At 36.2% G+C, this 63,663-nt stretch overlaps 1 protein-coding gene across 1 annotated transcript; it reads right to left on the bottom strand.

The window, feature by feature from the left end:
- Window positions 1–14,851: 14,851 nt before the first annotated feature.
- On the bottom strand, window positions 14,852–45,155 carry LOC129244231 (matrix metalloproteinase-2-like). The gene is made up of 6 exons (XM_054881845.1): window positions 45,053–45,155; window positions 40,809–40,986; window positions 34,524–34,666; window positions 16,749–17,308; window positions 16,523–16,664; window positions 14,852–16,460 (listed from the first exon to the last, which is right to left on the bottom strand). Exons 1-6 carry the CDS (start codon window positions 45,153–45,155, stop codon window positions 15,901–15,903), a joined length of 1,686 nt encoding a protein of 561 aa, XP_054737820.1. The 3' UTR covers window positions 14,852–15,900.
- Window positions 45,156–63,663: the final 18,508 nt, after the last annotated feature.

Raw genomic sequence — 63,663 nt, 5'->3', positions numbered from 1 at the left:
GTTACAAAACCATCGTTCAAGTCGGCCTCCATTTGTGGGGAAAACGTTAAAATACACACCACAAATGGGGGAGGAGCTTGGCCAAACACTCGGCAAATGTTGTAAGCGCCAATTAGATATTATGGCTATGTTCAGAAACGCATTATAATACGCAGTACTTGCAGCTCTGGCAGAACTGTCAATGTGACAATTCATGCAACTGATAGATTTGTTGAAAAATTGCAAATAGATTTGTTGCATTTATGAACGCGCTGTGCAGTAAAATGGAATTGTTACTAAGTTTGATCATGGACGATATATGTGAGGAAAAAACTGATAGTCTTTAATTAAATTTAAGAAAAAAACAAAACCGTGTAAAGCTTAAAAGAAGGACATATCTTGTCAAAAGTTTAATATCTTTTTTTTATTCGCTTATATGTGATGAGTAAATTAGAAAATTTTCGCTGGGCGATGTTTCTATCTATTTTTAAATCTTTATTAACTTTTTTTACTTCATCTACGACCTTAGCCCAGAGCACGCTCTTTTTCCTCCTTCCCGACGTGAACTCGTTCTCCATGCTCAGTCGGACTCTGAGCAGTAATTTTATCTCCGATGTACTAAAGTAATCACTAAAACCAAGAAAAGTATAATAAAATAAAGTTTAAATATCGTATTTTTCATCAATTTTTGTATTAAAAGCTAAAATAAATAATTAAATACCCACTTTTCATCAGACATTGTACTAGCGTATTTATTGGCAGTGTGAAAATTTTTGCTGCAAATAATGCACGACTTTTGATACAAAAATGACGTTTAAGAACGCGTTGCATTTGCAGTACTGCCATATTTGCATTTTTGAACGCACTGCTCACTCTGAAATGGTATGTTGCGCATTATAATGCATTGTTGAACATACCCTATATATTCATTTCTATTCCATATGTCCATATAAAGTACGTTCGCATATGCAGTAATTACCAATAAATCCACAAAATTAATCTACCCGTTCACATATGGCAGATTACCTGCAAAATTGACAATCAGCTGTCAATATTGTTTTGAAAAGTTTTTCTTCATAGAAATTGTTTTGGTGGAATATTTGGGATTTTTAGTTTGTTTAATTATTATTATCATTATTAAGCAAATACAAGGAGAAGGATTAGCTAAATTAATTGCGCAATTTTTCTCCTAGTAATAGAAAGTTGAAGGAAATCCTTAAACGAAGTCTACTTAGAATGCAAAAAATTGTGGCAGCAATAAATAAATAATAAAAATAATAATATCTAAAAAAAAGTTTAATTAGAATTATGCCTACAAACCTTGTTGTTGTTGTTGTAGCAGCATAATCATTCCCCATACATATATGGGGAATGCTGCTGAACTGACAGTCCTTGGCCGGATATACATCCGGGTCGTTCCGGTAACGTAGAACCGACTGTCGTGGGAACGATGCCTACAAACCTCTTCATTGCCCGCATCCATTTTATTTAGTTTTTACTTTGACGTTTCTCCTTACATTCGTTAAAATAATTATCGATAACAAAGGATTGTATTTAAATAAGTTTGGTTATAATCTAGGATTATTTTATAATCTCAGATTTCGGGAGAGAAATTTTGTGTGGGTAATCTCACTTTTTCATTACGGATTGGGAGTTGCAATACGTTCACATATACCTAAGCAGATGAGCTACTTTTTCGTGCTGAACTCCCACTCCGTAATTAAAAAGCGAGATTTAACCATACTTTTTGACATACAACCCTGGGTTTTCTGTGTAATAGATCATTAATTTTACGAGTGTAAAAAAAAACGTTAAAATAAAAACTAAATAAAATGGATGCCGGCAAAGAAACAGGTTTTTAGACATAATTCTAATCAAATGTTTGTTAAATACTAATAATTATGCATTCATATTACAGCAAAAAAACGTGTGTCCATAAACGCTTTGTCCTTATATTACTTACTAGCAAACCCGGCCCCCTTCGCTGGGCACACTAAAATAGAATAGATATGGTTTAGAACAGAAAATACATATATGGTTTTCATATTATTTATTTCTTTATGCTTTATTCAAGCGCTTTGGCATAAACAATATTTTTTGTTTTTCTATTTGTTTTTGAGTAAATATAAAATATAAATTGAAAATCAGGAAAAAAGAAGATTGTTTTTAAATTTCAAATCAACGCATATGAATAAACAATCGTCTTTTTTCCTGATCATCCATGAATTTTTCGTTTCAATTTATATGTTTTATTAAGCATTGGAGCTTTTTTAACCATTATCCATTTATATTTTTCAAAAAAAAAAAACGAAAAAAAATTTTTTTCCCACGAACACATAATTTCATTCGGATTTCACATTAAATTCTCAAATTTCGTAAGAAATTATTCACTGTTCCAAAATCCACTCCAAAAAAATTCACAAACAATTTTTACATGTTGCACTTACGTTTTTTCCTTATGACATCCAAATCAGAAAGAAATATTGACACACTGTAACTCACACTGTCAATTTGACAGTTCAGTTCCGCCCCAAGCGTTAAAAAAGTAAGCGACATTATGGCTGGTTCAAAAGAACGCTGTACCCGTTGCCAGTGCTCCGAATTACAACCAAACTTTACGAAACCCATTTTCAATACTTACTTAACAATGTGCGTAAGTTTGGTTTAATTCGGTGCAAAGACACGCCGGGTCCACATTTTGGCATATATTTCGAGACCCTAGTCATCAATAGGTATGAAAATTACCCCGTATTAAAGCACTTATCAACAGCTTTCATTTGATATCCATATTGTACATACACAACTAAAGGTTACCCGGGTCCACGTTTTGACCTATATCTCGAGACCCCAGTCACGGAGCGGCATGAAAAATACTCTGTACTAAAGCATTCACCAACAGCTTCAATTTGATATCCATATTGTACAAACACATTCTAGGGTCCACGTTTTGGTCTCTATCTCGAGACCCTAGTCACGGAGCGGCATGAAAAATACTCTGGACTAAAGCATTCACCAACAGCTTCCATTTGATACCCATATTGTACATACACATCCGAAGGTTACCCGGGTCCACGTTTTGACCTATATCTCGAGCCCTATTTCCAAAATAAAATATAATCCATGTTACTCGTGGATGATGTAGCTGTCGAATGGTGAAAGAATTTTTAAAATCGGTCTAGTAGTTTTTGAGCCTATTCATTACAAACAAACAAAGTTTTCCTCTTTATAATATTAGTATAGATTATAAAATGTAATATCAAATTTCGAACGCGTATAATTGCCATAATTTTTTGTAACCTCAGTAAATGTCGTTTACGGATTTCGTCCAACTGTTTAGGTATTATTAGCAGCCAATTTATTTTTTAAATTTAATTTAATTTATTTATTTATTTATACAAATAGTACATAGTAAGACTAAGGTCTTTTAATAGTACTTCAACAATATTATATACAACTGGAATATTTTTAACATAAAAGTTTCTTAATCACCAGTTCAGTAACAAATCAATCCAATATAAATATATTATTTAACTTAACTATAATAGTAAGAAGATAAGGCTTTGGTAGTAGGAAAAGAAAAGAAGGATTTAGAAAAGAAAAAAACAAAAGTAGTAATTAGAGAATGTATAGAGAAATTTAAGGCCCTAATTTAATGCAATCAAACACTTTTAAAGTATTTATAGACTTGTGCCCTGAAGTTACCATAAATCTGTTAAGTCCAGCCTTCACAGTGTCGGGTAATGAGTTCCACACTTTAGTAGCGTTAATGAAAAATAATCTATGTAGATGATGCTAGGTAATTATATGTTGGAACTATGAATTTGTTGTGTCTGCGAGATCTTACTGGTATCAACTTCTTTGTGAGATAGGGAGGTGCCTTGAATAATGTAAGTTTGCGTATAAATATGCAATTTCTACCAGACAAATAACTGTTAAGGCAACAGCCCAGTAACCTTGGTCGCCAGGCAGAGATATGGTCATATCTACCAATCCCATATACATACCGCGTGGCGTTATTAAATGCCACATTAAGTTTATGGCAAGATGTGGAGTCAAGTTTGCTGTATACCACCTCAGAGTAGGTAATGAGAGGCATAATTAGCTAGAGACCTAATTTGTGCCTCGTTTTCTCTGGCGTGAATGTTGCAGCATACCCAATGTAGCATAAATATTCCCCACAACTCTATTATATGGTCAGCACAGGCAAGTTTTGTATTAAAAATAAACCCCAAATTTTTTACCTTATCCATAAAGGTAAGGGATCACAATTTAGGGATATTGTCAACATGCACCACGCTATTACATATAGGTAAGACATACCTATGACTTTGACGCGTTTAAACATAAAGAGTTTTTATTAGCCCATGCAGAAAGAGCAGACAAATCACTGTTTATTTTGAAACATAAATCTTCAACGAGACCAGTACGACTGGACAAGTACAATTGTAATATATATCATCAGCATACGCATGGACATTCACATACTGACAAACGGTAAAAACATCATTGACAAAAAGACTAAATAGAAGTGGACCAAGGATAGACCCTTGCGGAACACCAGTGTGTACATATCTAGGCTGAGATGTTAATTTTCTAGTCTTAACCTTCTGCGTTCTGCCTTCAAGGTAGCTGGCCATGAGCTTCACCGCACTGTCTTTGAAGCCAAAATAGTGTTTAAGCTTCAAGCATAACAATTTGTGATCCACTGTGTCAAATGTTTTAGAAAAATCAAGTAAACAAAGTAGAGACAAGTCACCATTGTCAAAACTAATTCTAATATCGTCTTGTATTTAAACCATTGCTGTCGAGCAACTGTGACTTTGTTTGAAGCCAGATTGTGGTGGAGAAAGTAGACGATTGTCCTGTACAAATGATGAAATTTGCTTGGCCATCAAGTTTTCGCAAACTTTGGAGAATGGGGGCAGTATACTGATAGGTCTATAGTCACCAGCATAAATACAATAGCAAATGTCTTTTTTGCGACTGGGAAAACTATAGCCTTTTTCCATACTGCTGGGAAACATGAGCTAGTCAAGCAATGGTTTAATATATGGGTAAGGGGTCCTATTATATATTGGATGACTATATGGACGAATTTTAGCGAGATGCCATCATCACCTGCAGCATTAGACTTTATTTTGGATAGGGCTTTCAGGACATCTACCTCACACCGTCATAAATAGGAGTACAGTTTATTTTTTTACCCACACTAATAAAGTAGTCATTAAGTTTATCAAGACCAATCTTACATTCGGGACTTTCCTTGCCATGAATTTTAAATTTTTTTAGGTTGCGCCACAGTTCTCTTGTTGGAAGTGACGGATAAAGTTTTGAGTAACTGTACCAACGTTTTGCTTGTCGTATTATAACAGTGGTTTCATTTCGGATTTCCTTGTACCGTCGCCAAGAAGTATCCGTCAAGTTTTTTCTCCACTTAGCATAATACTTATTGCGCTTTCTAATGGCAGCTCGAACTTTCGAGTTGTACCAAGGACATGAACAATTTAAAACATTGACAGAACGAAGCGGAACATGCATGTTAAATAACGAGGATAAGGAAGTAAAGTTTATTATCAACAGTACTAAAAAACCAACATTTATTCCAATTTATAGAACCCATGTCTGAATACAGAGAATTAACATTCAACGATTTAAAATCACGATACTAGTAGGTGTCACCTAAATTTGGACGATTCATCATAACATCTAAAGTACAAAATATTAAGTCATGGGCAGAGATAAAATCAGCTTGGTCGAATTTAAGAATATGTGACAAGTCACATGTTATAAAATAATCAAGAGTTATTTGCATATCTCGTTGGTGTAATTCCGTTAACAATACAAAGTCCTGCTGTTGCCAACTGATCAATAGTTTAATACTACTAGGCCAATTGCGCAATTAAATTAGCTATTCCTTTTCTTTGTCCTTTCATATCGTTAATAATTATTAAACAAACCAAAAAAACCGGAATATGTATTCCACCAAAATAATTTCTATGAAGAAAAACCTTTCACAAAAGTATTGACAGCTGATTGTCAGTTTTGACGGTAATCTGTCATATGTGAACGGGTAGATTAATTTTGTGGATTTATTAATTAATGTATTAATTAATGCATGTGTGAACGTTCTTTAAAAATCACGAAAAAGTAGATTATATATATGTGAACGAATACTCGTATATTTCCAAGTCCTTTGTTCAAAACCAAACTCTCCGCTAATTAACGCACGGGCACCACGTTTACACTACGAACGAAATATACTTATTATTCGACCAAATTTGTATCGCCTTCAAAGTAGGCCATTTCTGAAATAATAGACTTATGCCAACGAATATCACCAACATATTTTTCAAAGGAATTCCCCAGAATCGAGTTCAGTTCTGGCGTGAATTTATATTGTCTAAAAACAGGTGCCTCGAAGTGGGTTTCGAAACAAAGAAAAAAAATGGCTGCTATCAATATTTGGCGAATGCTGCGGTTGAGTATTGGACAAATCGTCTCGAACATTCGTACGATTTCGTGATGGTGCATTTACATGAACGCTTTTGACAGAACGTACATTATAATGCGCAATTGTTGGACAAAAAACCTTCATGAACTTACACGGAGACTAATCAGTTTCTTTTGCAGGCGAGGCGTACAATTTGTCTTGAGACTTGAGACAGGTAGCCCAATTTCGTTCTGACTCAACATATCCAGAATAAGTGCAGACCTTCACACATGTTTCTATACTTACCTAAGCACTTCACCTTACATTCATTTATTGTTTGTCCGATCCCGTCCATAACAGCACATTTTCTAGGCTTGCTGTTAGATGAGCTCGGTCGCATACAAAAAAAAAAAAAAATAATAATAATTGGCAAGTACACTTTTGTTAGGTGTTTGACCGAGCTCCTCCTCCTATTTGTGGCATCCGCTTTGATATTGTTCCACAAATGGAGGAGCCTACAGTTTTAAGTCGACTGCGACTTCTTGTGGACTGGGAACAGAGCTTAATTCAATTCATATCACATCGTGGGGTAAACTATACAAATTTTGAAGTAATCTATTGGGATAAAGATATGTATGCATCTAAAAAATCTATAATCTACGAAACTAAAGGGTTTTCCAATAAGAGGTGTTATTTTGATGTTGAAAGAAAAATGCTATTTTTTAATATAAATGATCCGATGTTTATTTCATTATAAAGAGGAAGGTATGCCGTTAATAGTGGAAAATAACATCAGGCAAATGACCACCACGACCACGCTTACAGGACAATACGAATAGCAAAGTGGCTGTCCTATGTCCTCGATAGCCTCACGAATTCCATCTTTGAGGTCTTGAATCGACCCTGGTCTGTTGGCGTAGACCTTCTCTTTCACGTGGCCCTAAAGAAAAAAGTCACAAAAGTGTTAAATCACAAGATGTCGGTGGCCAATTGTGGTCACCTCTTCGAGAGATAACACGGACCGGAAACTTCTCCCTCAAAAGATCAATGGTTTCGTTGCTTTTGTGGCACGTAGCGCCATCTTGTTGAAAATAAGCGTTGTCCAGATCAATACCATCTAATTCCGGCCATAAAAAATCGTTACTCATCTCTCGATAGCGATAGATAACATCTGTTATTGGAAAACCCTTTACATACATACTTTGCCGTACATCCATAAAGGGTGGTTAAGTTTCAAGGGCCGGTATTGTTTTTGAATAAAATAGAAGTTTTTAAGGAAATTATTGTCATTTCTCTTTATTATGATAATATTGGTATGGATCAATTACGTGTGAAACAAAATATCGGCCAAATGGCCGCCGCGGCCTCGGCGGCATACCTCCATCCGATGGTCCAAATTTTCTATAACGCTGAGGCTAATTGAGGTTCTATGCTGTTAATGTGCCAAATTATCTCATCCTTTAGCCCTTGAATTGCTGCTGGCTTATCGACGTACACCTTTTATTTCAAATAACCCCAAAGAAAGAAGTCCAACGGTGTCAAATCACATGATCTTGGCGGCCAATTGACATCGCCGCGACGTGAGATTATTCGGCCATCAAATTTTTCGTGCAAAAGAGCCATTGTTTCGTTAGCTGTGTGACAAGTGGCACCGTCCTGTTGAAACCACATATCGTCCACATCCATATCTTCCAATTCGGGCCATAAAAAGTTCGTTATCATCTCACAATAGCGAGCACTATTCACAGTAACTGCCTGACCAGCCTCATTTTGGAAAAAATGATGCCGCCGGCCCATAAACCGCACCAAACAGTCACTCTTTGTGGGTGCATTGGTTTTTCGGCAATTACTCTTGGATTATCATTCGTCCAAATGCGGCAATTCTGCTTATTGACGAATCCACTGAGGTGAAAATATGCCTCATCACTGAAGATGATTTTCTTCGAAAATTAGTCATTCATGTTGCCATTTCCTGCCACCATTCTGACGCGTTGCTCGATTGTGTATCTTTCCATGGTTCAAATTGAGTTAGTCTGAAATTGAAAAATGTCAAATGAAGTGCAGAACAAAATTTGACGTTTAGGTGTGGTTCACATACAACATCGAACCTTGAAATTTAACCACCCTTTATAAGCACATCTGCTCAGACAACTGCAAATTATTTAGCGAACGGTGCAAAGTGTTGGTAGGAAGAGAGAGAATAGCTGATTACCATCTGCACATCTACTCAGACAGCTACGGTGAGAGGTGAATGACATCTGACTCTCACAGGTATAAGCAAACCACCCAACAACATGCCGAATGATTCTCCGGGTATATGCGGAGAATCGAAGGAAAAGAGCGGTACGATCAATCCTTTTCAATTGCTCGAGAATCGCTCGCTCACCTGTGAGAAAACAAATTCTCACTCCTGAGCAAGAGCGCGCTGAAAAGCACCAATGCGAGCATAAAACTCCAGACATGGAAAAAATCGACACGCAATAGCAAAAGGAAGAGGAAAGGGAGCAAGCGACAAAGCGAGAATCAGACGGGGAGCCGTTACGTGTGATGGGAGAAAAATTAAAAGAGCTTATTAGTATGATGGAAGTGTAGAGGCGTATCAACATTCCAATGAAAGACTTGGTGAGTGCAAGCAAAGGATTAGACATGCACAGCATATCCAAGCCACCCACCGTGCGCGCCAATCAAAGCACACAAACCGACATAATGGAGAACGATCGCAAAAAGCAAGCAAAGTGAGCCCGCACGGCTGCCAATAGCGGGCGGGATGCACCCAATTCGCCGCAGCAAAGTGCATCCGCTTAGAATCGCCGAGAGGACCAATAGAGGCCAGGCCCAAAGAGCAACAACACTACTCCAACCAACCAAAAGAGGTGGTTGCTGTAAAGAAACAAAGCATGGCAGCAGTAGACATGAATGCGTCCCTAGGCGTGGAGGGCACCCAATCACGTGCAGGCTGGTCAACAGTGGTCAAACGTAAGACCAAAACTACGTAAAAAATATCAAGGAAACCTGACGCATTGGTCCTGAAGAAAGTCGGTGAACTTTCGTACGCGGAAATGCAAAAAAAAATTAAATCGCAACCTGAGCTCAAGGAATTGAGCTATATAAAGGGCGACTTTTTCAGAGCTATAGGAAAATTTTTCAAGAAAACACACGTAAAATTCAGAAAAATGCATGAAATTTTTATTTAAATCGATAGTACAGTCCATATGCGTCCATTGCGCTTCAAATGGCCCATCCGCTTAGTCCAATTTTGGCATACTCTTTCCAATGTTTCGGGCGGTATTTCACCTTTAAATGCTTTAATGTTGTCTTCCAATGCGTTAATTGAAGCAGGTATGTCTGAATAAAATAAATAAATAATTGGCGCGTACACTTCTGTTAGGTGTTTGGCCGAGCTTCTCCTCCTATTTGTGGTGTGCGTCTTGATGTTGTTCCACAAATGGAGGGACCTACAGTTTCAAGCCGACTCCGAACGGCAGATATTTTTATGAGGAGCTTTTTCATGGCAGAAATACACTCGGAGGTTTGCCATTACCTGACGAGGGGCGACCGTTATTAGAAAAATGTTTTTATTAATTTTGCTTTCACCGAGATTCACGCACCAACACATTCGGCTACGGCGGCCGTCTGAATAGACATTAGTTTTAACATAGCCCCACAAAAAATAATCTAAAGGCGTTATGATGATGAAATTGATGAAGTGACGTCCAGGGAAAAAGTGTTAGAGGCGATAAAAAATAGCGTCCCTGACGGAAAAGTTGCGATATCGGTCATTCGAGCAATGTACACAGCATACGGTGGCGCGCAGACATGCACCATCACCCTGCCATCGGCGTCCGCACAAAAACTGTTAAGCCTATCGAAAATAACAGGTGGCGCTAAAGTAATCCTCCTATCAGAAAATGCTATAAATTTTGCGATTGGCCCCTAATGTCAGTTCTGTTTTGACATTTGTGTAGTAAACACATGCGAAATACACGTTAATAAACAATGTTACGCTACACTGCTCCAGAACGCGGAATATTGCTGACTATTTATGTGACCAATAATCGGTCGGTGACTTAGGTACAACGTGAATTTCGTCGCAGATTTCCTCGCCGTCCAACGCCTACTGGTGAAACACTGCAACGTTTAGCCGCTTGCCTCGAAGAGACTGGCACAACACGAGATGCTGCCAGGCGTGGCAGACCCCGGAGTAGCCGTTCTGCAGAGAATATTGCTGCTGTAGCCGAGGATGTCATGGAAGCGCCGTCGACATCGACCAAACGACGTGCCACGCAAATGGGAATCAGTCGACGGTCTTTACAGCGAATTTTGGTACAAGGTTTGAAGATGTTTCCGTACAAAATCCAGACGGTGCATCAGCTGTTAGCTGCTGACCGCCAATCGCGTCTAACATACGCTCAAGCCATCCTTAATCACCACCAAGAGGAAGATGATTTTTCATCAAAAATAATCATGAGTGATGAGGCCCTTTTCCATCTTAGTGGGTACGTAAATAAGTAAAATTTACGCTTCTGGGGCACTGAAAATCCGCGTGTAACCCACGAAGAGCCATTACACCCGCTCAAAGTCACTGTATGGTGTGGTGTTTTCGCTGGAGGAGTCATCGGACCTTTTTTCTTCGAAGACGTCGTGGGCCAAACGGTTACTGTGAATGGTGTGCGCTACAGAGCAATGATCAACGAGTTCTTTTTGCCGCAATTTGATGAATTGGGATTGGAAAATATGTGGTTCCAACAGGACGGTGCAACGGCACACACTGCACGTGCCACAACCGATTTGCTGAAGGATGCACTTCCCGGGCGCCTAAACTCCTGTTTTGGCGATTTGCACTGGCCAGCAAGATCGCCTGATTTTACCTCTCCAGACTTCTTTCTGTGGGGCTTTTTGAAGTCGCGGGTTTATGTCAACAAGCCTCAGACTCTTGCAGAGACTCTTAAAGGCAATATCCGTCAAGAATGTGAGGACCCATCGCCGGAAGTTTTGGCCAAAGTGATGGAAAATACCATAAAAAGGGCTCAAATGGCAAACCAACTGTGGCGGCGGCCATTTACATGACATCATATTCTCGACTTGATGTAAAAAAAATTAAAAGACCAAATAAAAATAATCCGCAAGAATAAGAATAAGTTTTTCATTTTTTTTTTTTAATTACAGCCAAAAAACATCGCAAGGTTAATTTTGCGCCACCTTGTACATATTGGCTGGGTTTATTGCCGTATCAGAGAAAAGGCCTTGTTAAAGGTGCTACAAATGCCACGATTTTGGCCATCTGACAAGGAACTGCAAGAGCGAAGATGACCGCACTACTCAGTGCTTCAGATGTGGAGGGCAAGACCATAAGGCTAAAAGCTGCGTAAATACGCCGAGGTGCGCGCTATGCCTACAACACGGCGGAAGTGAAACTAACTATGTGTCGGAAGGCGAACATGCCCTGCATTCCAGAGAGCAGCCCAACAGAAGAAAGCATGAAGGTCTTGCAACTTAACCTCAACCACTGCGAAGCAGCGTAAAGCCTGCTTACCCAGACGGTATATGAGTTGGCCATCGATGTTGCTATACTTGGCGAGCAGTATAAAAACAGGCATGAGGCGTCATGGGCCAGCAACGCAAATGGCAAGTGTGCCATATGGAGCTGCGGGAGTAACCCAACCCACCTGCGGAAACCAGTTACAACAACTGGCTAACATACGCATATACAGCTGCTATATACCACCCTGTACAGATTTGTGTACCTTTGCCAGCATCATGGATGAACTGGTTAATGACGCTAAGCAAAGAAGCGCGGCACTCATAGTGAAGCGCGGCACTCATAGTCCAGTAAAAAGAAGATTTAAGTAAGTAATTTTAGGAGTATGCGAGTTTATGGTTTTATTATGTAAAATCCATCACTGTGAACTTTAGTTTGAGTTTTCGGGGTCTTGGGCTGTGTCCCGCGGCCCCCATCTTAGAAATAAGGGTGCATTTGTTTTTTGCGTTTATCTCGTGAATTCTGAGAGTTACGAAAATTTTGTAAGATACTTATTTTGTAGATAATAATATTATGTACAAAAACTCAAAACTTTTTATTGTAAAATTAATAATAAAAAAGTTATAAACAAAATTACGCGAAAAATTAAGGGATGAATTGTTTTAAACCGTAATAACTTTTTTTTTATTGATTTTATGGAAAATATACATCAAAGTTTTTTTATAGAGCATTCTTTTGTGAACATTTGAGCCCTGCAATCTAACGCATGCTGCCGTTACAAGTCTTATTACGGTCCCATCATTTCATTGAGTGAGTAAAATGTTAAATATACAATTATTCTTTTTTCAATTACTTTATTTGCGAATCATGAATTTCATTTAAATTATGTTACACATACGATTTAAAAAGTAAACTATATGTATTCATGTAAAACTAAATTTTTGTGAACTTAGTTTAATTTACTCGTCGTAAAAAAAAGAAGTGTACAAAAATTTGCTGGCGTAGACTTAACTAGGGTAATATCACATTTTTCATGTTTGTTTAAGAAAATCAGTTAAAAAAATGTGTACAACACCTACATACATATGCATGCATGTGTGCATGTATGTAAGTACATACGAGTAGTATGCATCTATGTGTATCCATAGGTAAAAGGCAGTTTTGGTGATTTTGATTATAGTCAAAATGTAAATACAGTTCCTTACTTTTGAAAAATAATTCCATTGCGAGAAAGACGATGCCGTCACAATTTTTAACGCTTAGTTTGATTTGCTCAGTACCAAACCAAACATATTTCGAACTAATGTACATGTGCATGTTTATTTACAATAAATATTTACGAGTATATTTGTATATTGCATTACATTTCCATTTATAGGTATGTTTTTTTTTAGAATATTAAAAAAACGTTAGGTGTGTTCGAGCGCTGCAATAATTGCGGCAATTCTACAGGATTGATACTCTTTTCCTGGTGCTCAGCTGATGATCTGCTGAAATAAATAATGCAGTAATTTATTTACACAGAGCTGGTTATTTGAAAGAATTCTAAAAGAAATAAGGAAATTTTCATATTTTAGCATTTTCATTTACTGCACGAGTGGCGTAATCGAAAAACCAAAAGCGGCATTTATATGGGCGTTTTAAATTAAGACAAATATACCTTGAGGTAAATGCATAATTTTACTTAGCCAAAAAAAGGCTAAGAAGGCATAATTCCTTTTTTTCAGAATACTTGTTTGGCATAATTAGTTTTTTAATTTTTTTTCGCACATTTCGTAGTTAAATTTGTGACATTTTAAACAATACGGCGAAATTAAATTCAGCAAGTTAACTTCTAGATGAATACATCGCTTGATATTAGCGTAGCTTTTCAAGAAAAAAGTGATAGATATTTCTTAATGTAAATTACGCCTACCACTCAAAATACATAAAAAAATGGATGCACCGATCTATCATTAAAACTGCTTTAGAACTCGTAAGTGGAACTAAAATGCAGGCAAATTTTGATGCTGCATCAAAACAATTTAACTCTATTTTGTTGAACAATAAAGGACATGTTTGAAAAGCATTACAAATTACTTTCGGGAATCCAATGAAAAAACACACGACACCGACAAAATTGTTTCCGAGTTTTCTTTACTGAAGTACTGAAGATGAATGCACCCAACACATCTGTGGATACCAAACGCAGATTTTCTATGTATACATTTTTTTTTTCAATATTTTATTTATAGCTACTAATTAACATGATATGAATTTATATACATTAATTACTTTATATATTTGTACATACGTACATACGTATATGAATTTTGTTAGAAGTGTCATGTAATTTTATAGGGTGGGCCATGTAAAATTTGCTTTTTGAATCGGCTATAAAAAAAAAACTAATCAATATTTTTTCAAACTTTTTTTTTATTTTGAAGATTGAACATTGTCATTTATGAATGAAAAAAAAATATCGTTCAAATGACTGCCACGACTGGCTTTACAGTAGGTCATTCGATCAACCCAATTTTTAAGCACATTTTCGATTGTTTGGGCTCCAATTTCATGAATGGCAACTTCGTGTTTTAAAGCATCAATCGTCTCTGGATGGTTCGCATAGCATTTGTCCTTAACGGCTCCCCACAAAAAATAGTCCAACGGGCGTAAATCACAGCTCCGAGGCGGCCAATTGATATCGGAATTCGTTCAAAAACGGTAGCCAAAAGTTCGAGTGTAACTTTGGCAGTGTGACAAGTTGCACCGTCCTGTTGAAACCAAATGTCGTCCATGTCATCCTCTTCAATTTTTGGAAACAACCCGTTGAGCATGTCACAGTAACGCTCGCCATTTACTGTAACCGCGGCTCCTCGCTCATTTTCGAAAAAATGGCCCATGATGCCGCCAGACCGAAATCCGCACCAAACAGTGACTCGTTGTGGATGCATTGGCTTCTCTACAGTAACGTGTGGATTTTCTGATCACCAAATCCGACAATTTTGCTTATTGACGTAGCCACCGATGTGAAAATCAGAAAAGAAGAAGAAGGCTCACCACTTTGGAAATAGGTTTTCAATATTTCCCAATTTTGTTCAAGCGTATAGCGCCCCATTTCGTAAATGTCAAACCTTTAAGTAAATTATGAACACATTTGACATGTCATTCGTGTTACCATTCTCAAAAAAATAGGTGGTTCAAAAAGCAAACGCTATATGGTCCACCCTGTATTTCATTAAAAAAGGAAAACTATGTTTTTCTAATTGTATGAAAATTTTAGAAAAGCTTTTAATAGCGCTTTAATTTTAATTTTTAGTGCAAATTTTGCCTTGGCATTCGCATCAGTTATTAAATATGTTAGCATTTCCATCATTATTTCTAAGTTTTTCAAATATCACGTTCTGAGTATCAGCAGCGGAGTGTGCACTTGTATCAAACAAGTAAGAAGGCTGCGATATTGCGGTAATTTTTGCATGGCTCGGACACACCCAAGATGTGCTTCGTCATTTATTCCTTCGCTTCTTATTTTGCCGTTATCTAATTTCGATTTAGCTAAAAATACTTGTTTTCAATAAGTGTATGTATGTATATCATCATAAAATATTTATATAAAAAAGCTACTAAACACAAACGTGGTTTTATACCGCCAAAATTAGGTATATATATATAAGTATGTATGCAACTAAGCTAACATGACGACTTATTTGCTTATTTAAAATAATGTTTGATTTATTATCTTCGAAGTAGTTTCTTTTCTCAAATTGCAATGGTGAATTCATTCTTATACGTGCTATTTATATATATAAAATGTATGCGTGTATGTAAATAATTTTAAAAACAGAATAACGAAAAATCTTTCCGTCAAATGACAAAGCTTTCGGATGCAATTTAAATGGGCTAAATGACTAATTATATGTTTTTGTATGAATGCTTTTCTTTGTTAATGAAGCCTAGTTAGTTTAGACCGCGTGTATTTGTAATACATTGGGCAATGTGTGAACGCATGTTGATTCTAAATTCTAACAACTTATTAAAGTAGACCTGGATACCACCAACACACTGTCAGCAATAGCGTAACCCAGAGGAGGGCCCCCCGCTCAGCGTGATTCCAAATTCCTCGTGTACCGCCAGACAAATTTGCATCCATTGTTTCATTTCGTTCCGAAATGAGTGGTGCTGTCCATGTTTGTTCCTCGTCTACTTCGTTGACTCGTCGCTGGCAATTCATCCATTTACGTGCACTGAGCTTTGGACGTGGATGCGCTACCTCCATTAGATCGTCGTTGAACTCCCAGTAGCCGTAGCCTTTGAAAAAGTATGTCTTGCGATTGCTGTACTGGAAGGCGGCATCTATGTTGTAACCTACTCCGCGCCATATGGACATATCTCGAGGGTAGTCCAATTCGACTCGTCCAGTGTCGTCATCTAATCGCCAGTATAAAGTGCCACTGGTGAAGTAGGTGCGGTTGTTATGGCCCCAAACGAATGCGGCATCTATGTGGGTTAGTGATGATGGCAGACCTAAAGAGGTGAGTGGTTGCGGATAGCCCCGAACTAGGTTAACTGAATCGAAGATGTAGTAAAAACGACCTGCGGTAAAGAATATCGGTTAATAGCTAGATGAATATAATAAGCGCAAATTTTAAACTTACCTATAAAGAAGACAATTTTACGATCGTGATTCTCATAGACAGCGTCGACTTTGGTGTAATTTTCGGGCAATTGAGTCCATAAACGACGAGTTTCGGTGGGATAGCCTGGATAAAGACCACGATCTCCGATTCGCCAAAGAAACTGTAGAATTAAAAATTTAATCAGTGGTCCAAATATTTGTTATTTACATATATGTAATTAATATATAAAATGAAGAAATATTACCTGTCCTCGGAATATGAATGTTTCGCGACGTATAATTGAAATGGCATCATAGCTGGTTTGGCAGGTGTCTGGTTTTAATTTTCTGGGCTTAGTTGGGTGACGACGTTGTGACCAATTCTTGGTCGGACCCGACGGTGAATCCGTACGTGGTCTGTACGTGGTGGTAGTTGTAGTTGTGCTGGTGGTGAGCGGTTCACGGTTACGATGATGTGGATTGTAGGGTGGCTGACGACGTGGATCATAAGGATCGTACGATGGATAATGTGGCTGTTGCGGATATTGTGGATAATTTGGATATTGTGGGTAGTAAACCAGAGGACGACGCGTTGTTGTTGTAGTAGTTGGTGTAGTTTTTGGACGTGGCTGAGGTTTGAATGGGCCCCATGTCTTTTCTTTAGCACCGTATAACTGCTGAATGGCATTGCGATCATCATCGGGAAGATTTATATCTACATCATTATCGTGATACCACGGGTACATAATAGCATTTTTGTCGGAAGAATGTCCCAGGCCCAGAGAGTGTCCAAACTCGTGCACTGCCACACCAAGAAAATTTGTTGCTGAAAGTAAAATACGGGTAAGGACTTTAGTTGTTGAATATTATGTTGGCTGCATAAACACACAAGAATGTATTTTAAAAAATATAATATAATAATTTTGAATACCAATCCCGAAATTTTAATACCAATAAAGGATGCCACTTTTAAACATCCTAAGCTCGACAAAAAAAAATCATTGGTCGAAAGTTATGACTCAAACAATAAAAAATGGTGTCGGCCAAAATATGCTTTTTATTATTTTTGAGAAACAAACTTGTATTTTCTGAACATATTCCTGGAACTTTTTGATCCGGGTGGTGCTCCTTGGTTTTTAAACAATTTTTGCCGATAATACCTCTAAACATTAAATTTACCTTAAACACTAAAACACTAAATTTTGTGAAGGAGATTCTGAGAAAGTTCAGCTGGCGTTAAATGCTTAGTTTAAAATAACTTGCAATATAAAGTCCCAAGAAAGCTCAAAAACAGTTTTCAAGGTTATTGAATTGTGCCGAAAAGATGAACTGCCGAATATAGTATAACAACTTGGGAAAATGAAAGATCATTTTCATTACTTCGCCGACTCAAAAAATATTTAAGAAATACGATGGCAAAAGAGCGGTTGAATGGAGCGTCAAATCCTTTATATCTATAGCAGGGATATGCATATTTATTTTTAAGCATTTAAATTTTCGGCCGCCGTAGCCGAATGGGTTGGTGCGTGACTACCATTCGGAATTCGGAGAGAACGTAGTTTCGAATCTCCGAAACACCAAAATGAAGAAAAAGTTTTGACGTGATAACGTCTTATAATTCAATTTAACAGGCTGCACGCACGAAAAAATCTGTCGTTACCTTACTCATTAGTGTTACCTCGCTCATTGCCGTTACCTTGCTCATTGTCGTTACCTTGAATGAACTGCAAGCGAAAGCGCGGAACGAACGACAAAGCAAACAAAGCAAATGAACGGCAACGTTCGACATCTTGCTCTCTCCTACTTAAGTGAGCGTATATATGTATGTATATGCGCATATGTACATATATAAATTCACGTATTTGTATGTGCATATGCCTTCTTATTGATTATTATTAATTCGATTTACTTGAAGAATTTAAAATAAAACCAAGTTTGTTAATAATACCTGTTGTTTTAATGTTATTATTATTAATTTTTTTATTATATATGAAGGAAAAAATGTAGGGTAATATTTACCATATACCTTATAAGATATGTTGTATACTAATATATGTATATAAACATGCATATATACAATTTCGCGCAATTTTCAAAAAGAACAAATTTATATGTAAAGATGCATACAAGTCATATGGACATATCGAATATACGAATCTATTCCGTACGCAAGCAAATGTAAGCTAATGTGCTTGAACTGCAAGCGAGAGCGCGGAACGAACGGCAAAGAGCACAATCGGCCCCCGCGTTCGGCAACGTTCGACATCTGGCTCTGTCCTACTTGAGTGAGCATATATATGTATGTATATGCGCATATGTAGGTATATAAATTCACATACTTGTATTTGCATATGCCTTCTTCCTGTGTGCATGGTAATGAACCATTTCTCTGTTGAGAATAGGACGATGATAGAAAAAGTAGGAAATGAAAGGGAGTGTTTCGAGTGTAAAGTGTCTTGAAAAAGGCAAATCGATGATGGTGCCTCTTAGTGTTGTTGACTTATTAACGTCTGATGCACAATCGAAATTGAAGATATCTTTCATGAATTTGATAAATGTTTCGTCATTTTTCACGTTTGTGTAAATGTAATATAACTTGACCTATTCCATTGCAATTCCATTTACCTCCTCCTCTATATCCATACAAAATATCTATCAAACAAATAAAATTAAAATTTTGTTTTGAAAATTGCAACCATTCCATCAATATTTTCTTATGACGTTGTCACGTTAAACTATCGTCAGTAAACCGACTTTACAGACAACCTCTTTTTTGTTTTTTTTTCTAATAGCGGTCGCCCCTCGGCAGGCAATGGTCGCCCCTCCGAGTATATTTCTGCCATGAAAAAGCTTCTCATAAAAAATGTCTGGCGTTCGGAGTCGGCTTAAAACTGTAGGTCCCTCGAGCTTCGAGGAGGAGCTCGGCAAAACACCCTAATATTTACGTATTTTATTTATATACCATATATGAAAGGATTTTATACAAAACTCTCTCATTGCTCGCCTGCATACTACATTTTCATCCTTTGTTATTTTGAAGCATTTTATTTGAAAATGAGTTCATTGTTGTATTTATCAATTAGAATCGACTATCGTTTACTCAAGACACAGTTTTTCTATTATATTATTTACTGGTGTTCGCCGCACAGTGGGAGATTTGACAGGCCTAGAAAGTTGTGATAAGTTTTTTATAGAAATTAGGGGTCATATATTAGTTATTCAAACGTAATCAAAAATTTGCTGTTCGACCACTTTTACTCTTGGCTGCTATCCTCAAGCTTAAAATTTTCGTAAAAAAACAGAATAACTAAATTTTTTTAGTTGATTCATTTCTTTGATAATTAAGGCGCAGGTAGTCAATTTTAAAGCAGTTCTTCATGTTTTTAAATCAATAAGATACGAATATATGTTGCATATTTACTTGTTCAATCCGAACCTGCTGGATGGTATAAAAACTAGGCTATAAAAAGCGTAAAAAGGGCTTGCGTTAAGTTCATTCATCATTTGTTGAATCTTTCGATAGTAAAGACATTAAATTTGGTACTATTTGCTGCAAGCTCGAAAGCAATATTATTTTTTCTCGGTGTACTCTTTTTAGTGTTTCGAGTGCTTCCGGGAGTAAATGAAGAGCTTATTAGTGGACCTAAAGTTATAAAGGGTGTTTTTTTAGAGGTTAGGTTTTCAAGATGAAATAAAACGTATATAATTTAATGTTATGGCCAAGAATTCAGCTTTATTATAAAGATAAGGGTTTGCCATTATGTTTTAAAAATGATTTCGGGCAAGTGGCCACCGCGGCTGGCTCGAATAAATTCCAGCCGAGAGGCCCAATTTTCGACCACTTTTTGCAGCAATTGGGGCCGTATGTCAGCAATAACGCGCCGAATATTCTCTTCCAAGACGTCAATCGTCTCGGGCTTATCTGCGTAGACAAGCGACTTCACATAGCCCCACAAGAAATAGTCCAGCGGTGTTATATCGCACGATCTTGGAGGCCACGCCACAGGTCCACGGCGCGAGATAATGCGCTCACCAAAAGTTTCCTTCAATAAATCGATTGTTGCGTTGGTTGTATGGCATGTAGCGCCGTCTTGTTGGAACCAAAGGTCGTCCACATCAACATCGTCCAATTCAGGCACGAAAAAGTCATTAATCATGGCTCTATAGCGCTCTCCATTGACTGTAACATTATGGCCGGCTTCATTTTTAAAGAAATATGGACCAATGATTCCCTCTGCCCATAGAGCACACCAAACAGTGACTTTTTGAGGATGTAACGGCGTCTCAGCAATGGCTTGTGGATTATGTTCACTCCAAATGCGACAATTTTGCTTATTGACATACCCATTCAACCAAAAGTGAGCTTCATCGCTGAACAAAATTTTCTTCGATGCGTCGCGCGAACCGAACCATTATTTTCGTAATAAATTTGCACGATTTGCAAACGTTGTTCAGGTGTAAGTCTATTCATTATAAAATGGCAAACCAAAGTGAGCATAAATCAAGTGACAGCTGTCAAAAAGACCATCTACGAAAAAAGTAGTGCCAACTTGAAAACCTAACCTCTAAAAAAACACCCTTTACTAAGAACCATAGCAAGTGAATACAAACTAAATGTTTCCAAACTGCAGAGAAATGTGCTCTACATGTCGAGTTCAGTTCACAAAGTTTTAATTCATGGGGTAGATATTATTAAAATTTTGCGATACCAATAGGATAAGCCTTGGAATCACACAACAAGAATTTCCGGAATTCCAGAGAACATCACGCTAGAAAAACATCAAGAGAAAAGCGAAACAGGGATTGATCAATATATATCAATATAACTTCAACCCTTAAAAATAGGTACATTAAAATCTACAGCGATGGGGTAAGTTGGCCAACAGATAATTTTTTTTGGAAATTTTTGCAGACTCTGAACCCTTTGACTCAGTATAGAGCCACCTGGATGTAAAACAACAATATTTGAAAATTTTGTAATAAAAAATTAATTTTCAAAAACAAATAACATCTTAGCAATACTTTTTCTTTTTAGTCAGAAGCTTAAGCTTAATGAATAAAGGTGTGTGAGTAAAGTCTGAAAAAGTATTGGCTCTATGATTATAAAAATATATTCGACGGATTCTATTCCAATTTAATTTCCTGATTAGCCGTTGTCTATGGAATATTCTATAGAGCGTTGTAGCGTACGATTGAGAAGTAAATAGTATTTTCTAATAGCAGTTACTCATGGTGTCTCTCCAGGACTATATCCCTAATGGCTAAATACTAAAGATATCTCCAGTAACTCTAGCGCCTCACTAGAATGCACTGGAGATGGCATCATTAAAAATCTATTTCGATCTAAAAATTTACACCATATGTTTTCTACCATTATTAAATGTTTGTTAATTTACTTGAAACTTTTTTTGATCATGATTTATAACCCCGGCATTAGCCTAAGTATCCTCGGGGTAGTTTTCGAACACCCGTTCGGAAGTGAACCAACGAGAGAAGGCGAAGAATCTCAGGATAGCTGATTGTACGCTAGTTTTGGGATACGCCACGTAAAAATCCCCACCCAATGAAAACGTGTACAAAGCCTCGGAGAGAATTTCATATACTGATGACGACTGAATGTTCTCACATGGAATGTCCGGTCCCTTAAAGGGGAAGGTGCCTCTGCCCGGCTGTTTGATGTCCTCGTGAGAGTAAAGGCTGACATCATTACCATTCAAGAGATGCGATGGACGGGGTAAAGCAAGAAAAACAAAGAACCTTGCGACGTTAAACTCGGCAAAAATCACGTAAGCGGTTATCGCGCCAATTAAGAAGAAGAAATCCTAGGGTAGCTCGTCTAGGATAAAAGTGTTCGTTTCCGCCTCTGAATGAACGTGATAATTCACATATTATATCGAATTGGTAATTTATTTATTTGAAACTCTCATAATTCTCTCTCGAAAATTTTAATTCACAAAGGGCTCCATTTATTCCGTAGAGTAAATGTGGGTAGTAGGACTTAACTGGGAAAATTGCGGTCATTCTTAATTTTGAGTATTCCGTTTTCCTTTAACCCTCTACTCATTTTATAACACTAACAAAGAAAATATATTCGTATTGCTTCCTGCCAATACTGAACAACAATGAAATCGAAGAAATCGTTCAAAGACAAAATGTAATACGTTTTATCAAAGCCCAACGAATTAGATGGATTGGGCAGGTACTGCGCATGCCGAAAGAGCGAAAGGCTAGGAAAGCTTTTATTTTAACACCCATTGGAGGAAGAAAAAGAGGACGCCTACGAAAGCGATGGTTAGATGACGTCGAATCAGATCTTAAGCAAATGAACGTACACAACTGGAGGGATGTAGCCATGGATAGAATAAAGTGGAGAAAAATTGTTGATGAAGCTATGGTCCTCCACGGATTGTGAAGCTAAGAAGAAGAAGAATAAGTATGTATTGTAACAATGAAATAAATTTTTGATTTAAGAATTTGTAAGAATGAAGTGTATGAAGTATTTATTATTTCTTCGCGGGATACTCCCTTTTTAAGCTTCCGTAAACCTATCCGTTTACCGTTATATAAACCATATTTTTTACGATATGAATACTTATTTTTTTTATTTCTTACCATTTTACATACATATTGGCGAACAAGAAGGGGAAAAGGGCATACATATATTTTGCATAGCTTTTGAGTGTTGCGAGATTGTAGGCACAGTGTGGGCACATTGAAAATTACTGCTGCGGCGACAAAATTAAAAAAACGGGGAGAGGATAATGTTTCAATTCCGTATCGATGGACAGAAATATTTTAACATTTGCATGGTGAAAACTGTGACTACATTGAGCTACGATTTTATTTGAATATATATAATTTTGTCTTTAGGGGACCGGGGATTTCCACTATATTCAATTGGGTATTTTCAAGCGGCAACAAATCGCGGACAGAAGAAGTCACAATTAAAAGTCGTTACGCTTAAGGTGGAATGCAGTTTGACTTATTCCTGTGTTGAGTTCTACGACAGGTGCAGAACTACTGAAAAGGACAAATCTTCCACCACAAACTATACCAACGAAGGTGGAAATAAGTTAGTTGATGATAACTTGTTTAGTTTGAGAAAATTCAACATACGAGTGTAAGTTGCTTGTACGAATAATATAAATATTAAAATTATGAAATTCTTCTAACTTTGATATCTTTTTATTATCCCTATTTTCATTTTGATATCACGCGAAATTGTTGAACATTTGTCAGTCAAAAATGGAGGTATGCCTAGTAATATCTAATTATGTCGAAACTTCCGTTTACAGTCTCAGTATGTGGGAGCACATTCTCTGTATATAGATACATTTTTTCGTGCTATGTATGTATTTACAGCGATTCAAAATGAAAATTGTTTGGATCGAACAAATTAGAAGTATGACGTGCTGTGGTGGCAACATAGAAGTACGTAAATTTTCCGTTTCTGCCAACAAAATATTTAATGATTTATTGGTGAAAACGGGAAACAAGTGCACACAAATACATTTTATGCCGGTTTTGAGCAGCAACTGCAATGGGCATACTAACTGTAGCAACAGCTGCCCCTATGGCTGTGGTCAACCAAAAACAGAGCAGCAATATGCGTCGATTATTGAATCTGATGATGCATTTGTTGTGGGCAGGGTTTGCTAATTCGTTACTCGTCGCCGCTGTTACGTGTTCGGTCATACGTCGCATGGCTCAGTGCTGTTTATGTGCATGTAGGTGTAGGAATACGCCTACAAGCTGCTCTATCGCGCATTTATCAAGTAAATTAACCATTTTCGCAAATTAATTACATTAGTGACAACATACCGGGCGTGATGCGGTTTGGAGAGCGCTGGCAGGTTTCCAATCTACACTGCTACACTGACACGATTGTCGGTGTTGGGGTTAGCATTGCTGGAGCGGTGTTGGCGGTGTTGATTGCAACATCTGTTCTCGGTCTGTGAGGAGGTGAATAGAAGTAATAGGGCAGTTACAGCTGTATATGTAAAGAGCTGTTACGCGTTTATTATGGTGGACGATAACCAACTTGTTTGCGGATAATTACTTCTATGCAAGTCTGTATTTGTGTGGATTAGTGTGCTCTTCAGTGAGGTATACACCAATGCGGCCGCGAAAAGCCTATCGAAAATATGGATTCGACTAACATACATACATACACATGTGGGGGAAGAATCATTTTATGAAACATATTACCCTACCCATAAATATTTGTGCAGTTAGATGCAATTTATTGTAATTTTATTTAAGAGTATTTCATATATACACCTAACTTTATTCTGCGGGATTGCTAAGGCCATTTGAGTGTATGTTAATTGCAGGCGGTTGGGGTTGTTGGGGTTAACAGAGACACATCTCTCGTTAGAGGTTGGTGACTTAACCGAACACTGATGGGGCTCTTGCTATCAGATTGATATGGAAAATAATGAGGTGGAACCATTTCAGTATTTACGCCCAAGATGTTCTGCTTGCGCAAGGCGTAAATTTATCTAACCTAACCAAACCATGCACATATCTGTACTTTTCTATAGTACTTTTGTTCCTATAAATCGAGCATTTTCATAATAAGTATACATAATTTTAACGCATTGTTCTATCATGTAAAATTGTACATCTGTGTACCTGATAAAGGTCGAAGATCGAATTATTCAGTACTGACATCTTTGAAAGTTCCTTTATAATAAAGTGGAAGTATGTTTTTTTCTGTTGAACTTTGGTTTGGTTTCTGTAATCAGTTTATTTCGAATAGATAGGGATTAGCCCAGCAACATACGCTCTAAAGGACCCTACCCTTTAAAGGATATTATAAATATATGTGACCTGGTCTACGGAAAGGTACCTTACGTGCGAAAACAAGTTTTCGAGAAAACAGCAGTTAAAGTTTAAACTTCTAAAAACCCTTGTAACTTTTTTAAATATTAATATTTTTCAATCCGGTTTGGCTTATTTTCTTCAGCATAGATCACAGTATCAATAAAATCACAGAAGCAGTGAAAAACATTTTTTTATATATAAATAAATAAGAAAAAGTTAAAGAAAATCGCAGAAATCATGACAAAGAAATCAGTCTTTTTCGTATTAGTACTTTTCTTTTTTTTACTTTTAACAAACTTTTAAACAAATTATGACTTTCTGGTTTTCACCATTTTAAAGAGCCTTTCACACACTATTCGAATCAACAAAAAAGTGAAAAATGATTTTTTGACACGTAAGGTACCTTTTCATAACACATATATGTATATATAAATACTATATATCATATAAAGTGACGTAACATTTTCGTTCAATTTCGAAAAAATTGAATGCCCAACAATATTTTTTTTTCTATTGCAAACTGGACTTTCTTCCTTCAGCTGGTCTGAAAGATTACAATAATATTTAGAATTTATTGTCTTGCCAAGTAATCCACAAACAAAATTCCTTTCGCATCTCAAAAAACTGATGCTAATATCTTCATGGCCGATTTCTGGACACGAACTCGTTTCGAAGCCGAAGAGCCAGGTTTATACCTCTCTTTAGCCCCTTGTTTTGATTGAGGATTATGGTGACAGACCCAAGTCTCATCCATTGTGATAAATCGACGTACAAAATCCACTTTATACTTTCGTAAATGCCCTAAATATTAGCGAATACGGCACCTTTTGTGCACACATCTTTCTGAAATTCAATACGGTGCTGTTGTATTCCAATAATCCAAACATATAAAAAAACAGCATTGTATGGGCAATATTCCAATAAAATGTATCGTCACCACCATTAGCTCAAATGGCTTCACAACTTCGAGTCATACTTTATGTTAATTTCTGCGCAAACTGTGGAGGTAATTGGCTCCAAATCAGCCGAATTTGCCTTGATAACTGTTTCACCGTCTATATTTATTTTGCTTTGAGTTTTTGCTTAACTATTGCCTAACTATTTTCAATAGGATTGACAGAAGACGACTGTGATGCTTGGGATCGTTATCTTCTTCTAAAGCTCAAGGTTGCCATCGCAGTTGACGGTAAAAATGCTTTTTTATAAATTTTGGTCATCAAAAGTGCACTCAAATTTGACATTTTTAGATCTTAGGGTGTGTACATAGGAACACTGCTTCAAACCGTTTTTCATACACGAAACTCATTCTCTAAAAACAGCGTACGCTTTCTCAATTTAATAATAAATAATAAATCCCCTTAGGTCATTAATCGTAAAATCTCTATGATGACTTCATGTGGACTTCACCACATGTTTAATTCTAAGGCAACATATCAGCGCAGGACGAATGTTAATAAAGTACAAAATCCGATTAGTTGTTTTTTTATTCTCCTTATATTTATTTCTGCTATTCACTTAAGTTCTTATTGCTGCGATTGGCTTGGAATTTCCCGTGCTCTGCTAATTGCCATTAATTTTTAATAGCTTAAAGACTGTAAGCTGTTTTCTTCCTCAATTTCGATTTCGATTCTGAGCTTTATACACTTACATTACTACACATTGTGCGTACTTGCATGGGTACCCTTGTTCCTATTGTTTCTTACGATAATGCGTATTCAGCAAAAGAAAATTATTTTCTCTAAGTGAACAAAATCACAATTGCATTTGCAATTTTGTTGGCTTAAGTGATTTCCGGGTAATGGGGAGAGAGTGCGGAGGTTTAGGAAGAAATCTTTGGCTTCCGCATTCCAGTTGCCAGAACGAGCTTTAGAGCTGAGTTGAGTTCCATTGCTCCAAAATGACGATGCATTGCGCTACATTTGATATTTTATTAATGCCAATAAAATCGTCATCACCAACACCAAAACGCAGCAAGCTGCACACTTTTATGAGCTTGCAATGGGTTACGGAAGCGCAGTTGTCTGCTAGCGTTGGAAGTTGACTGCAAATGCGTGCGGCAGCTAAATTATCTGGCGTCGCAAGGATTTTTATGTTAAGCTGCCCAAAATGAATAACGGAATGCGTGTGGAACTGCAAGAACTCCAACGATGCACTACTCGCAGTGGTGGCTGCAAGCATTGTTGATGACATTGTGCATCAGCGGCGGCGGTAAAGTTGCCAGCGGAAATGGCGGTTATAATAAAGTCAGTTGGTTTCATTACATCGCACGATGACATTGTATTCAGCTTATAACTATTTTATGGCCAAAATGACAGAAAGATAAAAAAACACGAAATAAGACACTAGACACCGATAACGCAACTCGTCGTTAACTTTGTGGCGACAATGGAGTCTTCAGCCTGTATGAAATATGAACTGCGATTGAGTTGTGAGCTAAACAAATAGTGATATGAGTTCATTCGGATTTCTACGACTATTAAGTATGGAATTTCGCTTATCTGCCAGTACTTGCCGCGCTTTGGGGAAAGCAATGCGATTTCATGAGCCAATTTAACAATTTCAAAATAAAATACTCCTTTTTATTGACCTGTTTTGACATAATTGTTATCCGTTCATTGTGTCAAGTATATTTAGCTTTGTTAGCGAGAGAAAACACTACTCCAATGTTTATGGAACAAGAATGTATGCATCTAGTTGCCTTGCCTGTCCACAGAACACTTTGTGATGACTTCTTATCCTATCTTACGATTAGCTCGGACGATACTCCTATTTGCCTTAAGATCCTCAGTCGTATAACAACACTATACGGCAAAATAAACTTTTTTTCTGGGTATTGAACCAAGTTTTTTTTAGAGATTGAGTTATAAGCAAAAAAGTGAATTCTCTGAGTTTCGAAGTTAGCTTCTGAAATCGCGAAATGGGCTTTCGAAATTGGGGCTTTAGTATTGGGGGCATTTTGCACTTATACATTTTAATCTACTTAATTTTAAAATATTCGACGCAGTCGAATGGGTTGGTGCGTGACTAATATTCTGTAGAGATCGCTTTCGCGAACTCGAAACCCTGGTCATGAAACAAAAAGTGATAGGACAAGTTTTTTCTATATTAGTAGGGTTCGCCCCTCGGCTAGCAATGGAAGACCTCCGAGTGCATTTCTGTCATGAAAAAGCGCATCATAAAAAACCACCTGCCGTTCAGAGCCGCCATAAAACTGTAGGTCTCTATCTGTTACGGCCAATTACTCAAGTAATTGGCCCAGCTTTTCCTCCTATTTGTGGTGTGTGTGCTTTCTATAATTTATTTGTAAGTGCATTTTTCAACTAAAAAGGTTCACCTTAGTGATATAAGGATAAAGAAGCTATTATAAATAAATAAAAACAAATTTTTAAACTTTATTCAATATAAAGAAAAGTTTATGTAATAAATTATGTTTAGAGACACACTAAATTTACTAGTAATATATATATGCCCAAATGTTGATGTACGTATTAATCAACCATGTTAATTATCCTGTATTTTGTACCCTGGCGTGTAAGAGGGAAAATAGGAAAAATGTGCAAGGACGTCTGTCATTACGAGGCAATTAAAAGTCTGCATCGATTTTATTTAGAAATTATAGGAAACCATACTAATATAATCACTGTATTGAAAAGAAAGAAGTCACAAGGTAAACAAGCGAAGAAATCATTGAAGTCACTGGAAGCCATAGAGCAAAAACGCAGTACGCAAATGGACAAGCAGTAAAGAAATACTAAGTATTATTGATTTAGCCAGGGACCGCTTTCTGCGAGTCTTTCAAGGCTGGAAGGACAGCGATAGGAAGCCCTAACATATGCGGACTAATACTTAAATAAGGGCCGAAGCCATTAAATTTCCTAAACTCACTTACACTGCCCCATGAATGTCACAAAGCATTGCAAAAACCGAGTAAGGAAATGTGAGACAGTTGATGAGTAATGATCAATGCTACGTTGTATAGTATGCGAATTTTGTACATGTGTACATGCATCCATGAGCTACCATAATAGTGACCATATCAGTTACATTCGGTTTTTCAGAAGAACGTCTGGCATTCGATCCGGGTACCTAATATTGCTTCAATATAATGGATCTGACTCATATCCTTATTGAACAAATGTGGCGAGGTAGAACGGTTTGGCGAACACACCTAAAATTTGCATTGTGAGTGGCGAATGGACTTATTCGCCGAGATAATTACAATGTGGAGCCGGACGTTAACCTTCTTCATCAGAAATTGCTCTAATCCTATGGAGCTGCCGACAGCAATGTAAGTATTTAGTGCAGATAATCGATTCGAAGACACATGAATATTTTTGTAGATTTCGTACCGAATTCGCTGGCGATTCGCATCTTACAATGCGATAGTGCTAAATTCGCCTATATTTTCATTCGCTTCGCAAGTGACAATACTAGCCTTACTTTACGGTTATTAGTAGTACAGTGAACAGAAGTGATTACTCAATTTACCATAGTATCATATAGTTAGACCCAGAGCTCCGGAAAAGCGTGCGAAATTGTAGGTATATCAAAGCAGAAGGCGAATATATTTCGACATATGAATATATAATATATATGAAGTGATGGTAAATGTAGGGAAAATTCCCTACATGTAGGGATTTTTGTCGAAAAAGAAGGACAGATTTTTTTAAATTCTGTAAATGTAGGGAATTTTCAAAAAGGACAGAAAAAATTTAGAATAGCGGGAAAAATTAAAAAAGTTCATTTAAAATAAAAAGCCGCAGCAAGATTTCATGCCAGTATTTTTTTCCTTATGGCAGCATACTTTTAAAGCGTTAATACGACAACATTGCCATTTTTTCTTCGTTAACGCTAACGCGATTTTTTCTTCGCGCGAAAATTGTTAGTTGTTATTTTACAGAAATGAGCTCCTCCTCTTCGACTGACTCTTCGGAGGAACGCCAGGAGAAAAATTCAAGTATCGGAAACAAAAGTTCAATAACAAGTGGCTTGACAACGACAATTTTAGTGGCTGGTTGAAAGCTGTGGCTAACGATCCATTCAAATGCAAATGCGCTGAGTGCGACAAAGTTTTGAACTGCGGCAATTCTGATTTGCAGAAGCTCGCCGAAGAAAACCGTACCAAAAAAATATGAAGGCAATAAAAAAGGCACCTAAAATAAACTTTTTTTTTTAAGAAAAAGCCGAGTAAACCATATGGTTCCAGAAATTTCGAAATAAGATTTAGCATGTTCTTCGCTGAGCATAATGTCGTAATGTGTAATCTTAAAAGTAATCGTGCCGGATTCTGAAAAAATAGAAACTCTGTCTTGTTTTAAACAGAACTGAATGTAATGAAAAAGTCTAATTTTTAGTCTTTTTGCTGAATTTTTCTTCATGTATGTGTTTATAATATAATAAATATGTGTATTTATATATATTTTTGAAATAAAATTTCTTATTAAAATGTCTTTTAAACTGTGAAAACAGCACCAAGCCCAAAACTTAAGCAAATAATTCAATTTTGACGTTGCAAGTGCCTCATTATAGTGTAAACACAGGAGAAAAATATGTGGGGAATTTTTTAGGGAACATTTTTTGAAGCGTAGGGAAAAGTAGGGAATTTTTTTGGGCTGTGTAGGGAGTATATATAAAAACGAAGAAAATTTCCTCGAAAGAGCATAATCCAAAAACTACCGCTCCGATTTTCACATTTCTTACAACGTTGGAAAGTTTACAAGTAGTAGTAAAACATTTTTTTTAGATAGCGTTACCATCTAACTTTTATTGCAAAATTTATTACATTATTATACATATAATGGGTAGGGGCGTGACTACCATTCGGAGTACTTAGGATTGAATCTTCGTGAAACATCAAAATGAAGAAACAGTTTTTTCTAATAGCGGTCGCCCCTCGGAAGGCAATAGCAAACCTCCGAGTGTATTTCTGCCATGAAAAAGCTCCTCATAAAAAATATTTGGCGTTCGGAGTTGGCTTAAAACTGTAGGTCATTCCATTTGTGGGAAAACATCAAGATGCAGGCCACAAATAGGAGGAGGACCTCGACCAAACAAAAGGGTGTACGTACCAATTATATATATGTATATTACAAATTTGATTTGCATAATAAAATATAGATATCAGATGAAATGTGTTTAAATAAGCGATAATAAAAAAGGTTTGGTGTTGAAACCGATAACATAAATATATTATTTGGAAATAATATAAATATATACATACATGCATACACATATATATATATCTCTGTAATGATAAAGATAGCTCAAGCAAGATGTGCTAAAAAAATGTACGATTAATTAATTATGTGTACATGGCGTTGCCACCTAACTCTAAGGCGCAAATGGCACATGCGCACTGTTTTAAGGGGTTAGGGGTAGTCAGAATTTTCAAAACATCGATTTTTTTTTTGCATTTTCTTAAAGTATAATGTTTTAAAAATATTGTGTAAAAATTTGAAGTGAATCCGACAAATACTTTTCAAGTTATTCAACAATTAACAAAGGGCGCTCGGCCGCTCCGGAGCCGATAGCAAAACTTTAAATGCGTTTTTCTCAAAACTATGTTTTTCAAACTGGCGAACACTGTAACTTAAAAACCGCTACGTAGATTTCAATAAAATTTATACAGCTTTTGAAAAACATAAAAACTTGTGCCTGATCGAAGGACTTTTTTTTTTCAAAAATTTCGATTTTTTTTTAACAATTAACTGTTGGTTTTTTTTTCTAAAATCTGGAAAAAATTTTCTGAGGCCGCCATTTTGTTCATTTTGAAACAAAAAAAAAGCTTCGATCAGGCACAAGATTATCTATTAATAAAACTAATTTTTCTTGTCCGATTGGTTTTAGATGAATCTGCAAGGACTTGTGATGTTCACCGCAAGGGACTTCTGGAGAAACGGGCTTCACACAAACAGCGATAACTTTTGCAATTATAAATTTTTTTTTTTTGAAATTTTGGTGAAGTCAAGTTAAAACATGATGTTTTTATGCTATGTTTTTATTTTTGTTAAATAAATTAATTAAGTAGCAAAAAAAAATTCGTTAAAATCATCATTTTTTCGGGCCTCTGACTACCCCTAACCCCTTAAGTATTAAGATGGTTGTTTACTGAAATTATTTTTGTTGCCATGCAGTGTTAAAGAAAAAAACAACTACAAACCAAAATAATGTAAATTAAATAATGGGAATTCTAAAATTTCTGCAATTTTCCTCTTTCATATGGCAAAAATGTATGTACTTGGAAGTTCGCCATTGCCTTCCGAGGGCGGCTGCTAAGAGTAACAATGGATCAAAAAGACTTTCGTGTTTAAATTTTGCACTGCTTCTTGATGGGGGAAAATACCGTTCAAGTGACATAATGGCTTGAAAAGTGTTTGGGGACTCCGGTCCATCAGAAACGATAATAAAACGATGGTTTGCTGACTTCAAACGAGGTCGTAGAGACACCGGAGATGCACAACGCAGTGGGCGGCAAAATGAAGCGGTAACATCAGAAAACATTAAACATATACAAATCCACAAAACCGTTTTGAATGATCAAAAAGTGAAGTTGCGTGAGTTAGCTGACATCGTAAACATATGTTGGCTTTTTATTGCTATAGTGGGCTTAGAATCCGAGATCATTCGAATGGTAGTCACGCACTGAACTATTCGGCTACACCGGTGTTAACCCAAAAATTGCGTTTTTTCTTTAAAAAAACTATTTATCTATACTATAAAGGTGAATGTCTGTACGTTGTCCGCGCATCACTACGAAACGACAACACCAAATGATGTAAAAATTTTGATACATTCATATTTTTACCCAATGAAGGTTATAGGCATGTTTTTAGGATGGAACTCCCTTCGCACAGCCCCCAGGCCGCGCCACCACTCTCATTCGTCACTAATAATCGAATATTTGCTTAAATTTAATCTAAAAAATCTTAGTTTTTCCTATTTCCCACTATTTATAGCACACTCTAGACTTCATAATTCGCATAAGTTGTTCAACTATGACCCAAATGCAAAGTTCAAAAACGGTTTGAGATAGAAAATTAATAAAAATAATTTTGGTTGTTTTGATTTTATTCAACGAGGCATAGCAACGGATGCCGGGTATTGTAATATTATGGTTATTAATAAAAAATTATTTTCTACGAAATTATTGTTTGTAATTTTTTTATATACATACATATCCTAAATCCCTCAAAACTACTCCTACGCGAGCGGGGCCGCGGGTTAAACCTAGTATTCTATAATTATTCCTAATTACAATAAGTGAAATAATACATTTATTCTATTTTTTTATAAGTGTAGGTTTTCAATTTTGCTTACAAGAGAACAATCAGCGAACATTATTTTACGAAAAAATATAGAAAAATTATTCGTTATATATTTACGTATTTCGAACCGTGGAGCTAATTGGGCGTAATTGCGCAATTAGGTGAGGAATGCGAAGAAGACGACCATTTTCCTTCTAAACTTTACTCCTTGTAAGAGCTGCAAATGTAAGTGTGAATGTATTTTTAACATTATAGTTGTTGGAAAATACGGGTCATTCTCAGCAACACACATATACACATGTATGTATGCATGCATGTGCAGAGAAAAAATCCATTACTCATTTTTGCTAGCTTAACAACGTTTCCCACTTTTCGCTTTCAAAAGGAGTTGGAGGAAGTGAATAATTTTTACAAATCATTGGTGACGCTTGTGAAATCAGTATATTCACCTACTAGCGCTCATTTCTGTATATGTAGGTATGTTTGTATCTCAGTATATATTTTTGTTAAATAAAATGCTTTTTGCTTGTCGGTCTGCCTTGTAATCAATCATTTTCACACGTTGTTATGCCAACCAAGTAAATGAATGAAGGAATAAAAGATTTAATCAATGAATGAGCGCTGACAACAATACGAAGTTTAACAAAAACAAACAATGGCCATAGAAGCGACGGCTGATAGCAGCAGCAACACACATTATTTACATTTTGTTATTCTCGACTGGTTAAATCGTAAAATACGTCGTAAATTATGCGGGTCTATTGCGGTCCATACAGCATATTTTCACGCCCGGGAATTCGTGCATTGCTCATTAATTTGTGCTGATCCAAATAGTCTATCGTACTGTGTACTCTGATGCCCTGCCACTGATATTGTGATTGTTGCTTATGTGCTCGTAGCGTACATACAAATACTTCTATTGATGCTTGGTTGGTCAAACCCGGTACTTACTATCTCCTCTTTCGCCGCTGCTAAATTGCCACTTCTCGTCGGCATCGAAATGCGCATCACCGCCACGTCCCACTCCCGGGTAGAAGGCATGGGCAAGCACCATACCAGGCCCATCGAATTTGTATCCATCACCATGGTCGCCCCTGTGATGGAAGATAAAAACAAAAACAAATAAAATTAAAATTTTATTTTTATTATATTTTTACAAGCAAACATTATTTATCGTAAATATTTGAATGGACTGATTCATAAAAACAAAAACAAAAAAAGACCATGCCTTTTAGGCACATTGACGTTGACGACATTTAAGAATGATCCGAAATGTAGATTTGAATACCTCGCTGCATGGAATTGGATTACATAATCAAGTACTAACTATGTGTGTATGCAAGTATTATAAAATAAATACATATTATATTACGAGTATGTGTTAAGTCCATTTCGAAAATCTGAATCATAAAAACCACTTACATAGACAGATGCTGTAATTCTCGTTAATTCCATTCAATTTCCCTGCTGTTCTTTTGCAGCTGTCATATTGATTAAAAGTCAATCAAACAAAACTTTTGTTTTGTTTTTTATATCTACATAAATTTGTATGTATGTTTGTATGCATATGTATGGATGTAGCCCAACTGCGGGGGCGTATGGGCGATATTTATTTTGTTCATGTTAACGCTTTGCATGATTTCCGAAAGTGTACCTTACAAAGAAGAATATTTTCAACATCAAATGCAAAAAAAAAAAATTGCCAAAAATCAATGCGATTTTTAAGTGAGCTCAAACTTACACTTTAATATATTAGAATTTATTAGGACAATAATACTTTTAAAGCTTCTGATTAGTTGACAATTGCTTGAAAGTTTGAACATTTTTTACACATTTTGGAACTTTGTTTTTAATACAATGAACTATGTATATTTTCATAAAAAACGAACGAGTGTATGTACACTGCTGGTCTTAGGTTAGACGCACGTTTAGTTGCATACAACTTTGCTTCATATTTATTTATTGAAGGACGATAGAAACGAAGTGGAAATGCAAAAACATTTCTTATTTAATGATACTTTAAATATAATATTCAAATGATTATACATATTTAACAAAATTGTGTTTTTCAAACATTTTCTTAAAGCTAATCAAAATAAGGCGAGTTTTTCTTGGTCATTAGAATAGGCGCACTTTGCCTTTTTAATTTTTATAAGAAAAGTATTTGGATTTTAACTTAAATTACTATTTGATTTATTTAAAAAAAAAATAAATAATTTCAGTAATGAGTACTGCCTCCTTTGTTAGTAATAACTTCATAAATCCGGTCCTTCATAGAATGATACAAGGAATCTATGTAGTTCAAGGAAATCTCGCTCCAAGCACGTTTAATATCTGCAGTTAATGTTTCCTTATCTTCGTATTGTTTTCCTCCTTCGTATACCTTTCGTGTTAGCCAGCCCCAAACATTTTTAATTACGTTAAGATCTGGAGAATATGGTGGCCAGGTCATGATATTAACGTTTTGACTCGAAATAAAAGATTTTACTACTCGAGAGTTATGAATATGAGCATTGTCTTGTTGAAAAATCCAAGGAATTGGTCCAAAGAGATCTTTTAATTTTGGAAATACGGACTCCAACAATGTTTTGAAGCGATCGCCGTTCATCTTTTGATCGATAAAAATCAAGTCAATTGTTCTATAAAACGTGATAGCACCCCACACCATTATTCCCCCTTCTCGGTTATGGTGGCGACTTAAATATAGCTCATCTTTCCGCAAATCGTGATAATAATATTGAAATCCATCAGGGCCATCTAAATTAAAACGTTTTTCATCAGTAAATACAACTGAACGCCGAGTGTCAGATTGGACAGTCCACGTCATGTATTCTTTCGCGAATTGAAGCCGGTTTTCTTTGCGTATTGCATTCAAAGGGGTTTTTTCTTGATTTTTAGACGCTTCAGGTGTTCTGCATTTCTGATCGTACGCTGAACAGTTGATAGGCTTGCTTTTACTCCAGCCAATTCCTTGATCTTAGCAGCAGATTTAGTCGAATTCGAAGCAATTCTAACAATTTGGCGTACTGTTTGTTTTGATAGTGCCTTTTTTCCCCTTTGAAGTTATTTCCATATGCCTCTGGATCCTTCAAATATCTGTCAACAGTTCTGGAGCTGCGATTTATTTGTTTGGCAATGTTCCGATTGGACAGTCCTTGGGAGTGAAGAAAGTCTACTTTTTGACGTTCCAATAAGCTCATAACAGCAGCTTTTCCCATTTTTTTCTTCAAATGTACCGAAAACACTTTATTTGTTTATTTTTGATATTTTTTCAATACGAAAGTTTACACTTGTCCACGCAATACGAAGAAATTTAAGCTTCGTCTAATTCAATGACCAACCGAAAACACGTGTGATTGCCATAGAAATTTCTATAATCTCCGAATGTACAGTTATTTTTTCGCAAATCAACCAGCTGTCAGCATTTTTTTTTCGAACAAGATTCGCACTTTGATAAGAAAAGCATTTTGGACAATTAGAACAAGCATGATAATACAATAAATAATTAATTTTGTTTAAAAAAAACGTTGGTGCGTCTAACCTAAGACCAGCAGTGTATGTACATACTTATGAATGTATGTAGTCTAGTGAAGATTTCTACTTTTATAAATGTTTTAACAGGTTTACGCGCGTAATTCGTCACAAGTGTGAAAAAGTTAAAAAATTCCATCCTTCTTTTGTGAAAATCTCTCAACAGCACATTCAAACGCACATACGAGTTCATATATGCATGTGTATAAGTGCATACATAGTACAAGTGAAGTAGTATCTTATTATAATCTATATGTTATTTGCTTCTAAGCTATAGACTCTCAACCTACTGCCAGTTGGGTTCAATCTTTATAACTTCCCTGTAGGAGCCATATGCGACTCTCGCGACCATAAGCCTCCACTCATTTCTGTACACAATTCGGGACAGATGTATGACAAAAAATCTAGCCTGTCCTGACAGATGTCTTTTAGTGAGTAGAAATAAATAAAAGTGCAATAAATAAAACTAAAATAAGATGAGGTTTTTATTCCTATAAAAATGTTACAAAAACAAGGCTGCTTCTGAAATCTATACATAAACGAATACCTTTTTACACCTTTTGCACTTAGTGTGCACTTGCTTGGCTTTCCTAGCTAATAATCCTTGATTATTCAATTTGACATGGCATTTCGAGCATCTTTCTCGTACCAATTTATTGTACATATTTCGTGGAAATTCTTGCAGATTATGCTCAGAATTGCTTGAAAAAGCAAGTAAATTCGAAGATTTTCGAGCGCTAGAGCAATCTATAAATGGTAGGACTAGATATTCTTGGGGTTTTAAAACTGTCCGTCATAACTTAGGGCCATCTGCCAACCCATTAAGTTACACTTTTACGGAACGGAGAATGGAGCTTCCTAATCCGAAATATCAATGCCTCTTTATCTTCATTATTGCCGATTATTACATTCCATAATGATTACACCTAGTATAAAACTAATAAGTAATTTTCATTTCACAATTTGGAGTAGCTTAAACAATATTGACAACTAAGTCTTGAGGTTTCTTTCTTTTTAATCTTCTTTTTACAGTTGCTTCATCGCTTAGTACGGAAGCTTCTGCCTTAATGTGTTTTTTTAACTTTTCAGCATGCTTAACTGCACAGAGATTGGCTGTGTTTGAGACGGTTTTTAAATTTAAATCCTTGTGCAGATCTTCATTACGCACGTACCAGGGAGCTTTAACGATTCCCCTGATTACTCTATTTTGGAGGCGCTGTATAATATCGATGTTGGTCTTTGCAGTACATCCCCATAATTGAAGACCATAGGTCCACACCGGCTTTAGCACTTGGTTGTAAATGAGGAGTTTATTTTGAGTTGATAGCTCAGAGTTTCTGCCAATTAGCCATTGGAGTTTTTGCGTCTTTAGATTCAGCTCAGCAGTTTTGATTTTCACGTGCTCTATCCACTTGAGCTTTACATCTAAAGTCATGCCTAGATACTTTGCACTATTAGCATTTGGCACTATTGCTGACAAAATATGAACTGGTTTGTAGATAATTTTTTTATTAGTAAAATCCACGTGAACTGATTTGGTTTCATTTAGCTTTATGTTCCAATTTTCAGCCCATGTGACTACTTCGTCAATGGACTTCTGCAGTTTCTGGATGGATTCGTTTTCAGTTGATCCAACAGCTAAGATGCATGTATCGTCAGCGAACGTAGCTACTTTGCACATTTTCGGTACTGGCAGGTCTGCGGTATAGAGTAGGTACAGTACTGGGCCGAGTATGCCGCCTTGTGGTACTCCGGCCAATATTTGTTTTATTTCCGAATACGCCTGCTTTTGCTTTACTCTAAAGTACCTATTTGTCATATACGATTCCAAAATGTCAGTGAACTGCAACGGAAGAAGGGCTTTTAATTTACAAAGTAGTCCTTTGTGCCTTACTTTATCAAATGCCTGGGCAACGTCGAGGAATATTGCTGAGCATACTTTATTACTCTCTAGCGCGTCTTCTATTGTATGTGTTATCCTGGGTATTTGTTCGACGGTGGAGTGTTTTTCCCGGAAGCCAAACTGATGTGAGGGTGTGATGTTTCTACATGCAATTATAGATTTTAAGCGTTTGGAGAACAGTTTTTCGAATAGTTTACCCATTACTGGAAGCAGAGCGATTGGCCGGTAAGATGACACTTCATTCGGATTTTTGCCTGGTTTAGGTATCATTACTATTTCGGATACTTTCCATTGGAATTATTACATATGGTTTCATGGCATTACCTCTTTTTGTAGTCACGTTAGACATACCACCTCCATGGCACAGTAAAGTATAGCATATATATTGTCCTTTTCTATCCTCTCCAAAGCTTCCTCCCTGAGCTGCCGCATCGCAATGATTTAAGTGTGGATTTTTCTAATATAATTGATGTTAGGATGCATTTGACAGAGATATGCGATTCAAAAACAACTATGAACACCATCGCTCCTAACACATGTGATTGGTTGAGCGTGGTAAACCAAAATTTTCATCTTAGGCCCTTGAGTTATTGTACATATGAGTCAATAAATAAAACAGTCAAATAAGCTTAAGACGTAGGGGGGAAAAAATATTCCGTTTTTAAAAATAATACATCTTGGTTGGAAAGTATGGAAAGCGACTCCTATTAACCACCAGTAATTTAATAAAATGTATATATATATAATGGTATAATGTACCATTTTAGTATATATTTTTTTAATTGAAAACACAAAATTTGTATTTCGATGTTCAATTCATTCTTTGTAATCTTTGTTTACTGCCATATTCGCTAATAAGTCAGTAAAAACTGAATAGAAAACTGATTTCTCAGTGTGCTTTGACGATGGCTAAATTGAATGAATTGACTACGAATTGCTTGCACACCCACCGTATCACCTAATTTGGCTCCCAGCGACTACTACTTCTTCAGAAGCTTGAAAAACTTCCTTCGTTGAAAGTGCTTTTCGTTGAATGAGGCTGATATCGCCGTTGCTTTGGCTTCGGAGAGCTGGTTTAAGGATAGAAATATTTTTGAAAAGTTGCCGCCTAATTTTCATACGAAATAGAAAATGGCTAAAGAAGGAAAGAGTGGCTAATGCTTTTTTTTGCGAGGCTTTATATATTTTTATTAGCATGAAACTTTATCGCGAGTGGTTATTATAAAGACTTGAGAAAAAAATCCTTAACTAACTTTTAATAAAATAAAAGTTTCCTTCAGTAGTACTATTTAATATAGTTCATTGAATATTTCATTTTATTTACCAAAATATAAGTATTTGGAAAATCTGGCTAACTCTGGCCTGCAAGGACGACCTCATAAGCCCACCTTTAGTAATAGTTATATTTGCCGCTAGCCAAGCAGCATTGAGAGCTTTGCACCCCTTCACTTTCAATTTTAAATTTGTGCTCAATTGAAACTGATATTTCCAGGAACAGGTTAAAAAGCACAGTTGGATCCCAGCTACAAGATTCTAGATCTCAGATTGTAGAGATTTGAACTTGTAAGACAAGGCACGTTTTTACGTTATTTTTATGTATTATAGATTTTGTCTGAGAAGACCCAAAGTGAGATTTTTCGAGGAATTGTTATTTAGTAAATGTCGAAGCACTTAACATTTTCCAAATTTAGTTTAATGAACTTATAATCTGGTAAATGCAAAGCATGCCAAGAATCTGTTAGTATACAGGATAATACTTTACATACATATATAAAACTTATTTCTTTAACTATTGTACTTGCCTAGCAAAAAGAACTTGAATATCGGCTTGATCACTTAACACTTCACGAAACGTCAACTTGGAACTGCGAGCCCACACATTAAGGGCTTCCGTAAGAACTCTCCGCACCTGAGGCGCATCCTCCATTGTCCAGTTCACCAAACTATAAAGATAGTAGATAAAAATATTCATGAAAACACCTTCGAATAGTTAGAAGAAAAATAAAAAGTTATTAAGGGGGAAATATGTATCTGGTTAAAACAAGAAGAATGGTAGTTTACACTCTATGTATACCCTATGATCTGAAAGTACCGGGAATGTTTAAATAAAACAAAACAGAGTTACATTTCTGGCAAATTTATTTTATCTCCTTCAAAATATGATCCGTCTGAAGCAACACACACGTGCCAACGTTTAACCCAGTCCTCCATGCAACCCAGGTAGGCCCTTCCACGAAGTGGTAACTTTAACTTGGGAAACAAAAAGAAGTCGCACGGGGCCATATCAGGTGAATACGGTGCTTGCACGATGGCATTTACTGGTGTTTGGTCAAATAATCCAGCACAATTTGGGCTCGGTATGTTATTTTATGTATATATATATGTATATCATAGAGTAAGAGTGTTAAATTTGCATGGTTGACAAAGTTGGTCTTAAAATTTTACTTTCTTTTCCTCACTGTGCATGTATTTCGAGGAATGCATAATTCTTTATCCCTTAGCAATATATTTTAACCGTAAAGGGATGTAAGGAGAACATGTTTGCCTATTTATATACAGGGTTACCGGATTAGTCCTCTTAGATACTTAAACTTATCGTTTAAAGCTATATTCGACTTTAAAGATTTTTACAAAAAAAAAAGTTTTGTTTATTTGTGCGTCACCTTTTTTAAAATATTAGTTCAAAGGTCCGATTTTTTTCTGTATTTAGCTAAAGGTATGTCAATGAGAAAAAACCATAAATAAAATTTTAGTTAAAAATGGCTGCTTGCTAAAGTTTTGAATTCACGATTTTTCAAGCGTGGTTTCTAATACACATTATTAAAAACGAAAATTATTCTGAAACCTAGCCTGTGATTTTGGCTATCCTGCATAAGATGTGTGCACAAATAATATTTGTAGAGACAATTTCTCCAGGCTCATTTAACTCATACGGATTTAAATTTCTTTAAAGGTTTGAAAAGTTTACTAATGTTGGCACCATGAAGCCCAAATGTAATTGGATCATCACATCTTATTAATATTTTGGAAACAGCTTGTCTAACTGCGTTCATGTGAGCATCATATTTATTTAGACACAAAAAAGGTCCATCACTTCCACACATAAAATTTCCAATGTTTCACATCTGCTAATTGCATTTACTCAAATTACTGTCCAAACGGACCATTGATATTGGCATTGTGAATAGTTCGTGTACTAAATGATAGCAAATAAAGTCCGTTTTACCTAACTGATACACCTTCGTCGTGGTGGGCAATGCAAACCGGGAGTGGGTAAAAACAAATAACGACAAATTTTGCTGTTAGTGGAACAAGCACAGGACAGAGCCAATATGCGCTAAATCTGTATGTACATACATATGTATGTATGTATGTAAATGCAACAACATACAACAACGGAAGTGAATAACATGAAGTATCTCGTTGGCTCCAACACGATTTCGCAGCATTTGGTGACATGCTGTGATGACAATTTGTCATGTTAGTTACCATTAAATGTTGAGAACAATGACACAAATCAGCAGACACCGGCAACAATACGCAACACTGCGGACTGTGAGGAAGCAGCGCATGTGCTGTTTGAGTGATTTTCGTAATTTTTGCGCCTCTTGTTCATGTGCAACATATTTGCCGAAACTACGTGAAAACATTTACATACATACATATTTTATTTGTTTGTATATGTATGTAGGTGTATGTAATTGTTTTTGTTTCACTAGTACTTTGTTAGCCTTTCGATTGATATTGTCAGTCCAAGCACAACCAGCCAGTCAACGGCTTGTTTGCTATTTGTTATTTGTCTATTTGTACGCCATTGAGTTGGTGGAGGAATAGGTACGATATTCTCCCCTTGTGCCCTGCATCTCGAATTGCTGCACTTTTCCAACTGTTGCCTCGGATGTCTTATCGTGCCATTATTGTTGTTTTCCTTGCTGCAGTTCATTTCATTTCCTTTCGAACGTGCTCAATTGCAATGGCATTTGTTTGCTTGCTTGCGCAATTCATTCATTTATCCCCACCGCTTGCCATTCCCCTTGCACTACTGCCATTTACATGGGAGTAAATAAACTCCAGCACATGTTTACTCATTTTCATTTGTGTACGAGCATAGACACTAAGGTTTGTAAGTTTATCACTTGTGCACACACATACTCGTACACATACAACTTGCATAACTAGTAGTTGAACTGGTCTGGAAGTTATGGAAGATTTCCATCAGGGTGTTGGATCACTTTAAATTTGTCATTGCTTCCTTTTTATATGTATGCCGAGAAAATAACTGCACATAACACAGCAAGGAAATTTAGAAAATCTCTTACTTAGCAGTGACCGCCGTAGCTGCGTGGGTTGGTGCGTGACTACCATTCGGAAGCGCACGGGTTCAAAATCCCGGACACGGAATACCAATTGATAGAAAACGTTTTTTCTAACAGAATTCGCTTCTTAGCAGACAGTGGAAAACTTTCGAGTTGTGCCATGAAAAAGCTTCTCCTAAAACAACTGTTTGCTGTTCGGAGTCGGTACAAAATTGTAGAACTCTCTATTTGTAGAAAAAGTCAACATGCACACAGCAAATGGAAGGAGAAACTCGGCCAAGTACCAAAAACGGGTGTAAGCACCGTTGCATATATATACATACATACAAATTACTTAATTGATACTTAGCACAAAGTGGGTTCTTATAAAGTTCGTGGGCTATTCTTATATTGTTGGTTTTTATGTGAAAATTGATAATTGTACCATATATATACTACAATGTTTCAGGCTGAATTGGATTCTTCGAAAATGAATTTTTTACAATTTCCGATTTATATTACTAAAAATTGTCTCCTTGCCATCCAATGCAAATATTATTGTAACAATCTGTGAAACATTTCAAATTAGTGTTTTTCTATTTGTCAGCTGACGCCACTGCACTTACGAGAGGTCCAGGTAAGTATTTTCGATATTGCCGTTGATTTTTTTGAAAATCGGTACATTTGAAAAATGTTGGAAAAATTTGTATAATATTGAGATTTATTCAACGCGGGAAAATTTCGGTATATATCTTTTCAAAGTTAAACATCTTCGGAATTTTTTAAAATATACTTCGCAAAAAATATTTTTAATAAAAATTTATTTTTGTTAGAAAATCATATTTATTGGCGAGGTTGAGCTCAGAGAAGGGGACGCCAATAGATATTTCAGATAGCAATGCTAAATCCCCTCATAATATCATAATAATACTAATAATAAAAATAATAATAATAATAAAAATAATAATAATAATAAAAATAATAATAATCATACGCAGCGTTGGACTCACGGATCACAACTTAGTCTCGAAAATAAATTACTGCTCTACAAAGCTATCTTAAAGCCAGTATGGACATATGCAATACAGCTTTAGGGAACAGCGAGTAACTCAAACATTGAAATCCTGCAAAGATACCTGGCTATGACTTTACGAAGCATTGTTGGTGCTCCTTGGTATATAACTAACTTCGAAATTCACAAAGACTTAAATGTAACTTATGTTAGAAATGAAATCACCAAAGCCTCTCGAAGATGCCTAAACAGACTGTCGTACCTTGAAAACTTACTAGCAAGAAATCTTCTACACAATAGCATGGATGTCAAACGCCTTAAAAAAATTCATATTTTGGATCTCCCAAACAGATTTGAGGAAACATAATTGATTTGTAGCGAATACAACTGTTTTACAATATATTGATTGGTCTCAATGTAGCGCAATCAATCCTGTCATAATTCTTATATTTAAAAAATTTGCTGATTGTCAACTGATAGACTGCAAATAAAATTTGTTCATAATAAAAACAAAAAAAAAAAAAAAAAATAATTTCCTCACTACTCAAAAGGTGGGACGTGAATGGAAAGCAGCTGATGTTATTTGTGAAGTAAAGTGAATCAATCTTGAATAGTTCTGCACCTGTGTAGTTTACTGCTGTGTATATATGTAGTATATGTATAGACATACAAATTTACATGTAATATATAATATAAGGATACGTGCGAATGAGAATGTGCGTTTGAATGCTTTGTTTACATTGAGCTGCATGCTGCATTTTGAACATTTGCAGTCTCACCTGCTCACTTTTCTCCAGGCTGACTTTCGCTTCTACGACTGCACTCGAATGGCACCACACCATGGTTCCTCTGTCCCACAATCATCAGTCCCGTCCCGCTACCTAACTCGCAAATTAACCGTATCCTTACGGTGCGCTCACTCTCTAATTCGCGTCACCGTTCATATTATTTTGCAGCAATTTCTCTGCGACAACTTCATTTCGCTTGCTACCAAGATTTAATTTTGAATCCTCCGAGATCCCCAGCCATCGTAGTAGAGGCACGTATTTGGTGCCAACTTCAACGGCACTACTGTTGCAACTGCCTCGCGCTCAAAACTGCTGCCTTGCCTCCGCCGCTTAGTTACCCAAATGCCTGAAGCCCTGTTGTTTGCTTTTCGGAACTGTTGAAACTGTTGCCGGAGCGTCATCATATCGCATGCATGGTCCATACGGTTGTGTTTGTGTTTATTTTGTATATATGTATGTATGTAAATATGTATGTGTGTTGCAAGGATTGTGTACTTGCCACTGTTTGTGTGCAGACCATTTAAATTATTATGAGCAATACTTGCTTGTTTGCAAGCGACAACATTGTTTTTATAATGATACCGTTGCCTGTAATCACAACTTGACATCGAGTTACGTAACAGCCAGCCATTACTCAGTCGGCGCCTTGTGATGAATTTTATTTTTGTTGCAGTTGCATCTGCACCCTTCTTGGTGGCCAAGCAGGAATTGCTTTATTTGCTGATTTCAATTCACTTAAATATGCCCATTAGGAGAGTTCATCTGTGAGAATGTAGAGGGAATTGCATTACTGCCGCATGCATATTGAACAGGTGCTGCACTAAGGCGGCAGTGGAAGAAGTTATGTATATAATTTAAAGTATAAAAATAAAAAAAAAATGGCGCGTACACTTCTGTTAGGTGTTTGGCCGAGCTCCTCCACCTCCTATTTGTGGTGTGCGTCCTGCTGTTGTTCCACAAATGGTAGGATCTACAGTTTTAACCCTACTCCGAACGGCAGATGATTGATGAGCTTTTTCATGGCAGAAATACACTCGGCGGTTATGGGCTATTAGTTTCTAATACTTGATGTTAATGCACGGAGATTCGAACATACACACTCCCGAATCGTACACTTACGAATCGATTCGGCTGAGGCGCCTGGTTTTTGAAGTACAGTAGTTAGAATTCTGTCGGATTTTTTTCTTTATTCAAGTGCTGGAAAGACGTCATTAGGTATCGCTAGATTCAGGTTTGTTTTGACCTATCGATATATGTACTATATACATATATGTATGTATGTACTATATCGATATCATACTAATATCATAGAGTGAAGCTAAATAAAGGGTCCGCCATATAACTTTACGGAATTAAAAATGCTATAAAAAAGAAACTACTCAATATTTTTCCAAACTGTTGAAGTGAAACTTCTTTAGGCGCGTCGGGGGCCCCAAGGCAGATTGAAAATAGGCGAGTGAAACGGTAAGTTCGGAGCGTTACCGAAATCCGTCAAATGGCACTGCTTTGCCAGTAGTGGTTTTGTATTGTATTAAAGAACTGTTGCATACTTTTAGGCACTCATTAATTGCTTTTTGCGTCGATAATAAAGTGTATCTACGATATTTTCAATAACTTTCTAAAACCAGGGAATGTTAATGCAGGGAAAGTTAACGAAATGAGAAGGCGCAAAATTGAATAGCAGTTTTTCGAGTTGCAAATTGAAGATTCTGCTAATAAGGCAGTGTCGCCTATTCATGTTGCTGGTTTGCTAACGACTGAACGATGGAGAGTAAGAATACGTGTCATCAATTGATGTATGGGATGGACAGCACTGCTCTATAGCAAACTACCCACGCCGTGCATCAGCCGTTCAGTAAGTGTGAAGCGAGGTTAGGATATTGCGTTGACCTGTGATTCGCACTGAACGAAGCGATATTCTTAATAGTTTTTAACAATATCGCTAAATCGAAGGAATATACGTATTACGGCTATTGATTTTTCTTTATTGCGTAACTATTTAGAGGAAATTCAGTGTGTGTTGGTGAACAATTAAGTTACGGGCAAAATGAGTCAGAGTGAGACTGATGTGACGCAAACTTGCGCATCAGATGCGACTCATCAACAGATAGTTGTCTCCAATATGCCTGATGAAATACATGGCAATCCAAGGTAAATATATATCAAATAAATATATCAAATATGAAAACCTGAACTTCACACGAGAGAGGGGGGAGAGATCTAAACCGGGGCTCCCATGCATGGAACAACCAACTTAGAAGTTTCACTTCTACCGTGCGTGAATCTGACAGACCCTAGTTTTTTTTTTATTTTGAAGTACAATCCTTCCGGTTCATATGGCTGTCTCGGCGTCATACCAAGGTCTTTACGCAAAATTCGTCTCAATGATGTCTCCGATATGTCCAATTGTTGAGAACGACGGTGAACTGATGTTCCTGGTGATTCACGAACACTCTCGGCCACAGCAGCAATATTTTCGGGTGTACGCACGGTTTTTGGTCGGTCACGCGTTGGTTTGTCAATAAGCAACCCAGTTTCTCTTACTTTTTCCGCAAAGTAACGCACATACGCTTCATTCGGTGCTTTTCTTCTTCCCATTGCCGTACGTAATTTTCGTACACATTCTGCAACATTACCATGATTTTCAAAGTACTGTCGCAATATTTCTCAGCGTTCTTTGAGCGTATACACAACCAGTTTCGTTCAACGGAAGAATAAAACTAATTTTCTGTCAAATCAGATGACAGATAAGTGTTGCCATTCTTCAAATAATACCTAGTTCAAATCCGTAACGATAGATGGCGGGCCCTGTATTTTAACCAACAATTATTCTTGCGCTGGAAAGACGTGCAATGTACGCATGCTGAATTAACTCTAAAAAATCATGTTGTTTATTTCGAAAAGCAAAACAAATTCCAAATTCTAAGAAATAATTCTTTTCAAATTTTCGGCTGGACATTGCAGAAGAAATTCTGCAAAATGTTAGTATTCCTTAATACCCAACATGCGGATGGAATTCTTTAACACACCATTGCGTTTGTAGGCAAATTTCCTCTTACATAAAGTAAACAAAGACCTCAACGAAGATGTTAAGTATGCGCAGTGAAACTGTGTGGGAATGTAAGAAATGTTTTGTTGCACTGCATAGTCCTCATTGTTTTGAAATATACCACTATGTAAATATAATATTATTAATAAAATTCTTTAAAATATTAATTTTATTTATACTCATTTAAATATTGTGACTAAGGCATTTGTTAAACACACTCGGCTTTAATAGGAAGCTTTAATAGATATTATTCCGAGCAAGAGCTCGTTATAATTTACACGTTACAGTCACCGGATTTTGGAAATTAGTTTCCAGCGCAAGATGTTAACGGAATTTCATAAGCAGGATTTGACTGCAAACACTTGGTTCTTATTTGCTATATTTTCTTTTGTGTCCGCTCTCTTCTGTCGATCAACCGGAAGAGCGCGAGCTGCCAAAAATCTTTGACATTTGTCAAGTAGACAGACACACAATTTTACATGATAGAACAACGCTAAAGTATTGAAACTTATTATGAAAACGTCGATCTTTAAGAACAACACATCGCGAAATTCGTAATTTTTTTTTAGTGGAAATAATCGTCTGAATGAGTTGACAATTTAAACGTTGTTGAAAAAATTCCAATTTACAGGTTTTGTCGAGGATAGGAAGAGAACTGGCAGACCAAAAACTGGACGTTCTGTAGCTAAAGTGTTTATGAACAACCTTCAACATCGATGTGTAAAAAAAACATACATATGTCAATACAACTCAGTTTTTAGTCAGTTTGTTCGCTTGGCCCTGAGGGTAGTAAGAATGAACTTAAATACATACATACGCATCTTCTCGCATGACACACTCGACCTTCAACATTGCTCATGCACTTACATTAAGATTACATTTAAAAAAATTACAAATAAAAGCACATTTTGCGTGTACTATTTTACGTTCTAGACGGGTGGTCCGGTAGAGGTTATTCTTCAGCTTGAAGCGGCTTGCTAATGGTTTTCCCATGAAGTGTATTGGAACGGCAGAAGGTTTTTATAACAAGAGTTTATCAAGACCCAAATGCACTTTGAAGTTTACCTTAGTCTGTTGAGGGGCGACGGTTTAGGGATCGAATCTAACCGCCGGTATATTATAAAAGTACAAACACACCCGGTGTTGGTGGTCAGCTGTAAACGCAAATTGGGGTGGAATATTGAAAATACTCCTCCGCCCAAATAAATTACCAAATATAAATTTCCATGACTTTATTAAAACGTTTGCCAACAAATTCAAATAAATAAATAACTAATAAATGTATTAGTTATAAGAGAACGACCCAGTTAAAAGACACTCCCAAAAAAGAAGCTATAAGAAAACTTGTATTCCTTTATTTGTTACTTTTTTCTATTGTCGTTATTTTAAGTTCAAATTTCAATTAAATTAAATGGATTCATAATAATTTCTTAAAAGGGATATACGGCCTTCTTCTCCGTGTTCGGCACTATGATGGCAGTGACAGTACAGTTGGTGAAAATGGAATTAAGCAAACAAACCGAAAACTTGTACGTGATATCCAGCAAACAAAACAATACTTTTACATACATACGCACATCGCATGTGTATAAATGTGCGTATTAGTGTACATATCTGGTGAAGATATAAGAAAAGTAAGAATAATGCAAAACATTAAAAGTGGATCAAAAGGAAACCGAAATTGAGCCCAAAAGAGGTAAAACAATGTTGTAAGTAAACCACATTGAATTCACACAGGAGTTTGCTAGTGAACGGTTTAATTGAAGGTAAGTCGATACTTTCACAAAATAAATGACAACACAACCGGGTAGCGTAAAATTTTTGTGAGCATACATACACACATATATATATGTACATTTAGAAAAAATCAATAAGAGGTTATGCGAACGAAATTGAAGTTCCAGCGGATATGAAATATTAAACTATTTTCACTCAAATAAATTAGTTATTTGTATGAACAGTAGTAAGTCATATTTTTGTTACTTTATAGGAGAATTCAAATTTAACCAAAACAGAGTATAAGTTTGGTTGGGCTTTGTTTTACCATTAATTAGTGCCTTTCATCCCCGACGTCTAAGAAGTTCAGGGTTTCAAGATCTGTACGAAAGATTATGACGTCTGCTTGTTGGGATGACGAGGGAATTATTATGATTGATTACACTGGTTTACAGCCAAAATGCACCAGAGACGCCGTTATGAAATTCCTATGTAAAATCACCGTCTGATTCCGAAAATCAAGGTTATTTTTTATTCTATGGTAACGTTTTTGAGATATTTACGAATTACCGTTATTTCAAAAAAACAAAAAATTGGGCCCACTTAATCATATATATCTCGAAAACGAATTGAGCGATTCCAAAACCGTTTAAAGCTTTTAAAAGGTAATAAAATTTCCTATAAACTGTGTGTAAAACACTTTTTGCTAGGCCCTGCAGATTCAAAGATAACGAACTATCATAACGGATTTTTTAAATTTTTTTAGTAAAAATATAAAAAAAATTGTACTTTGAGAGAAAGGATCTCGAAAACTTTTTACTTTTTCGTGTATTTTTTGTTTTCACTCTAAGCTCTGTTTTATTACAAAAAAAATAAACTTTGATTAAACAAAATCGATGAACTAATACAAAAGTTACAAGCATTCAAGTAAATATATCCATATAGTAAAACTTAAGTATCCTACAAATAATAGCATATGTACTGTATGTATTCTGTCTTAACTCTATGATCTTATTTTATAATTGAAAAAGTTATGTGTCTTGTTTTGACGCTTATTTATATAAGGATCGGTTTCTCTTATGAGAAACCAACAGTAGTCACCCATCATAGCGACATCCCAGAATCCTTGATACCGACTTTCAATCATTTTCATTTGCTGGTGAAACCTTTCGCCATGCTCGTCACTTTCGTCGCCAAGATTTTGCGGGAAAAAATTTAAATGGGAGTGCATAAAATGAATTTTTAAAGACATATTTACTCCTGAAAGAAAATTAAAAAAGGAATTAGATAAATACGTAAGTGACACATTAGCATATAATTTTCTTAGGCTGGGTTAATCTTCCAATTCAGAACAAATTTTGGTCGTTCTTGTTTGTTCGGAGCAGGGCAATAAATTTAGATTAAGAGCTATATATTCTCATGTAAATTTAAAAATTTGCTTTAACATTTTTTGTTTAGTTTTAAAGTTAACTGAGAAAACGGTCTTATATACATATATATATATATTGTATATATAACGGTCTTATATGTGTTTTTTATTTACCCATTTCCGCATTGTTTTTGATTAAATCGTTCTCTATCAGCTCGAAGGACTTTTGTGTTTGCCTAAAAAAGAAGTAACGACCTTTTCAAAAGAGTCCCACGCCGCTGCCTCCACTGGTGACAATAGTTCTTTGAAATGGGTATTGACCATTATTTTCCTTATTTGCGGCCCCACAAAAATCCCTTCCTTTATTTTTGCTTCTGAAATCTGTGGAAAGATTGTTTTCAAATAATGAAAAGCTTCGCCTTCTTTGTCCAAAGCCTTGACAAAGTTTTTGATAAGGCCGATCTTGATGTGGAGCGGAGTATGAGTATTTTATGTTATCCACCCCAACTTGAAACGCGATTCGTTCTGGCCAATCCTTTATGATGTAGTGGTCTTGACGTGCTCGGCTATCTCATTTGCATAGAAAGCAACAGTATTTTGTGTATCCAGGTTGTAGACCACATAGCTTTCCAACGACTTTTAGATCGGTACATATTTTTCAATCATGTTCTTCGTATTTAATTAATTCAAGCAATTTTTGCATTGTCTCATATGTTTCCTTCGCATTTACTGCATGCGCGATCGGGATAGATGGCTTTTGGTTGCCAATATGCAATAATACGGCCTTTAAACTTAATTAATTGCCGTCTATGAACAATCGCCACTCTTTTGAATCATATGGTTCACCAAACTGTTTAAATAGACCAGCAATGTTTTTGCAATAACAAACACTGTCCTTCTTCGTATAGTACTGGGAGAATTGTTCGTGACGAGTCATATAATATGTTACCTTAACACCGGATGAAACAAATTTAAATTGTTGCATACGAGAGGCGTGTAGTTTGGCCTTTTCTTTTGACAATTCCAAATCCCTTATCCAATCATTGAGTTGTGCTTGTGACAAAGGGTTTCTTTCGTTTTCCGTTTGCAATTCAGTACAACATGATGCCGCGTAATCAGATACTGCTGTTGACAATGAAACTGGAGCCGAAACTAAAGTTAAATTTGATTCTGGCAATGTAGCTTCCGTTGAATTTAGTTCTGGTAATGACACTGTAGATACGCTCGCATAGGTTACTTTTCTTGACTTTCCAACCCCAAATACTTTTGTAGTACAAATATAGCAGTCCGTTGAATGGCAAGTTGGTTCCCTCCTCTTCATTGGTGTAATAAATTTCATATGTCGCCTAAATAGATAGTTTAAGAATCATATGTACATATGACAGAATCATATGTACATATGCTACTATTTGTAGGGTACTTAAGTTTTACTATATGGATATATTTACTTGAATGCTTGTAACTTTTGTATTAGTTCATCGATTTTGTTTAATCAAAGTTTATTTTTTTTGTAATAAAACAGAGCTTAGAGTAAAAACAAAAAATACACGAAAAAGTAAAAAGTTTTCGAGATCCTTTCTCTCAAAGTACAAATTTTTTTATATTTTTACTAAAAAAATTTAAAAAATCCGTTATGATAGTTCGTTATCTTTGAATCTGCAGGGCCTAGCAAAAAGTGTTTTACACACAGTTTATAGGAAATTTTATTACCTTTTAAAAGCTTTAAACGGTTTTGGAATCGCTCAATTCGTTTTCGAGATATATATGATTAAGTGGGCCCAATTTTTTGTTTTTTTGAAATAACGGTAATTCGTAAATATCTCAAAAACGTTACCATAGAATAAAAAATAACCTTGATTTTCGGAATCAGACGGTGATTTTACATAGGAATTTCATAACGGCGTCTCTGGTGCAGAAAAAAAGTTGAAATTTGTGATCCAGTGTTATTTGCATACGAAAGGTTTTTAAGGTATAAAAGCTATAGATAAAAGTTGAGCTAAATGCATCGATCTATTACGAGATTATATAGAAAATATTTGATTTGAAGAAATAAATGTTTAATGTACATATACCACTCGTAGACCCGTGTTTTTGATAAAGCACACTCGCCATAGGCTTTTTGCAACATTTTCAATGATTCGACACACGAAATCCCGTTCAAAACACAAAATTTAAGAAAAATTCTTTGTTTGATATTTTTATCCATAGTGAAAATCGCAGAGCACACCTGCGGTTGACTGATTTATTAAATGCTAAAAACAAGCTAATTCACAGATCACGCTCAAACTCTGCGACACTATAGAGGACATTTTCCAGCAAAAAAAAAAAAAATTATACATATGTGTAACGCCCGATTTTTAAAAGAACAATTCCCGATATTTTTTTGACAGAATGTACATTGATAACACAGGCCAACAACCAAAAAACTTTTTCGATAATTTTAACTAAGGTTTTAAGGTTTTTTATGCTGAAAACGAATATGACCTTGAAAATGCTCCAGCACGTCAGGATTTTTGGCAATTTGAGGTTAAAAAGTCAAAAAATGCAGATTTTGGCCATTTTTTTAATTTTTTTTTTGGGCAAGGTAAAGTTTTTTTTTTATTTTCCACAACGGCATCGCAAAGTACTAGTCTTCAGCTTTAAAATCCATTTTTTTTAAATATTTTTACGATTAATATAAAAAAAGTTATTCTATTTTGAATTGGAGACTTTTAGATATGCAAATTCAACCTTTCTAACTCTCTAACGCCCCTGTAAAGGGCGAAGGTGTAGCAGCTCAGCACCTGACACTTTTCAGCCCATGTGTTACTTATACTTAAGCCCACAAATGAACTCGCTTTCAGAAAAATTGAGTACCATATCATAAAAAATTGAATCAATTTACTTGATTTCACTGAAATATAAAAACCAGGTTTTTAACCTGACTGGTGCGTTGCCAGATCTGTGGTGAATGAAGCCACCATTCGATTTGCCATCGAGTCTTTTGGCGGCTACAAGTACCCCGGACCAGATGGCATTTATCCTTTGACATTTATCATGCCTTGAAGGCCATATGCAGGCTGAAACACAATGGGAACTGGTACGGCCCCTGTCCGGCATTGGAAAACAGAGAAGGCATGGACTTCGATTCAACGATTCTCTCCATGCCCCGTGACTACATGCCAACAAGAGTCCTACTTGAAAAGAGATACAGTGTGGTTCTGCCAGAGGCTCAATTGTGGTCAAATTCTGAAAATGAACCCGGCAAACACTGTTTCGGATGGCTCCAGGACCGAGCACGGCTCCAGCTCTGGGGTCTACGTGGGATCTAGCGGGACAAAACTGCACTTTGCTTTTGATGCATGCATCTGTGTTTCAAGTGGAGGTGTATGCTGTTCAAAAAGCGTTGAACTTTGTTGTGGAAAACAGATGGAGAGGCAGATCTATATGTGTTTGCAGCGACAGCCAAGCTGCGCTCATGGCCTTAGACAGCCCCCCAACCACATCAGGGGTAGTCGAGTCCTGTAAATCCAGGAGGAACTATATCGGTAGAAATGATAGCCTGATGCTAACATGGGTCCCGGGACACATGGGTATCGTGAGTAACGAGACCTCTGGCTCTTTAGCTAGGATGAGCTCTGAGGCGAACTTCTTTGGCCCGGAACCCGTTCTGCCACTCACTTCTGCAGCCATCAAAGCCACAGTTGGCAAATGGGTTACTACAACTTACAAGTGAGCTTGACAGGCTGAGAAAGGCTGCAGATGGACTAAACTGATGGTACCTGTCATTTCCGACCGACTGTCGCGAATCCTTCTTTGTCATTAAACAGAAGGGACTGCAGACAGCAGGTTGGACATGGAAAAGATGGGCATCTCAAGGAGTGTACTCTGCCTAGCTTGTGAAGAGGAGGATGAGACGACGGAATTTCTGTGCGCCTGACCCGCCTTCCTCGAATCAGGCTTGAGGTCTTTGGCACTAATGTGTTGAGAAGCGACAACCTTGGCTCATTGGCAGCACAAGACCTACTCAGACTTTTTCGGAGGTCGGGTAGATTTAAATAAATTAAAAGGGAATTCGAGTGCAGAACAATGGACTTAATTGTGTCTGAGTTGTATCGACAAAATTAATGAGAAGCAAACTGAAACAATTTAATAATTTCGATATTTATTCAATGCTGAAAACTTTTATACGGATCTTCTTTTTCTTTGGTACTTTAGATTCTTTTTAGCGTGTTAATAAAAGTGTTTTTTTGTGAGTATAAAATATATTTTTAATTTTTAATTTTGTGCTTAAAAATTTTCGGAATTTTGTTTGTTATTTCAAATCTTTTTCTGGTTTTCATTAATATTTAGCCGAGACTACACCGTAATTTTTGGAAGTTTTATATTGAGTTTTTGAGTTATATTCAAATACTTGACCTCGAATCGCGCATATGCATTCCCCGAGGGGCCTTATTTGGTTTAGAAGAGTATCCGCTATACACGAATACATACTTTTCTCATACTAGTTCATCATTCCAAGTTAAAGAAGAAGTAATTCACATAAGAGAAGACTGGTTCGCTTGCACTCCTTCAACACTACTAAATCCTTTACATTAACACGTTTACTATACTTTTTCACACTTATTTACGCATAAGAAACCACTTCTGCGCTCCTTCTTTGACGCATTCACCCCCCGTTCAACCACTTGTTTTGCGTTACAATTCGTGGTGGGGTGTATTGTGGTTAGTGTGATCGTCATCTGCTACGCTTGACACCCATATGTTGTATTTGTTGCATGTTTTCTAACAATTTGCATTTCTGTCGACAGAGAGGTAAATGATGAGCCTATAAAGGCGAGCTCATACGTTTTTTTATTATATCAGTGGTGGTTAGTGGCGAGGTAGTCGACGCACATCTTGCTTCCTCTTAAATGCTGTGTGTGCGTGGAACAAATTTATGCGAATCACACCTTTGAATTTTTCATTTTGCTACTAACACTATAGTATCGTCCTCGATGGCATCATAACTTTAGTTGCCTCCGCCTTCGTAGTGGCTCCATGTACCGGGAATCCGCCGCATTTGCTGTCACGCCGACGCACAAGCCGATGATGGTGTCAAGTGGATGGCTCTGCTATACCGTTGCAAAGTGAAAACACGTACATTGGCTTTGCTAAAAACAACAACCATAACATTCTCTACAAAAATGACTGGGGCTACATTAAGTTTGAATGGTGCTTTGAGCTGTTGGTAGCGTCCGCAGAGATGCCTAAGAGGCAGCAAGGCAAGGACGAAGTAAAAAGTATTAAGGTTAGTTTGAAGAGTCTTCGACGACGAAGTCAACATCAGGGTTAACATCAAAATATGATATTGTTGTGTCTGCCGTCGTTGCTGCCGCTGCGACTTAAAGGCTAATGAAAGTTTTTGGGTAAATGTTAAGGAGAAGAACTAGTGTGTGGTGTCATAAGCACACATTCACTGCTCGTACGTGTATGTGTCAAAATCAAAAGGTTAAATGTATAAAATTGAAGGAAACTATAATAAGTATGTATGTGGAATATAGTGGGTGTAAGTATGAACATCCGTAGATGTATTGGAGTAATATGGAAAGGAAAAACTTATGACGACAGACTCAAAGTTATTAAAAGTAATAGAAAGTTAAAAAAGTTTTGTTTGCTCTTGGTTTGAGTGCTTTTGCTGCGAGTGGCTTTTAAGTGCTCTGAATTGTTTACCGGAAGACATAAATTTCTGCGATGTTTGACAACTAAATACGTCTCTCGTCTCTCGTCCTTCGTTTATTGTCATTGAAACAAACGTTCAATATTTGATATAGAATACTTTTAAAATCAATAGAAGAACAGAGAAAAGTTAAGTTAATTACTTGCGGATTTATGGGAAGAATGAGCAAACTAAATACTTTTGTGATTAGGTACAGTTCAGAATTCCTTTTTAGGCTGCAACGTTTGTTAGCAGTGACCTCTAATCTAACAGAACAGACGAGTATTTGGATATATGTTTTGTCTGGTTGTATGAAATTTTAGCATCTAAAATCTGCTCCCAAAAGGTATAAAGCAAATCCAGAAAATTCTGCTATTATTTTTGATTAAAGGAAGGGATATCGGAACGAAAATGATGAATGAATGATTAATATATAATATATTTCATTCATTTCAAGAAATTGACATAGTTTGAAGCAAAAAATTTGTCTTTTGCCGTAATTTGGCACAGTAGTTCTGGACCTGTTTTCAAAATGTGGAAGAACTTTATATATGAATACGTGATTTGTTGGCGTTTGAAAATACTAGTTCCACTGAAGCGCGAATCCTTGGCAACACGAAACATATTCAAATAAAGAGCGATTCCACGTCAAGTGGTACAAGTATTTGAGAAATTGTGTAATGTAAAAAAATTTAATAATTTTGTAATTTATTCATTTATTGTTTATTTGCAGGCTTGAGTCTAATGTAAAAAAATTTAATAATTTTGAAATTTATTCATCGGTGAAAGTTTTGGTATAGAGTTTATTACAGTGAAGTAGGTACCTTCAGTTTCTTTTAATATTTTTATAATTTTTTTTAGCATAAAAAATACTTTTTCAAAACTTGTTTGTTAAGAATTTTTTGGAAAATAGTTTTCCCTCAGAGTGTTTTCTATGTTTTTTTATTAATAATTTATACTATTGTCAAAATCCTTGGAAGTCTTATAATGGGGTTCTAAGAATTAAAATTTTTCGGGTTATGTTCAAATACGTACAGCGCATTAGTGTAAAATACATGCCTGATTCTCAAAAATATCTTCATGCAAAATAAATCATCGAAAAAGTCAAAAACTACCTTTACAGCTTTGGGACTGATGTTAAACGTATTATTTTCAATATGACATAGAAAAACAATGCCTAAATGCTAAATAGAAGTTAACCCTCTTGGCCGGAGTTAATCTAAATGCGCGCTATCGAGTATATAACCATTTTATGCCTCTTTTTTAAAAACCAAGGGAAGCAAAATATGATGAACTTAATGAACCATTTTGATACTTATGTCTAGATGATAAGTCAGTTTTGACATATTGAATTAGCTTTTCAACGATAAGAAGACCATATTATCCTCTAGCAATAAATAACACAGGCCGACAGCATCTCTGACCCAGAAACCAGACTATATATTTCCGAAGGTTTATGATGCGCTGAATCCAAATCTGACCTCAGAATTGCACTATCAGCTCTGGTTTTCGAGATATCCTGACCTAAAAGTGCAAAAACACCGTTTTTGCCCATATTTGAGGTTATGTAGCCTTGCATTTGTTTTCTTTCACCAAAATTAAAGGATGGCATCTTTAAATACAAGCCTTCTTTTTTCAAATGGCGTTGAGTTTGCTCAAATATAATTTTTTTTCGCTGAGATATCGCATTTTGAAATTTTCATGTTTCTAAATTTTCCTACACCTGAAAATCGATTGAGATAACATAGACATGATATAGTCGAATACTAATTTTCTTGAATTGAGTCTTATTTTTCTTAAAATTTTGTCTCACACCATAAGTGTGCTGACTCAACACACCCCTACACTATCTAACCTTTGGGTACCGAGTCACACACAGCCCTAACCCCTAGAAACCATCCCTATCATACCGCAAGCAGGCTAACCCACTTAACCCCGCAAAAGCAAGAAAATAATATAGGTATTTATCGCAGAAAGTCATATCAAAAACTTTAAATAGTTCAGAAAGTACGGTAACTTATTTGGTAAAAAAAGTTTACTGAAATCTTGCCGGTAGAAGGGCCTGAAAGTGGAAGAAAAAAGGATTTGTGTCGCAGTCACAAACCAAAGAAGTGGTGTCTTTATTTCGAATAAAACTTTACCTTAGAGATTCTACGAAACAGATCCATATGTCGAAATGATACGCTGAAAAAGTGCGCAAAATGAAAGCCTACGATCATATATGTAAATAGATTGTAGCACGCAATCGAAATGAGAAACCAAAAAAGAGTGCTAATTATACAGTTGGCTGTGTAGCTATGAACGATGAAACATACGTCAAAGCAGACTTTAAGCAGATTCAGGGCGTTGAGTTTCATACTACAACGTAGTCCCAGATGTCTTTAAGCTAAAAATGTTGGTCAAGTTTTCTGAAAAATATTTGATTTGGGAAGCCATCTGCTAGTATGGTATGAAAAGCAAAACGCTCATTACCATGGACACTATAAATGAGGAGTGTTTGTTAAAACGACTCAGTTCTATTCTGGCCCGATTTAGCATCGTGTCATTATAGCCAACTTGTCACGAACTAGAACGAAACCGACGGGGTAAATATTGTTCAAAGGGACTACTACCCACCAAACTGTCCACAATAGCGACCCATTGAAAAATACTGGGCAATTCTTAAAAGAAAATTCCTAAAAGCAAAAAAATAAATTAAAAATGAGTTTAAAATGAATTGGCAGAGTGCGGCAGATACCGTAACAAAAACTAATGTCAATCACCTAATGAGAGGAGTCTACTCTAAATTGAGCCATTTTGTTTATAACAAAGAGAATTGATATACCTACTTTTTTTTTGTTTAACCTAGTATGCTTAAAATAAAAAAAAAAAATAAAATACAATAAAAATGGTTTAATTGTTTTAGAAGCTGGCAATACAAATTTTATGTTATAATCAGTTTCGCCCGGCCTATATTTTTTGTGTCCATTCTTTACCCCACATTTTTTTATATGGAAGAAAACACCCAGCATCGTCAGCAGAAAAATTTTAAGTTAACAATTGTAATAAGATCCATTATAATTCACTTAAAATATGCATTCATACCTATATTTGAAATGGGTATTCGTAAAGCTTCTGAGTTGCATGTGTCAACAAACTCTTATCAAACTTCTGGATAATCTGAATTTTCTCATCTCAGGCATCTAGAATTCCGATTTATTCCTCCGTCCCCTGCTCATACATCCACGCTAAGCAGCAATGATTTCATACAGATTTGGTTTGCTTGCCGTGATTGGAGTGACTTCGAGTGCATTGATCTGTTATTAAACTTCCAAACAACAGACTTAACGACTTAAGCCAATACCCGCAAAAGGAACAAAATGAGGGAACTTGTACGGCGGTAAATGGAGGAAAATAATGTTCCACACATAATTTACATATGTCACTGGAGCAATGTTGGATTACAAATGCCGCAGCATTACAATGGTATAAGTTGTGAAGATGTCTGCCAGGAGAAGGAAAGCGGATTGAGCGATGTAAGAATCTCATACGAGTACACATTTTCTGATTAAAATTGCAGCAAAATTACAATAAAAGTTCTGTCGTTTTTCTTGTACACGATTTCTTTTCTTCCTCTTCTTCTCCATCATGCATTTCAGTTTTCCTCTCCGCGGGCAAACTAAAAAATGCCATTTTCTGCTATTTGCAGTTGTGGTATGTATGTATGTATTCATTCATATAAAAGTGTGTGTGTGAAACAACTTGGCAAACCGTTGAAAAAGCGAAAAGTGATGCCCGCAGCTGGATTTCAGTCAGGCTGTAAAGGGTGGTTGTGGGAAAAGGACTAAGGAATAGAAGCTTTAAACTTATCTTACATTTTAATGCCAAAGCAATACAAGACGCCATAAAAAGTTGCGCAAAGAGCCAGTAGCTGCAAAGTGCATAGGCTTTTTGTGTACTTTTCTCTCGCTGCCAGCTTCGTTGCAATGTTTCCTTTTTTTATTTGGTCATGAGTTTTGCTTACAGCAGTTAAGTGCATTAGAGTGGATTTTTTCCACGATTTCTTAGCTTGATTTTGTGCCTTTCTTGCGCTTTTCTTGTACCAACTTTACTGTGTCTTATTTTATTGCTGTTGCTGTTCCACTTTGGAGCAATGCTATTGATGCCATTGTTGTTGCTGTTTCTTTTGTTCACTTTTTGTTTGCATAGAAATTACAGCGCTATGATGCTCGTAATGCATTCTCAGAGCGTGGGGAAAGTATATGTATACTGGTATGTGTGTGTATGTGTGCCAGGAAAAATAATAATGAAAAACTACTAAGAAAAGTGATGCATCGAGTAGCGTGTAAAGAGAATTGAAAAACTTCTGCATTGAACCTAGATTTGTACAACTACATCAAAATAGTTGAATGGCAAGGATCATTGCACGGCTCGGAGGCGGAGTGACATAGCGCGTGCACACGATTTCCTTCGAACAAAATGCTTGCACATGTAATTGATGCAGAGGACTATGCAAACGCGCATAATGAAAACTGCGAGGGGCTCTTTCTGCTTGAATTAATATTATACGCGAAATAAATTTAATTCAGTTTAATTTGCATAAAGTTATTTAGCAGAATCAGGGTAAGAAGTTCTAAGCTCATTTCTTTCTGCATTTGTTGGAACGAATTGGTTCACATTTTGGAGCTTCGGATAAGATGCCTATTTCTATTAAAGCCACCCGCTTAATGTTAAAATGGGTGTTAGAATGATAATACGAAACCGAAATATTGTTGGAATGAACTGTTTTTATTATCATCTGGTTGATAATTTCATGGCATTTATTTTTTGAATATAATATCCGGCATATGTCCGCCGCGGCAACGAGTTACATGGTCCATTCGATCAGTCCAATAAATCGATAGTTAGTCCGCTGTATGGCAAGTTGAGCCGTCTTGGGGGAGCCAAATGTCGTCGATGTTCAGCTGATTAATTTTTGGAAACATAAATTCAGTCCGCAAAGTTTGATAGTGCTCGCCATTGACCGTAACAGTAACTCCTTCCACATTTCGAAAGAAATGAGGCCCGATGAGGACCGTCGAACTTCGCGAACATATTTTTTTTTCTTAAGTAAATTTCCCAAGTGCGCTAAACGATTCATGATGATTTGTCAAACCTTCCTGAATGAGAATGTCAACCTAGTTTGCCGTTCTCAGCTGTCAAACCATAGTTATCGATATCGCTAGTTCTCATGCAGCTAAAAACCAACTCCTGTGTTCACAATTTTAGCAGCCGACATATCGAAATGTTTTGCTTATTTGTTTATTTTTCATAAAATTTTTTGTTCTGGTCCAATTATTAAAGGTGTGCGCACTTGTGACATTCTGACACTCCTTACAAAAGTTCACATTTAAAAAGGGTGAAGAAAGAGAAACAACTAAATATGATACTTTTGGTAAAAGTGGTAGCAAACACGTGTTTTTTAATTAAATACATGGTACAAACGGAAATTGCCAAATATTATTAAAAAAATGGTTTAACTTATTTCCAGAGTTATATTTTGTGAATTAATTTTGCGACGAAGCGAATTTTCTCCACTATAAAGCTTTTATGTTATCTTATCATTATGACCCTACTGAATTCTTTCATAGAAGAAGCGGATTCTAAAAACAAACTTTGAACATACTCACGCCTTACTTTACTACTTTGCCCACGTAAGTTTGGAGTTTCGACTCCCAAGTTCCGAAGAGCTTATATCAGTATGTCCAGGACTAGTATGGCATGGAATACATCCCGACATACCATTTAAGTCAGGACATGACAGAATAATTGAGGCAATCCGAGATCGATATATTATGATGTGGTAATTTTGAAAGAATTCGTGTTTTGCAAAGAGCTAGCGTTTCCTAAATAATTATAACAGGGAGAATAATTGGATAGTTGGGATTGACGGAATTTGTTTCCAATGAGCCTAACTTCACATCGGTGGATGAAGTGTCCAGATGAGGCTAGTTACAGCTTTTTGAGTATTGCTAAAAAATTGGAGCTAGTATTCAAAAGTTTTAACGGTACAATTCTTGGACATGCGGCACATACTGTGAAAAGCTAATTGCGTGTCCAGAGGGCGCTGACGACGAGAAAGTTTTTTCAAAACAAAAATGTAGGAATTTAGTTAGTAATGTAAGAATAATCGTGGCTTGAAGGTCAAAACTCGAATCGTGGTAAAAAAAGTTTCAAAGTTTGTTTTTAGTCAATTAAATGTATAATGGATCAATTTTTTCTATGAAAGAAAATTAGGTAACGTAATAACTTCAAACTTTGCGATAGGTATAAAATTTAAAAATTAACTCACAAAGTATGATCTTGGATTAAGTGAAGGAATTTTTCGTTTTGATATCAGACTTGGCAATTTCCTCTAATAACTTCTATTTTTACCATATATTTGTGTATACATATAAATATGGACATAAGTATATGAATTACGTATATCTACATTGTGCATGAAATATGTGCTTTTCATTCAATTCCTAATTAAAATTTAATTTTTAAACCGTTCGTACTTCCTTTCCATTTAAGTAAAAAAAAATAACTTTTTGCTACCATTTTTACCTAAAAAGAATTAATTTTTTCAATTTTCTTCACCTTTTTAAATGCAACCTGTTGCAAGGGAGTGTCAAAAATCTAATTTCACAAGTGAGCAAACCTTTAATAATTGAATCATGGTTCTTGTTGTAGTAGAAACTATATTAAAAAAAATTTTAATTACAAAGTAATTAAATAAATAATAAAACTT

The sequence above is a fragment of the Anastrepha obliqua genome, chromosome 4 (assembly GCF_027943255.1).
Source record: "Anastrepha obliqua isolate idAnaObli1 chromosome 4, idAnaObli1_1.0, whole genome shotgun sequence".
NCBI classification, from domain to species: domain Eukaryota; kingdom Metazoa; phylum Arthropoda; class Insecta; order Diptera; family Tephritidae; genus Anastrepha; species Anastrepha obliqua.
Note: the sequence above shows the minus strand (reverse complement) of the source record. Positions and strands in the feature narration are given on the sequence as shown.

What these genes read in the sequence shown, in the direction of transcription:
- LOC129244231 (XM_054881845.1), bottom strand. Translation starts at nt 45,155, where the DNA reads ATGGTGTGGTGCCATTCGAGTGCAGTCGTAGAAGCGAAAGTCAGCCTG. An exon ending in CAGCGGCGAAAGAGGAGATA is followed by an intron (nt 17,309 to 34,523) that starts GTAAGTACCGGG and finishes TTTTACTTTCAG; the next exon opens with CAACAAATTTTCTTGGTGTG. An exon ending in TAAAATTGTCTTCTTTATAG is followed by an intron (nt 16,461 to 16,522) that starts GTAAGTTTAAAA and finishes TCTTTACCGCAG; the next exon opens with GTCGTTTTTACTACATCTTC.